The sequence below is a fragment of the Diplotaxodon limnothrissa genome, linkage group LG15 (genome assembly GCF_057381915.1).
Source record: "Diplotaxodon limnothrissa isolate DT_005_m linkage group LG15, D_limnothrissa_male_GT1.1, whole genome shotgun sequence".
Classification (NCBI taxonomy): domain Eukaryota; kingdom Metazoa; phylum Chordata; class Actinopteri; order Cichliformes; family Cichlidae; genus Diplotaxodon; species Diplotaxodon limnothrissa.
The window spans coordinates 36,846,416-36,918,504 of NC_140610.1; the positions used below are offsets into that span (position 1 = coordinate 36,846,416).

At 40.4% G+C, this 72,089-nt stretch overlaps 1 protein-coding gene across 1 annotated transcript; it reads right to left on the reverse strand.

The window, feature by feature from the left end:
* Positions 1-515: 515 nt before the first annotated feature.
* Positions 516-17,850, reverse strand: LOC146617932 (uncharacterized). The gene is made up of 7 exons (XM_085373543.1): positions 17,660-17,850; positions 17,289-17,398; positions 16,076-16,200; positions 10,977-11,039; positions 10,553-10,669; positions 2,569-3,171; positions 516-827 (listed from the first exon to the last, which is right to left on the reverse strand). The coding sequence occupies exons 1-7, from the start codon at positions 17,848-17,850 to the stop codon at positions 516-518; spliced, it is 1,521 nt and encodes a 506-aa protein (XP_085229669.1).
* Positions 17,851-72,089: the final 54,239 nt, after the last annotated feature.

Genomic DNA, 72,089 nt, shown 5'->3' on the forward strand with positions numbered 1-72,089 from the left:
TAACCATGTCCAATGAACTTAAAAATTGTATGCTTTCTAAACAGCTGCTTCAATTACCTCAGGCTTTTGACCTGAGAGCAGTTACCAGCTTCAAAATGACTTTGGTGATGGCAATGATGCAACGATCATTTTACAATTGAATGGTACTGAGTTGGCAATTACATGCAATGTCAGTGGCAATACACCTTGATTGAAAATTGTTGTGTAGAAGCAGAAAGTGTGGCACACTCAGCCTCAATGTGATGAGAAATACAAACAAACCAAGAAGACAAGAAAAAAAAAACACTAGAGTACAAACTATTCCTCAAAAGAGTATGGCTTGAAAAATGAACATTGAATGCTATAGTAATGATGTCCCCAAAGTTAAAAGTGAAAGTTGCTCCTACCAGTAAAAACCTATAAAATTGTGAGAAAGATCAGTTTCACTATATACTGTAAGTTTACCAGTGTTGGCAAAAAAGAATCAATGGAACATATTCAGAGAGGTAGACATATTATTTCCATGTCATAACTGTTCACTCGTACAGTCTGTTCTTGAGAACCTGTGCCTTCTTTGAAAGGCTGTTCCCTTCGAGCTCCATAAGCAGTTTCTGGAATATCTCGAAGGTATACTTCAGTTCTGGTGGGTAGGTCAGGTTCAAAGTGTACATTAATCCAAATAGCATAGCAGCTGCTAGGGCACAGTTGTCCAAATCCTGCAAGACTCTCTGGCCTTCCAGGACTATCCCAATGTCCTCAGGGCTGTCACTGGCATCTCTTGATTTGATGATATAGATTCCCATGGTTGTTTCCTCAATAGATTGTTGGATAACTCCTTCATCTGTGGCCTGGAAAATACACATTCCCAAAATTTAATTCAACAGAACACTGGTCATTGCAAAGAAGCAGAATGCTGTCAGAGAATGAAGACGTGTTCAACTATGAACACCTCATCATTCAGAGAACACGTGGTCCTAATGCATGTAGAAGGAAAAAAAAAAAAAGGTAAAACACCTAAACATAATATCTTCTCTAACCCATATAGACAATTCTCTGCATCTCTTTCTTGGTTAAGGTGACATTCAACCCATTTATTAGTAGATAACTACATTTTGCCATGGTTTAGAAAGGACGCTGAATAAAGCAGTATTTTTTTACAAAGTGAATGACACAAAACAAGCTTGTCGATTTAGTCTGGTTTTTGGTTATTATGTTATTTTTGTCAAAAGCAATAACCGTGGAGATACTAACATCTGAACTGTGCTAAACTATGATCCAAAACAAAGACGTTAGCTGGATCCAAGTATTTCATAAATATTGTTTTTATAAACACTTCCAGGCCATACAGTATTTTGTCTAATACATAAGGTGGCCCCAATATTTATTAAATGTGTCTATTAAAAAGTGAAATTGTGGCATGTCAGCATGTAGATAAAACAAGGTTTCATAGCTAAATATAGTCTAATCCTTTTCAGATATGTCTATTCATTTTAGAATAAAAAAAAGACATACAAACTGGGGGCCGCCAGTGGTATCCCCCACTAGTATCTCTTGTAGCTAGTATCTCTTGTAGCCGAAGGATACTTGGCATGCAGACCTGAGGAGCCAGGGATCAAACCACTAAGCTTCTGATCAGTAGATGGCCTGCTCTACCTCCTGAGCTAAAGCCTACAACAAGAAAAATGTCACAGGCCACACAGATTGACAACCCTCCATCAGTAGAGCTTAATTTCGATAGGCTTCCAGAAGAAAAAAAGTTACACAACTGCTCGCGTTAGAAGTGGCTTATAACCACTGATTGTATATAAAAAGAGAATGATGTCACCACTTGTTAATTTCTAATTTGAAGTCTTAAGCTGTGCGTTTCCACAGTTGCCCTTCCAGCTTTCTTTTAAATAGCATGTCATTAGCACAGTGTAGATCTGCCTATGGAACCAAGAGACACTGTACCCTCATTAGTTAATCAAAAATATTTAGCCAATGAGCATACACTAGTCCACTGTCCTTTTCCATATTAATGGGTACAATGAACACCATGTCATAATGGTAAATGGTAAATGGCCTGTATTTATATAGCGCTTTACTAGTCCCTAAGGACCCCAAAGCGCTTTACATATCCAGTCATCCACCCATCCACACACACATTCACACACTGGTGATGGCAGCTACATTGTAGCCACAGCCACCCTGGAGTGCACTGACAGAGGCGAGGCTGCCGGACACTGGCGCCACCGGGCCCTCTGACCACCACCAGTAGGCAATGGGTGAAGTGTCTTGCCCAAGGACACAACGACCCAGACTGTCCAAGCCGGGCAGTGAAACTAGCAACTTAGACCACAAACACTCAGGAACCATAAACCATGTTTACTGAGGTCAAAGATAAAGTCAGCAGACCTAGAAACCATTTCTATCTTTTATATACAGTGTATGCTTCAGGTGCTATAATCAATAACAAAAAATCTTTATAATTCAAAATGACTTCTGACATTTTCCACAAACCTGGCAAAGAACATAAATGTTGTCAATGTTCTATTACAGGATACCATTAAAACACAATGATCTTCACAAAAGAATTCACAAATTACATACCTCGCTAACTTCAAAGAGTGCTGGCCATCTTGCCTGGAAGTCGCTGATCATGGGTGTGTCACAAACTACTTCACATCTCCTATATGCAAATGTTTTCTCCATTTTCATTCTCACCACCTCCCGGTTGTTTGTCTTCTTCACATCTAAAAGAAGCTCCACTCTCACAGTCTCAAGGCTATCTTCAGATTCTCCAACCGGATAGGGGGGACAATAGTTTACTTCAGACCGCTGTGGTCTTTTAATGGCAAAAGCAGCACTTGAATTGCCCCCTGGTTTCTGTGTCACAGAGTTCATAACCACCTCAGGGCATCCTAACTTTCTCAATTGAGTGCGGTAACTTGCCAGTTTATTCTTTAAGCTAGCTTTCCATCCAGCATATCCTGTGAGGGAGCCCCTCTCAGTGAGACAAGGATGTTTTGAGATGAGGGCCTCACCAACTGTGTTAAAGTCTTTATCAGTGACATAAACTTTGTATCTGACAATTTCTTGAATGAGGCCTTCAAGAATTTGTGACTTCAGTTTAGGATCTGGAGTAAGCAATGTGCCCTTTTCTTTGTATGCTGCATTGCCTCGCTCAAGTTTTAGCTCTGCATCAAAGGCAAACTCAGGAACACAGAAAACGCTTGGCCACAATGCCCTAGAGGTTGATGAGCAGGATGCCTCAGATTCTGGTGATGAGAGTATGTCTGTATCAACACATCCACTGAACCGGGAGGTGGAATCATCCAGACCAAAACTGCATGAAGCATCAGCTTCATCAGCCTCAGCAGACTGTGTAGCTAAGCCTTCAGCCAGGGAAGTCATTCTGATTGTTCCCCTATCTTGTATTTCATCCATTGAAGTAAGGTTCATGAACTCATTCCCAAATAGTGGATCCATGAACTGAAGCCGGAAGTTGCTATTATTGAGGCCACACTGTCTTTGCACTTCTTCAATAAGTTCAATAACGGATCCTGGAAGTCCACAGTGAAAAGTCAGCCTCTGACTGCTGTTGTCTCCCAAAATCACTTTGAGAATTGCCGGGGCCATTGCATATTAGGGCTGAACGATATATCGCATTTGCGATAATATCGCGACATGATCAAGTGCAATTTTCTAACCGCAAAGGCTGCGATTATACTGCGATTATATTATACAATTCATGGGCTGCATCCTCCTGAGGCCGCATTTGTAGACCGATTACGTCACAGCGACGCGCCGAAGGCTGTCCAAATTACTACCATATCCCAGAATTCATAGCGCGGCCCAGCCAAACTCCAGTTTCCAGCAATGGCGGCCGCTACTAAGTTTTAAAATTACTCATACTAATCTTTCTGGGTTACAAAATAAACTTTTAACATATTTTCAGGCGAGAAAGTAGTTGTGTAAACATCAAATATCTGCTCGGTTTATCAAGATATCCCATATTTGCAAAAGTGCTTCGACGTTTTCAGAGGCGTCTGCTACCCACCAGCTCGACAGCTAGCCGGGAGCTCGAGGGTTACTGATGCGGCCGAGAACGGCACAACTCCCGGCACATCATTTTCAGATCACCGCGGAGTTTCGCTGCTCGGGTTAAACGTAATATATAAGTCACTTAGACAACCTAAAAATGTTATTGTTGGGCTTTTTTCAGTGTTTTGTTTGTTCGTGAGTAAATCGGTTTGGCTGAGATTAAAGTTATTAGATTAGATAAAATAAAACTTTATTAATCCCCCGGGTGGGTTCCTCCTTGGTTTTCACACAGCTGACTAAACGTCAAACAGAAAACTTATTAAACAGAAGTATGAGACAGTCGAGAATTTACACCAGTGTCTGGTTATATTTTAGATAGCAAGAAGCAGACGGCCGAGTTTATTAAACTCCACCGAGACAGCGGTGACGCTAATCAGAACTAGCCTTCTGATTAGCTAATCCTAGTCCTCCCCATGAACGTTACCTCTGACGTTACAGCGGTTTTATTAGAGACACGGCTAACGTTTTGCATTTTGCATAATTTAAAAAAGTTTAAATTTATTCAGTATTGAACGGCAGAAATTAGGTTTTCTTTTCGGAAGTATGTAAAATGAAACAAAAAAAAAAACAGCGGCCGACTGCGCTGTAAACAACAGTAGACTTGTGCATAACAAGCAAGCGAATAATACAGAAAACAGATTTTTAGACGGGAAACTGTTCTTGAAGTACAGAGAGAGAGAAAGAGAGAGAGAGAGGGCTGTGCATGACGTGCGATTTTATCGTGGTGGAAGCAAAACAGTGAGGGAATTCATGACGATGTTTATGTGAAGCGCAGTTTGGATCTTCTTTTGCTGCTGGTTCAGTCAATATTGTTTGGAGAGAGATCAAACTAACAGCTTTAGAATCGGCGCAAAAACGGCGTGAAAACAAAGCGCGGACCTGCCGACAGATCAGAGTCAGCGAGCTGTCGGCTTTCAGCCCCGACCGTGTCCGTGCTGTCGGGTGAGAAAGGCGACATCTCACTGATTCTGATCCGCGGGTCCGCGCTGTGTGTTTACGTCTTTGTGCAGAAGCCGTGTACCTGCTCTCATTTACTGTCTTAGCTGTTTGGTGGTTGTTGAAATTTTGTGAGGTTTCACCAGAGATTCTGGCATTTCGGGTAAAATAAATTTATATTAAAAAATCGATTCAGGATTTTAATGAATCGATTTCACGTTATCCAAGCCAGAATCGATTTTAATCAATAAATCGATTATAAAAACCCACCCCTAACTAACAGGTTGCTGAGTAGACATCTGTGTGGTGGTTTGTTTGAAATCTAACACTTTTTCCTTCAGTTTCCTTGTCAAGAATTAACTTCCTGTTTAACTGAAATGCCTTCCTGTTTAACTGAAATGCCTTCCTGTTCGACTGAAACGCCTTCCTGTTCGACTGAAACGCCTTCCTGTTCGACTGAAACGCCTTCCTGTTCAACTGAAATGCCTTCCTGTTCAACTGAAATGCCTTGGTTTTTCAGTAGTGTGTGTGAGAGCGTTTCAGTTGTGTGTGTGAGAGCTAAAATTTCAGTAGTGTGTGTGAGAGCTTTTCAGTAGTGTGTGTGAGAGCGTTTCAGTAGTGTGTGTGAGAGCTAAAATTTCAGTAGTGTGTGTGAGAGCTAAAATTTCAGTAGTGTGTGTGAGAGCGTTTCAGTTGTGTGTGTGAGAGCGTTTCAGTTGTGTGTGTGAGAGCTAAAATTTCAGTAGTGTGTGTGAGAGCGTTTCAGTAGTGTGTGTGAGAGCGTTTCAGTAGTGTGTGTGAGAGCTAAAATTTCAGTAGTGTGTGTGAGAGCGTTTCAGTAGTGTGTGTGAGAGCGTTTCAGTAGTGTGTGTGAGAGCTAAAATTTCAGTTGTGTGTGTGTGTGAGAGCGTTTTAGTAGTGTGTGTGAGAGCGTTTCAGTAGTGTGTGTGAGAGCTAAAATTTCAGTAGTGTGTGTGAGAGCGTTTCAGTAGTGTGTGTGAGAGCGTTTCAGTAGTGTGTGTGAGAGCGTTTCAGTAGTGTGTGTGAGAGCTAAAATTTCAGTAGTGTGTGTGAGAGCGTTTCAGTAGTGTGTGTGAGAGCTAAAATTTCAGTAGTGTGTGTGAGAGCGTTTCAGTAGTGTGTGTGAGAGCGTTTCAGTAGTGTGTGTGAGAGCTAAAATTTCAGTAGTGTGTGTGAGAGCTAAAATTTCAGTAGTGTGTGTGTGAGAGCGTTTCAGTTGTGTGTGTGAGAGCGTTTCAGTTGTGTGTGTGAGAGCGTTTCAGTTGTGTGTGTGTGAGAGCTAAAATTTCAGTAGTGTGTGTGAGAGCGTTTCAGTAGTGTGTGTGAGAGCGTTTCAGTAATAATGTCCCTTACGGCACCTCATAGTTTTCTAACAGTGCTGATGACATTAGTGTGAGCACTTCAGGCTTAAGAGTCATGTGCTTGGCTGCCTTGAAGCTCAGCCACAAAAAAACTTTGTGTGTGTGTGTACGCGCGTTTGTGCGTGAGTGTCTGAGTAATTCTTTATGACCATGTCTGAGTAGGTGCTCAGATAAGTCAGGGGTATTTAACCAGTCAAGCTGCTGAAGGCAGAAGATGTAAAGATATGTTAAGAGGGAAGGTCTCCTCTCTCTTACAGGCAGGCAGGCAGGCACACACACACACACATTGAGTGTGCTTCCTCACTGTGTGCAATACTGTGCAGTGAGAAAGAGCAAAGAGGGAACACATAAGTGTATCTGGCAACAACACCCCTAAACATCTTGTTTATGCTGACCTCCTACAATTCATAATCTCGATAAAGAGATATAGGTGTACTCACATGATGATGATGACATCGCTGATTGTATGATTACAGGCACAGGACCGTTGGCCCGCACTAGAACGACCAATGGCAGGCTTCATCACAGGAAACAGAAACTACTCCAACAAACAAACAAATCTAAATACAATTTTTGGGAAAGTAGGTAGTTTACAGACCAGATTAAAGTGTGAGTGATATATTTATGTAGAAGTTAATAACAGGTGTAAAGGGAGGGGCAGGGCCGGCTGCATAGGAAAAGGATGGAAGAAAAGTTTTGTGGAAAGATCAGGACGAATGAAGTTCAATGAAAAAGCAGGAGTGAACGGAACAAAGAGAAGAACAAAGAAGGATGAAGAGGGGCAGTGACGATACTTTGATATTCGAGAACAATGCCTTGCTGTGTGCAAGTGTAAAATAAGCATGGGTGGGAACAATGTGGCTCTTTGATAGTCTACCTTTTACCAGTCTTTTATCCGACTTGGATAATTGCCTCAAGCATGAGAAACACAAATATACAACATTGTTAAGCATGCCAATATCATACACATCTGGAAGTACTAAAGAATACCATGGACGTGCAATTTAAACACACGCCACAGTGAGCTTTCCACATGGTAGTGCCCTCTAGTGGCTGTGCAGGATAGAGCTGTGGGTGGATGGATGGGTAGGCTAAAAAAAGGACTTCTGCAGCAAAGGCCACGGTTCAAAGTGATTTACCAACAGCCTTTGCATAGCCCTAAATATTTTTAGTGTCACCATGGTGACAGTGGGTCATCTATTTTAATCAAAACTAAAAAATTAGATGATTCCCTCTAAGCAAGCACTTAGATGCCATGGAAAAGACAAAGACCCCTTTTATGGTATAAGCCCTCTGACATAAGCAGGCTCAGGGCCGCCATTTGCGGTGACTTGTCTGATCATTTTTTTTCTTTACTAAGACTTGCAGGCACTCTTATTGATAGGTTTGTAGCTTGAACCTATTCGCTGGAACGTTGAAGACAATATAATTACACAGCAAGCAAGACACGAAGTAGGCAAAGTTCTTCATGTTCCTTGTGCACGGGAGAGAACCGGACAAATGCCGTTCCTTCGCTTGACCCCAGTTGCTCTCGTCCGTTCTCCCGTAACACTGCTCTTTTATTGAGGTTACATGAATATGCATAGGTTCATTAACATATGACGTCTACATACACACAAAGAGTACCTTGCCTTTGTGTGTGTGTGTGTGTGTGTTCTTGAAGCTGCCTTTCCTACACATTTCTCTGCTATTATTTGATCATTTCTTAACTAATGTGCTATGAGTCCACTGGTCTTTGCATCACACTAAGTGAATTGGACAAGATGATAAACAGACTCACATGCTTAAGATGTCGTCTAATCTTCATGAGCTCTCTTGTGTTTGGAAGTGTTAGTAGGGTTAATGCATGTTCTGCTTGTGTGTGTGATTTTGTATATGTTTCTATTTTTGCAGTGTTTCAGACTCCTTCACAATTTTCCAACTTAAGCAGTCAGTTTTCTTTTCCCCAGGTTTGCTAACCCAAATTTTGATTTCCCACATTAAACACCAGCACTCCACGAGACAATTCCGTTTTTTACGGGACGGTTGGCAACTCTAATAATTAACCTTATGAACAAAATAAAGTTCAACATCAGTAACATAGCACCCACCCAGCTGTATACACTGTGAACCCGGATAAGTTCAATACACTTAAATCGTTTGAGGAAACCGATTCCCTTCAAATGATTTGAGTAATCAACCCAAAACAAAAAATTAACTGATTTAGTCAAGTAAACTTAAAAGTAAAATTGTCACAATTTACTATATTGAGTCATCGCTACCTAAAGTGTTTAAGTATTCAATATTTCAAAAATAATTTGTTTAAGTACAGTTAACTTAATACTAATAGAAAAAACTAAATTGTTTAAGTGGTGCTAATATTACAAAACTCACTTTTTTGCGTAGTGTTTAATTAAAAGCGTCTTTTAATTAAATGTATTATTATTACTAAAACTTAATATGTCAAGGCAAACACACTCAAAACCAAAGACCACTAAAGTGTTTTTTGTTTTTTGTTTTTTTACTTTATTTATAACAAAGCAAGACTTTTGTTTTCCTTTGAACAGTATTCCAATTTTTACACATGGCGCTTCTAAGAAGACATTTCTTTCAGAAACAAACACAATATTTCAGTTGTTCCTAGCCACTTTTTGACAAGAATTTATTTGTGGTCTCTGAGGTAGTTTTTTTTGAATAGTAAGTTTTTTGTTTGCACAATTGGACTTCCAATAAAACATTTTCTTTAAAACAAATCTTTTAAACAGATAAAACTATGTATCACAAGTAAAGAACTTTGGTGCGACACTCTGGGTAACAAGTTGTAACAGTAAAAATTATTTTCACAAATATTTTAACTTGGAAAAATAAAAACTATGGAATAAGGAATGGCCCCAGCGAGACAATGAAATTAAAGGAATAGTTCACTGATTTTACATAATAAGATATGTAAAATCAGCTTTGATGAGTTGATGTGTACCAGTCTTGTCTTTGTGCGTGCCCTCAGTCATGCAAATGGAGCAAAGCCTCTCCCATATAAAATAAATAAATGGTAAATGGCCTGTATTTGTATAGCGCTTTTCTAGTCCCTAAGGACCCCAAAGGGCTTTACACAACCTGTCATCCACCCATTCACACACACATTCACACACTGGTGATGGCAAGCTACATTGTAGCCACAGCCGCCCTGGGACGCACTGACAGAGGCGAGGCTGCCGGACACTGGCGCCACCGGACCCTCTGACCACCACCAGTAGGCAACGGGTGAAGTGTCTTGCCCAAAGACACAACGACCGAGACTGTCCAAGCCGGGGCTCGAACCGGCAACCTTCCGATTACAAGGCGAACTCCCAACTCTTGAGCCACGATATATTCCAACTACCTCCACTTTTTGCTCCTTTTAGAAGCTACCGAGCTCCTCCACGTCTTCCCTATTTATGTAAAATTACATGAAAAGTGACACTCTCCAAGTTTAGTTTAACTAAATTTAACGTGTGGATTTTCTAAGCCAATAAGAAGGGACTCTATATTACAAGGTGTAATAACACTGTAGGAGCACTTCTTCATCCCCCCAGTAACTCAGTCTATGCTCCAGAGTGCACTAGGGTTACTGCGCGCTTGTAATATAGTGCCCCTTTTTATCGGCTTAAAAAATCTATACGTTAAATTTAGTGAAACTAAACTTAGATAGTGTAACTTTTCATGTAATTTTACATAAATAGGGAAAACGTGGAGGAGCTCGGTAGCTTCTAAAAGGAGCAAAAAGTGGAGGTAGTTGGAATATATGGGAGAGCCTTTCTCTCGCACAAAGACAAGACAGGTATGCATCAACTCTTCAAAGCTAAGGTAAGAACATATCTCAGTATGTAAAATCAGTGAACTACTCCTTTAAGCCCTGGTTTTGCCATCCACTAAAAACAAAAAAAGACAATTACAAACACAATAATGACTTCCTGAACTTGGGAAAAAGCTGCTCAATGAAGAGTGAACATTCAATGTATCTATGCACACATTGAAAGCTCATTTTTTAGCCTTTGGAGTTTTGGAGGAGGATCGTTTCGTCCCAGATTCAGCATAATCTGCTGGATAAACAGGAATGTATTCTTCATGCACTTTGGGTACTCCAAGTGGAGTGCATAAGTCAGTCCAAACAGGAGACACATTGCCAAAGGAAGACTGCAGATGGAATCCATTACCACATTGCCCTCTAGAAGGATCCCCAGCTGGGAGGGGTTCAGTTCTTGCTCTGGACTTCCGTTTTCACCATTGAAGATGATTCCTATTGGGATTTCAAGGTCACCATCAGCAGCATTCTACAGAGGGGGGGAAAAAACTGTGAGTTAACCTGTTGGTGGAGAGTAACACAAGTATAAAAGGTCAAAGTATTGTATTTCTATAAATGCTGTTTATTATTATTATTGTCACATCCAAACCTCAGTAAAGTGTTAAGTCCAGAGAGAGGAAAAAACACGAGTTTTTCTGAAACACGAGTCCCGTTTGCAGAGTTCAGTACGATGTACCGCACGGAGCAGCGAGGGCCGAGGACGAGACGCTGCTCAGCTCTGTATGGCGCTGCAGCGGCGCACATGTTAATAAAGTAAACTTTACGAGAGGCCGTACAGGTGCAGAGGAGCGGTGTTCAGCCCCTCGAGCCTCAGCGAGGGGCTGAGCGTCAGAGCGCGGCTGTGCAGAGAATAATGACAGGTTTATTTGTCCGTGTGAACGGCTGGAGGTGCCCGGCCGTGCTCTGGTCCTCCTCCTCTGACCGGGGCCGGAGTCCGGACCCGGGCTAACCCTGAACACGGTTTGGATGTGCTCACATCACACAATGGATGGGTTTGGATGGACGAGGAAGATGCTAGAACCATTACGCATGAGCAGGGGTTAAGGCTGTGAGGGTTACAGCCTTAAAACATTTATAATAAATACTTTTCACTACTTTGCGGATTTCACTTATTGCGGGTTGTTTTTGGGACGTAACCCCCGCGGTAAACGAGGGTTCACTGTAGATTGAATTAGCGTGCACATTTGCGTAATGTAACATGCAACTATTTTTGCTTAAAGTTGAAATACAAAGATTTAACTCACCAGTTTGCGTGGAGGTTTGAGGAAAAGTACTCCCTATCGACTTTAGACTGAAACAAACATGTCCAATCCCAGGCAAAACCACCAAAAACGACTTGTCTTAATTTTTCCTGACAAACAAGTCCAGACGTCTCTTCGGTTCCAGTGCTGGGAAAAATATGGGAGGGGCAACAAAAACTTAAAAATAGTGAAAGTGCTTTCAACTAAACATGATCAGTAAACATCAAATTTACTTTTATTATTTGAGTGTTGAGTTTAAAACTTATTCTCTTATAAAAAATTGAACTTAAACTATTTATTAGAATAAACTTAAAATAGAAAGGACCATGTTAAATGTATTCATTTTAGTGCATCACATGCAAAACAATATAGGTTAAGTGCAAAAAGCTTCCACCAATGAGTTCTGTCTGACACAGTTAAATGATTTTAGTTTTACAAAGAAAATTAATTACTGTCAGCGATAGCTAAACCATTTGAATGCAAATAACTTTTGGGATTACAGTGTAGAAACTCCGTCATGCTAGCTAGCACGCAGTACGAAAAAGTCAGCACAACGAAAATAAACTCCACCTAAACTTGGTTCATATCTGACCCAGAGAGACTGCAGGTCATAACTTCTTACCTGAAGTTCAGTTCACCTGACACTCTCGGACCAGCGGCCGCTTCGGGTCTCTCCTCTTGCCTCCCTTTTCCTTCATCCACCTGCTGGCTTCCACCACTTGCTAATGTTATTGAATCTGTGGAAGCTCCGCGATAGCCACCACACGAAGTAACGAATAACGGGCCTATCTAAATCCCAGTAACGAGTAACGCGTTCCCGGTTTTGGCATAATAACTAGTTACCGTGCTCGTTACCACAATAATAACGTAGTTACTGTAACGCGTTACTTAATAACGCGTTAGTCCCAACACTGAACAATACACATACGCTTTCAATTGTGTAATTTAAGTGATCTAGGTAGCTCTGTTTTGGAAGTTCAGTTAACGCTAGAAATGTGCTTTGGAATTTGTACGTGCTTTTTGGAGTTTGTACGTGCTTTGTCTCTAGGGGCCACCGTATATATTTATATATAAACACATATAAATAAAACCACGTTTTTTTAACATTAGTAATTCCTTTTGTGCATAATTTTATATTGTTGTTAATAATAAATTAATTAAAGCAACAAAACAACCTGAAGAGCCGGTTGGGAGCCGAAAGAGCCGGCTCTTTTTAGTGAGCCGAGCCAAAAGAGCCGGGTTCTCTAAAAAGAGCCGGAAATCCCATCACTAAGGCACAGACCTACAAAGTAAAACAGGAAGTACACACAGAGATCCAGACGAGACACAGAACTTATCAGATACAGACTCATGAGCAGACATAATAACATCATGGACATGGACAGAGGGAACACAGAGAAGTGGGACCAGGGCAGGCACAAAACAGAAACCTAACAAATGGCAAATCTTAACGGAATATATAATCAGAATAAACAACAACATAAAATATTATAAAGAAATACAAAACACTGAGTCGTCACACTCAGGACCACGACATGTGGTCACTAATTTTTGTGTACAATACAAATCACAGTGATTTAGTTGTCATTAAAATGTCTTCATTTAAAACCAATGATTAATCATAGATCACGACACACTTCTTTCCCACACATAAGTGAACAGTAATAAGGGAACAGCAATGGTATTGTTATTGGTATCTTAATACTGGCCCTGCATTTACTCGGTGTTGGATTGATACGAAAAATTCCAGCATTGCACACCATTTTCAAAATGTTAGTGGAAAACATGCTGTACGACCTGAGCCATAGGTTCCTCTGATAAAAAAGGAATTCTCTATACATATTGAATCAATTGGATTTGATGGTCCAGGTCCCACTCTTATATCTAAAATTCCAAACTAAAATCTATACTGGACAACGCTTCCATGTAATCATATTTGAGTTATCTTAATGCAAGTCTATGAAAATGAAAATAGAAGATGGGAAGTGACAGCTCCCATAACTGCATGTCCCAATATTTCAGGGCACATCTTTTATTTCTAATTGAATTTAAAAAATCATGTTGGACACTGACCATCCGTTTTCACTGGTGTTGTTTAAATTAAATTGTGGCACTGATCTGCATGGAAAACACGACATTGTATGCTCCACAAACTACAACTCAACCTGAGTGTGTGTGTGCGTCAGTGTATACCCATACGTGCTGTTTGAACACGGATGGACAAGTCCCTCTGCCTGTGTGTCAGACTGAACAGACCACCATGTGCTCTCTGTTATAAAAGCAGGAGCTGTCACAAGGATCATGCAGTATTAAGTACACTCACTCCTCTCACTTCTCTAGTTTCCTTTTACACTTTTCTTCTTCGCTCCTTCATTTTATCTATCACCTCTTGTTGTTTCCTCACCCCAATACTGTATGCCGTTCTGTGTTTGTCTCTCCAGTCACTTTCTTCTCCGTCCTTTTAGCATGGGTCAAAAAGTATCATCAAATACTCACTTACTTGTTGGATAGTTAAAGTAGCTAGTTATTTTTAACTACTCTTTGCTACTCAGTTTCCTTCAGTGATATGAAAGTTGTCCCAATATGCTGTCTTATTAGGACTAGCTACACACTGACAAAATAGCTTTGCACAGATTTTTCTCAGCTTGTGCAACAGTGACACTACAGTACCAGCAGATATCAATTAGATGTGATGCTGGACAATATACAAATACACATAGAAACAGATACCTGCATATACATGCAGACATACATATGGTCAAGTAAAGTAAATAACATCCCATTAAATAACCGCTCAACCATCAGGTCCGAAATGGAGTAGGAATAAGTATGCACATATTTATTAGTCCCTACCACATGCTCATGGGTGTTGTAAAGAGATTTATAGACTATAAATTTGGGTTCACAGCGGTTCAGCCTGTTTAAAATCTGGAGGTCATCAAAATCTGGTGGCCTGATGACTGAGCTCCAGGACTCTCGTCTGCTGAGATCTTCAAATCTGAAAAACACAGTCCCATCCATCCATTTTCTTCCGCTTATCCGGGGCCGGGCTGCGGGGGCAGCAGCCTAAGCAGAGAAGCCCAGACCTCCCTCTCCCCAGCCACCTCCTCCAGCTTATCCGGGGGAACACCAGGGCGTTCCCAGGCCAGCCGAGAGATATAATTTCTCCAGCGTGTCCCGAGTCTGCCCCGGGGCCTCTTCCCGGTGGGACATGCCCGGAAAACCTCACCCAGGAGGCACCCATGGGGCATCCTTGTCAGATGCCCGAACCACCTCAACTGGCTCCTTTCGATGTGGAGGTGCCCCTCCCGAATGGCCAAACTTCTCACCCTATCTCTAAGGGAGAGGCCAGCCACCCTTCGGAGAAAACCCATATCCACTGCTTGTATTCGCAATCTCGTTCTTTTGGACACTACCCGCAGCTTGTGATGGAACAAGACCCTGAGATACTTAAACTCCTCCTGTCACGGTTCTGGGTCATTCTGATCCAGCATTTTCAGTTTCTTATGTTTTTGGTATTCTTCTGTATTATTATTCATGATCTGATTTTTGAGTTATCCTGTGTTGATTATTATTATTCTATGTTCCAGCTTATTCTGGTTTAGGGTTTAGTTCTTAGGTTTTGTTCTTATGCCCTCATGTTTAGTTTAGGTTTACTTCTGTGCTTAGTCTTTTCTGCCCGTGTGTTCCTTCTGTTTAAGTCCGCGCTTCTTAGTCTTTGAGAATAGTTTCCTGTTTTATTTTGAAGGGTTACGTCTTATGTCAGTGTGTCTAACTTCACTCCCCCTGTCTCGTTTGACCTATCTCTCCCAGCTGTGCTTCCCTCCTGTTTTCCATTCCCTGATTACTCCCCTGTGTATATAAGCCCTGTGTTTGCCTTTGCTCTCTGTCGCGTTGTACCCTCAGATTGTGCCTGTGTGTTTTGGTTCTCAGTATTCATTGTTCACTTCCTGTTTTGTTTTCGTGCCAGCAATAAAGCTGAGGTTTTTGAGTTGCATTCTGTTTCCAAGTCCTGCATTTGGATCCTCATCTCCGCCTGCCCGCATACAGAGCCCTGACACCTCCACTTGGGGCAGGGTCTCGTCCCTGACCCGGAGTGGACACTCCACCCTTTTCCGGCTGAGGATCATGGCCTCAGATTTGGAGGTGCTGTTTCTCATTCCCACCGCTTCACACTCGGCTGCCAACCATTCCAAGGCGAGCTGGAGGCCATCACCCGATGAAGCCCACAGGACCACATCATCTGCGAAAAGCAGAGATGATATCCTGAGACCACCAAAGTGAAAGCCTTCCGCCACTTGGCTATGCCTAGAAATTCTATCCATAAAAATTATGAACAGAATCGCTGACAAAGGGCAGCCCTGGTGGACCCCATCACCCACCAGGAACGAGATAAGGACTGAATGGCCTGTAGCAATGGGCCAGACACCCCATACTCCCGGAACACCCCCCAAGGGACCCCCCGAGGAACACGGTCGAATGCCTTCTCCAAGTCCACAAAACAGACTAGTAGACTGGTTGGGCAAACTCCCACGCGCCCTCGAGTATCCTCGTGTTCCACGACCAGGGCGAAAACTGCATTGTTCCTCCTGTATCCGAGGTTCGACTAACGGACGAACTCTCCTCTCCAGCACCCTGGCATAGACTTTCCCAGGGGGGCTAAGGAGTGTGATTCCCCTGTAGTTGGAATACACCCTCCAGTCCCCTTTCTTAAAGATGGAGACCACCACCCCTGTCTGCCAGTCCATGGGTACTGCCCCTGATCCCCACCCAACATTGCAGAGATGTGTCAACCAAGACAGCCCTACAACATCCAGAGCCTTCAGGAACTTGGGGCGGACCTCATCCACACCAGGGCCTCTGCCACCAAGAAGTTATTTAACTGCCTCAGTTACCACGCCCCCAGAGATTGGGAGAGTCATCTCCTTTGTCCCCAGACTCTGCTTCTGCCACGGAAGACGTGCCAGTGGGATTGAGGAGGTCCTCGAAGTATTCCTTCCACCGCCTGACAATTTTCTCAGTCGAAGTTAGCAGCACTCCACCCGCACTATACACAGTGCAGGTAGAACACCGCTTTCCCCACCTGAGTCGCCTGACGGTTTGCCAGAATCTCTTAGAGGCAGTCCGAAAGTCTTTTTCCATGGCCTCTCTGAACTCCTCCCACACCCGAGTTTTTGCTTCTGCCACCGCCGCATTCCACTTGGCCTGTAGGTACCTATCAGCTGCCTCTGGAGTCCCATAGGCTAACCAAGCCCGGTAGGACTCCTTCTTCAGCTTGTTGGCTCACCTCACCTCAGGTGTCCACCATTTGGTTCGGGGTTACCACCACGACAGGCACCAACTACCTTGCGGCCGCAGCTCCGTGCAGTGGCTTCGGCAATGGAGGTGCTGAACATGGTCCAGTTGGACTCAATGTCCCCAGTCTCCCTCGGAATGCTGTTGAAGCTCTGCGGAGGTGTGCGTTGAAGATCTCGTGAACCGGGGCCTCTGCTAGACGTTCCCAGCACACCTTCACTGTACGTTTGGGTGCGCCAGGTCTGTCCAGTGTCCTCCCTCACCACCTAATCCAACTCACCACCAGGTAGTGATCAGTTGACAGCTCAGCCCCTCTCTTTACCCGAGTGTTCAAAACATATGGCCTCAGGTTTGGTGATACGATTACAAAATCGATCATCGACGTGTGGCCTAGAGTGTCCTGGTGCCACGTGCACTTATGGACACTCTTATGTTCGAACATGGTGTTTATTATGGCCAATCTGTGGTTTGCACAGAAGTCCAATAACAAAACACCGCTCGGGTTCAGATCCGTGAGGCCGTTCCTCCCAATCACGCCCTTCCCGGTCTCACTGTTGTTGCCCACGTGAGCAATGAAGTCTCCCAGTAGGACAACAAAGTCCCCAGGAGGAGCACCCTCCAGTGCCCCACTCAGGGACTCCAAAAAGGCTGGGTACTCTGAACTGCCGTTTGGCGCATAAGCACAGACAACAGTCAGGACCCGTTCCCTGACCCGAAGGCGAAGGGAACAAACCCTCTCGTTCACTGGGAGAAACCCCAACATACCAGCAGCAAGCTGAGGGGATACTAAGATACTCGCCACATCCCGACACCTCTCACCAGGGGCAACTCCAGACTGAGACAGAGTCCAGCCCCTTTCCAGGAGACTGGTTCTGGAGCCCAGGCCATGCGTTGAGGTGAGCCCGACTATATCTAGCCGGTACCTGTCATCCTCGCGCACTAGCTTAGGCTCTTTCCCCACCAGAGAGGTGACATTCCATGTCCTAATTGCCAGTCTTGGTTCACGGGGATCGGTCTGCCAGGGCCTTCGCTCCTGGCCGCTGCCCGACTCACATTGCACCCGACCCCTGCGGTGCCTCCTGCAGGTGGTGGGCCTGCAGGAAGATGGGCTCATGTCCCTTTTTCGGGCTGTGCCCGGCTGGGCCCCATGGACTAAGGCCCAGCCACCAGAAGCTTGCCCTTGGGCACCTTCCCCCAGGCCTGGCTCCAGGGCAGGGCCCCGGTAACCCTATCCCGGGCAGAGTGAACTGTTCCCTCGATGGTCTTTTCTGGTCCTTCACCCAGGACTAATTTGCCATGGGAAACCCTACCAGGGGCAAAAGCCCCCAGACAACATAGCCCCTGGGATCCCTGGGGCACACAAAACCCTCCACCACGATAAGGTAGCAATTCGCAGAGGAGTGAAAAACACAGTGAGCTCTGCAAGCCTACCAGTGCTTAAGATCCAACATGAAACAAGGCAGCTATGGCATTAAATAAAGACTTTGCTCGAGGCTAGCTGCTTTCTGCTTCTTTTACCCACTACTCCAACCTAACAGGCCCCACAGCAGTCTCTCCCTGAACACAGTGATTAAATGAATGCCGGCCCTCCCATATAATTCCTAGTAAAAAAGAAAACAAGCTGACCACCAAAATTCCCAAACTTTAGGGGGTATTAGTGTGATTACTGACAGTGATGCAGTAAGTGAATTGTTACAGCTTCTGCTTGTAATTACCGGAAAAGTAATCACATTACATTAACATGCTATTTTTTACCACTCAGTACTATTGTTTCTCAATTTCCCCAATTCTCTCTCTCACACAGCTTCTGCCTCTCTATTGTCTATCTTCTACATTTGTTCTCTCTCATTCTCCTCCCACTCTCCACTCCTGTCTCAGTCCCTTTCTCAGCTCATCGTCACGATCTGTCTCTCGTTTTCACTCTCACCCCTTCACTCCATCTGCCGTCCCCCTCTCCTTCCCTCCCTCTCTCTTCTCTCTCTCGGTCTTCACCTCTTTTTAACTCTTCCTCTCCACTCTCTTCTCACAGACAGTCCTCATTAACAGCAGCAGCAGCCTCTTTTTGCTCCCTGTTTGCAGCCAATGGGCCATTAGTCTGTTGTGTGCAGGGCAATAAATCGCATCAGGCAGGAACCGTAGTGCCTCGACTTCCTCTCGATGCTGGCCAGTCAGGACAATTTGCAATAGTTTGATGAGCAGTGTGGATTTGGGAAGCCCAGTCATGATGCTCAATCCAGTAAGGATAAATGTAGTGGCCTATCCTCAGCAATGCAATAGCATTTTAAGAGGAACCCTGTCTGTGAACACCGCTCTCAGGTATATAAATGATGCAGAAACAGAGAAGATGCCTCGGTTATTAGAAAATTAGCTGCCGAAATGCACTGCAGTCTGACGTCAAATGGATCGCTCCAACTCATTCTGGCGCTGCACACCCATAAAACACCACGCAAACGGCACTCTGCCAGCCGTGGTGGTAAAAGCATAACAACCTTAATTCAGCAGTACCCAGTCTACACTCTGAGTATGTGTGACAAACTAAAACTTAATTTTAGCAGCGTGGGTGTTGACATGTGTTTTCCTCTTGGGGCCTGCCGTAGACTGCACAGCACAGAAACTGCATAACACTACCGTACAACCTGTATAGTGGAAGCTGAGTCGTGTGCATGCAAGTTTCCAAAAAAATACATTTCTGGCAAAGACCGCTGCCCACGAACACACTGTGTGCTTACAAGATATTTCATAAAAAAGCAAAAAAAAATTCAAACATGTTTCCCTTTCATTCGGGGCTGCCAGTGTGTGAAGTTATGTAGCTTTAATGATCCCTGTGGGGAAACCGCTGTTGCAGCAGCGAGTAGTAACAAGAAAGAACAGCAAAGAAGAGAACGGATGTTAACGGAGAACGGAGAAAACGGATGTTATGAACACAGCACTTTTGACATTTTCAACACTCACGCACATAAAGTTGAAGATATGTAAATGAAAATCCTTAAAACTGGGTTAGAGTATTCACAGGAAGCGCAGACAGCATTATACCAAAACAAAGATGATATAGGGACGCTGTCTTATTGGACACACGGACAATTATAAAATACTGAAAATATTAATAGTCGGCAATTTACGAGAGTATAAGGACGGAAAATCGCAGCATATGTTAAAGACTGAAACATGTAGCATGTTATTAAGTCATGTGCCAAAAGAAACCAACCTTATGTGATTCATTTATACTGCTGATGATGAATTTAATATTGAAAAAGACAGTTTACATGCAGACATGCACCGGTACACCTCAGGGGAGATAATTAGAAGTCTTCAGCTGCATGAGTTGGAGCATTATAAAAATTCAGCACCCTGAATGCACACAAAATACTGAAACATTATAGAAAAGGTGAAAGACTGACACACTAATTCATGTATTGATGCACTAGTTTGGTTTGAACCATTATACTGATTTATTTAATGTTTAGTGGCCAACCATCTCCAGTCCTAGTGTATTAGAATATCAGCATAATGAATGTACAATGATCCTGTTTGTTAATCTAGAAGCTGATAAAATGTCTGGAATACAAGGCAGATTTTTTTAAGGATGAGGATAAACATGCAAGTATTTTGCTTCCCTGATCATATTGCTTTATCGATTGGGTAAAACAGCAACTGAATGTAGAGACCTTGCTACAGCTCTTGCTTCATTTCCATTCAGACTGTGAATGTTGAATGATGGCATAATTATGACACCGCACTGCAAATTGTGGGCAATGATTAATTAATGGAGTGTGTACAGTATGTGTATATAAATGTGTATAAATACGATTACTGTGTCTGCATGTGGTAGAAATCCCACATGTTTGATTAGTATGCTGGGAAATTATGATGGGTTTTAGTGAATATAATGTCTACATTTGAATTTTATGTGTCAGTTAGGATATATTCTTAGGTATATGAACGTGATAGTGCTACAAAGCTGCATGCTGTAGGCTAAATTAGGCAAATCTCACCTTCAAGGTCAGCCTCTTTTGCACCTCTAGAGTCGCTGCTAGTTTTTAGATCTTTAATAGGAGGAGGTTAACACGTGAGGAGCGGATCGAATTTGTGTTGATATCTGGTGAACGCAGTAACCGGGTCATTGCAGCAGATTTCAATGCAAGACACCCTACGAGACCACCCATCTCCCATGCTACAGCTAGCAAACTGCTTGTTAAGTTTCATGAAACTGGTTCAGTGTTGGATTTGCCAAAATGTGGATGCAAGAAAACTGTCACTAATGAAGAAACATCAGTGGCTGTCCTAGCTTCATTCAGCAAGAGCCCACAGCGTAGCACTCGCCGCATGTCACTGGAGAGTGGCATTAGTTGAACATCCCTTCAGCGGATATTAGCTACTCACAAATGGCACCCTTGCAAACTCCAGCTACTGCAGCATCTCAACAAGGATGACCCAGATAGGTGCACAGAATTTGCAGAATGGGCAAAACAAAAATTGGAACCCTCAGTTCACGCAGAAGATTTTGTTCAGTGATGAGGCAAACTTTTATGTGAATGGTGAAGTTAACAAACAAAACCACCGCTATTGGTCTGACACTAACCCACATTGGATCGATTGGTCGTCGTGCGCCAGTTGAATGGCCCCCAAGGCCTCCCGATCTGACCCCCTTAGACTTTTATCTTTGGGGTCATCTGAAGGCAATTGTCTATGGTGTGAAGATACGAGATGTGCAGCACCTGAAACTACCTGAAACACACCATTGTTTTTCTTGTGACATTACCAATAAGTCTGATGTGTCACATGGCCCTCTTCCTATTGAAAAACCAAAAGTTGTATCCAAGATGGCCAACTTCTAAATGGCCACCATGGTCACCACCCATCTTGAGGAGTTTGCTCCCTCATATATACTAATGTGCCACAAACAGGACTTTAATATCACCAACCATTCCCATGTTATTACGGTGTATCCATATAAATGGCCCACCCTGAAGTTTTTTGCACCAACAAGGTTATTCCCAGCTGAAAACTTGACATAGTGTGCATAATATCCTTTAACAAAACTGAGAAAACTGGACAAAATAAGCACAAGAAAAGATGTGACAGCCCCCCAAAAGTATCTACAACAGATGAACATTATCTGAAATTCATGATCTGACATTTGACCTGAGATTTGCAGATTGCACCCTTCAGTTGATCCATCTGTTTGCTGAAGCCTTACCAGAAATGGAAGGGTAGGAGGGTGGCAGTCAAAAAGCTTCTTAAGGAATGGAAACAAGGAAAAAGGCAAATTACACAAGAAGTGGGCTGAAAATAAGAAGTGGTAGCAAAAGGTCTTCATTTGAATATGTCATCAATATGCATGGAGGAAGTAAGAAAAAAGACAACACTGCGTGCCCACAGCCATCTGTAAGACACGGTGGGGGCTCTGTCATGGTTCATGCTGCATTTCAGCCTGTGGTGTTTGGGATCTTGTCAAAATCGATGGAAATATGAACACAGAAATGTACCATCACCCTATGGTCTCACTTGTCAGCATGACAATAATCCCAAACACACTGACAATGCATCAAAAGCAGACCTGGATAGATAAATAAAGTTGCGTATGGAAAGATATTCATATACGCTTCTGCAGGACAACTAATTTTTACTGAACAATTATTCTTATCATTGAGGAATAATAATAATAATAATTTTTCTTGGTAGCGGTCTGCAGTTTAATGTACTGTTGTCTAACTCTGTTCCTCACCCACGCTACACAAAGCTCAGATAATGAGAACTTGTAGCAGCTTAGAAGCTAAACGGTGAATCATTTCCCAACAAAATGGCATCTTACCTCCTTAATTGAATTTATTTCCCATTGATATGGGATGTCACACAAGGACATAACCTTGGCTGTGTAAAGTAATGGGAAATTGGCTAGGTTGAGAAGGACAGTTTTAACTGAACTGCATGACATAGAGGGCAGCTGAGTTCAGATGCTGGAAATCTGGCAGTTCTGTGTAATATACACAAACATCATATACCGTTCAGAACCACAAGAGACTAGATCTTCTACATTTGATCTTTAATATGTGGCGTCACTTGTTATTTTCTTCAGTATACACAGTCCTGGAAGCAATATTTCACTGTAAAAGGTGGGTAGACACAGGGAGTGAGATCTAAAGAATTTGAGATTCGGAGGTCTTGTATTTTGCTCCCTGTGCCTTGTAAAAGGTTATGTGCTACCCAGTAAGCCATTGTTACAAAAATCCAAGCTTTTGTGTAAAGCCATCATACTGTTTACAAGTAGGTGTATGTACAAAGAATGGAGCAGGGGGAACGGAAATGTCAGAGAAATGTCAAATGCCCGCTGGCTCTGTCCGCTGTATTTCTCCAGCTGAAATGCTCTCTCCAGGGAAGAGGGTCCTGGGCAGGGTGGCTGCAGTGGTCCAAGGTCAGGCTTGGTGGTTACTTTAAACAGAACCAGTACAAACATGGAACAAATTATTCAAAAAATAGATGAATAAGTAAATAAAAGACTGAATAAAGACATTAACTACACAACTAACTGTTATGTAGGATAAATAATGTAAAGATTGGTAGCAAAGGGGACAATAACTGATGAAAGACGAATGACTCACAGACTAAAACCTCTGAAGAGCGACACATATGAATGCGTAGATACGTGCATGGATGCAAACTATGTTGTGTGGGGCCAGTGTTAGAAAAAATGGACAATTGAAGAATGAATAGCTGGGGATGGTAGACTGATGGAGGAATCAGTGGATGAAAGAATTGTTGGAAATGAACAGGAATGTGTGTGTGTGTGTGTGAGAGAGAGGCAATTATAACTAATGAGAAACTGATTCATATTTCACATTGTAGAAGTGACTAACTGATGGATAGCAGGATTATTTTAAATTCATGTAAAAACCTTAAAACTGAGAATGTGTCGTCAGGATGAGCCTGAATAAAATGATCATTAGTTCAGGAAAGGATGGACAAATGGAAGGACAGCTGGAGATGAACCAGTGAATACACAAAATGATGACATTTTTGTTCATACACTCATACTGTATGTGCACACTCTCGCACACACACACAAAATATCACACCCCTCTCGTTGCCCCCTCCCTTCTCACTGAGAAATTGCCTGTCTTCACTCTTTTGATTTGCTTGTTTGTGGGGTGCTAATTTATGGCTTAATCAATTATCCATTAAAGCCTATTTCACATAAAGACTAGTGATGGTAGTTGCCAGTAATACCGTTGTGCTTAATATGCATTAGCGTGTCTATCAACCCCCACTTTCCCCTTTATCGTTAATGGGCCGAGGCACCATTCCAGCTTTTAAAATGTGTCATGCATCTGTGAATTTTTCTCCCCTTCTTTTTCCTTAATGCCTTTACTAAAACACAATAAACACTAAACGCTGTGTAGGAGATCTCCATTGTAGTGACATTTATTGCTGCAGTATCACAACCCCTTAAAATGCCACAAACAAATTCAGTGACTTCTACACAGGATTCTTTTCCATGTTGCTGGGTAACATGCTAGCTGGTGGTCTCTGCCTTTAGCTCAAAATGTCAAAACATTTGCAAGTGAATAAAACAACCACAAGGCCAGCTATGAGAAAGCTGTTCCGCCTCAAATATACCCTGTGGAGTATTCCAGTAAACAGTTATATAATGTTTACGTTCACTGTTTAGTACTGTGTAAAGCACCTTCAACACTTTTTAAAATTGCCTTCAAACTTGCAGCCGATTTCCTACACAAATGAACACATAAGCACAAAAATAAACACAACAAAGACCACTTTGTGATTTGACATCACTACCCGAGCTCCAAAAATCGGATTCAGTTCATGTTTAGGTGACTAAGTACAGCCCAAAGTACTGGTCTGAGCAGCTACTGCAGACTTTCATATCTAAATCTGCTTTGCTAAAAAACTGTTAAACTATTTATTTTGTTATTTATTGTATTATTAGCCATATAGCTGGGATAGGCTCCAGCCTAGTGGAGATATTCAACTGGATAAACACTGAAGACAATGGATGGGTGAAAGGAGTTTTCCACTAAATGTAATTATATGAATTAGAGTGAGAAAAACTCAGAAATACCTCAGAGATGACTAGGACTATTCGAAAAAAGTTTAAAGTATTTACTGGGCTCTCTTTATATTTATTCATGTGCACGAATAAAGGTATTTTTTGAATGTAGTGTTTGTAATTACGAGTATGTGTGTGTGTGTCTTTAAAAAACTACGCGTTGAAAAGGTGATGTTGCAGCAATAATGCACAGTGAGGTTTCTTGAAACACGATACTTTAAAAAGAAAGTGTTTTTTTAAGCAGCGCAAATTTTGTTAACGTTTCAGAAGAAAAAGACAACTACAGTATGTTTGCAAACTCTACACCCAGTTATTTTTTCTGTCTGATCTCTACTATGAATCACATTTTTTCACTACATTTTGTAATCAATGAAAATGAAAACAGAAAAACAAAGCAAAATAAACAAAAACAAACAAAAATAATAAACATCCATTCACAAGAGTTATAAGCCTAGGCTGTCTGAAATCCACAGAGGTACAGAAATCTTAGTTACACAAATGTAAGATGCAAATGCATATGAAATGCAGAAATACAACAAGTAGCTGTTTTGTAAATTTTAAACCCAACAGAGAATACTTCTCAGTTACTGAAGTCCTGATTCTTGCAGTAAAGGCTTGGCTGGCTGTCTCAAGGGAGGAAAAAACATTTGTTGATGTCCACGTATTCTAGACTTCAGGCAGTCGTTAACTGACTTTATCTAAGTATTAAAAACAATCCTTATACTTCAAACTATGTTAGTTCATCTAATCAAGCTTTAGCATGTGTAAAAGGACCACTTTCAATAAAAAGGTCTGTAATTGCTAAACAGTTTATGTAATATATTAGTTAAACTCCTTGAATTAAATCAGACAGTCACATCTTGATTATCTGATTGAAAATCTACTGTGGTGACACACAGAGGCAAAATTACAAAAAATATGTAAAGACCAGTGCTGGGTCCAGTGAGTAACTAAACATACTGCTGCTAATTTCAAGAAAAGTAATGTGTGATACTTATTTGAGCAACAGCCCCAACACTGTTAAACACCCAGCTGTATATTTCCTGCTAAGATTTAGTCAACTGTAACAACACTGACTGCTACAGAACAAGGAAGATACACTGTTAAAGCAACCGGGACATGTTTCACAGCACATATTTAAAATATTTTATAATAGCCAGCGTAATAATTTGAGCTTAATTAAATCAACCAGCTCAATTTTACTTAGGGAAGACAAAAGAAAAAACCCAAATCTGTCTACAACAACTCAATATATATTAAAAGTGTAAAATTAATGTTGAAATTAACAGTAAAAGCATTCGTTTAGAACACTACTACTTCAACTGTCATTTGACATTTTGCTCATGTCAGATCTGCTGTGGTGGCACACACAGCCGAAGTGTAAAAACTGCTCTGAATGCTTGTAGCTTCCTGGTAAGATATAATAAAACTAGTCCTGAGGGCCAAAACTGACATCCGCTGTTGTATAACATGCTATCTAAATGCATTTTAAAGAATGCACCGATGTGCTGGGTATTGTGAGCTTTGATTTTCCCTGTGACAATGTGCTTAATGTGTTTTACATTCAGATTAATTAATTGCAAACTGAATGGAGCGTCAGTGAGGCGCTGACACATCAGCCTGTACTTATAAAAGAAGCATTTTGAAAGAGTAAATGAGTAAAATGTCTGAAAAAAGGACGTTTACAGGAATATATGAATATATGCTTCTCTGTGTGCACAGCAGCCATCAACAAGGTGAGTATTTCAGCACAAAGCTGCCATCAATATTTACACTGGTGGGAATGGACTAATGACTAAAATGCGCCCATTGTTAACTGCAGTGTACATAAAGAAGCATTAAATCATGCATTTTCAAGTGCAAATATCCTCTATAATATCCATGAGTCTGCACCTTTTTCATATTTATTAAGTTTAGAATTGAGAGTGCCAGGCTTTTGTGTAACATGTTAATGAGAAAATATTAGCTGTGACTCACAGCAAGTCTGTCAGTTAGCATACGACTGCATTAGCCGAAGAGCTGCTGGATTCAGTTAAACGCTGTTTTCTGTGGTTAAACACAGAGTTGCATCATTTTTGAAGGAAGAGCTTCAGTAACGCGAGTAAACTAGAGTATTTATTACAAATGCTTACTTAAGGGATGTTTTTTTTAGACCCGACAGCTTTTTCTAAGACTTGAGATCTGATGGGTTTTTTTTTTCTGAGACCTGACGGCTTGAGGATGTTCTAAAATATACATCTAGCAGATTTTTAAAATATTTTTCCTATTTTCTTCAGCAAACAGTAAAATAAAACAGAATTTTTTTTTTTTGAATGGTGATGTCGGTTGGCATGCCAGCCTGGTGCTGGTTACACACCTTGGGCCAAAGTGACACAAAATTAAATATTTGAAATCACCATGAAATTTGGTTCAGGAACTCACAGATGTTAAGGATTATGCACAGACGTTTTTGAGTAAAAGGTAATGTCAATTACATTCCAATGAAGACCAATGAAACTGACCCAAATATAACAAGATCCAATCAAAACAAATAACAGTGGGAGTAACATAACAAGAGAGCAACACATGTCACCAAGAGTGAGTTTCAGTTCAATCAGGTACTTGTCTGTTTCCACTCCTGGGAACCAAGTTCAGAACTAGGAACCAGAGTGAACTTATGAAGACTTCTATTGCATATTCAAACATTTAACAGCATGGACTCAGACATGATGAACTCACACAAGCACCCTCTAGAAATAATATTACTGGTAGGAGGTCAATAACCTTTTACCCCAAACCTCTCAGCCCCCATCCACTTGTCATATTTGTTACAGATGACCTAATATTCACAGGATTACCACTCACAACTTAAAAAATATCTGGCAGACAGAGGAGGTGTAAGGACAGTGGGCACAGTGTGTGAAAGGGCTGGCAGGAAGCAAAGCACAGAAAACATGACATGACAGCATTCCCAAAACTCCAAAGGAGATGCTAATTTGAAGAGGCAGTACAGTAACCTTTGACTCTACAGCTTCCTTCAGATAGATGTAATCGTATGCACAGCATTAGTGTTGTATTATTACTGTGTACTGGAGAGTTTTATAAAAAGAGAAACCAATTACAAAAACAGTGTGAACACTTTAATACATAAATTCAAACATACACAATGTCAGAAAGAGTGTGGAGCACAGAGGTGAGGACCCAAATGCAGTATGCTGGAGGCTGAATGGCTTAAATAAAAAGCAAAAATCCAGAATCGAAAAAGTTCAAATGAGGAAAATAAATCCACAAGGAGTCGAGAGAAATCAGGACAGAACAAAGGATTAATCAGCACGACAGAACCTACGCAAACAACTCAACAAAGAGGGAAGCAAGACACAAGAAAAATCTATTGAAGTAAATTAGGAAATGAAAAAATAACCAATAGTGAAACAAGAAGACAGTAAGACACAAAAACAAATAATAAACATGAAATCCAGTGGGGGAAACAGTGGGACAACATTATAAAAATTTTGCGAAAACAAGGGGGCAGGAAAATAGGAAAACAGTGAAGAGATTAATCATAACAAAATCAAAACAGAAACCAAGAACACAATAAAAAATGAAAGTAAAAATAGCAATAAAGTTAAAAAAAAAAGAAGCAGAAACTAAATCACTGAATCAAAAAAAAAAAAAAAATAGAAACATTACACTGAGCCTTACACTCCCAGTCTCACTTATTGCATGTCTTTGTTCACTGTTCTGTCCAGAGGATTTGAAAAATATATAAGTAAGCTCTTTGGAAATGGATACATAAAATACCATGGTAATATACCACCAGTGTAAAAATGGGTCTGAAAGTTCAACAGAATTTAAATTAGACCATTAAAGGCACCAAGCACCAAGAAAATGTTAACACACCACTGTGGATGTGAAAGACTATGGAACTCAAGTCGTTTCTATATGTTACTAAACTACTGACAGCTACTGCCAGTGAGTGACTATATAACCTTAAACAGTGCTAAAAACTAATTGGAATATTGTGTTATAAATTTCTCTCCTTCAAGCAGTGCAGCTGTTGGCTGTATGACATTCATGCTAACATTGTTCAATACTACCTACCTCTATAAACCTGTATCCTCCACTCAATACACTCTGCTGAGCTGATGCTGATTCCAGCTTCTATCCAGATTAATTGCCCTTGACACTTCCTGTACACGCTGAACTGCAGCCAAGGATACCAACGGGACCACTTGGGAACTTCTAGGTTTTCCTGATTTATTCATGTACCAGAGTCATGCATATTAGCTTTGCTTGCTTTCCAGTTAGCTAGGTCTTCTTAGCTTGGTGGCTATATGTTTAGTTCTGTTCATTTCAGGTTTATTTATAGCACCAAACCACAATAACAGTCACCTCGATGAGCATTATACCATAAGGTATGAAATCTCAATAATCAAGCAACCTTGTAGGAACACTGGTAGAATCACTGCCGCACTGCAGCAGGTAACAAAACCTTTAATACCTGTTAAGTCAATTTGTAGTTTGCCCCCTTGTAATTTCATATGCAGTCTACTGTCATGATACAACATCCATATGAGTTAGCATATTTGTATTTACATACTGTTAAAGCAGTTTATTGAAAACACTTGATTTCCAATATTTATATGTCTCATGTAGTCTATAGCTCAATGCTTTGCGAAAATACTGGCATATTCTATACATTAGTGCAACCTGCACTTTAGCCTGAAATACTTAAATGTACATAGATTTAAAGGTCCAGACAAACTGAACACACTTGTACCCAGTGTCCCACCTCTAAGGAACACCACACACTCAAACACCCAAGCATCAGCACTCTATGCAATATGATAACCTTAGCATCTTCTATCTATCATCCTAGGTGAGACAGAGAGGCTGCTGTCTTCTCCCCAGAGCCAGTAGTGTCACCAGCTATTAAGATCCAGCGATGGTTTAAGAAAGAACAGGAAAAGATAAGTGAAGTGGTTTTATGAGAGAATCTTTTGATGGATGGGTGGGTTACTACTACTATGGGGAGCCCCCAGATCCACACATTTTCAGCACTTTTCATGGATGATAAGGCTCGGGAGATAAATAAAAGAAGGGTTGGCCAGGCCCTGTACCTGTTTAATACTGCTGATGTGGTGCTGGCTGTTGCAGACAGGGGAATGACCACTGTAACCATAGATGTGAACTAGTGTGGGATGATGGGCATGGAAACATAAACTGTTATTTATCCAGGTGCAGCATTATGTCGAGGGGCAGTGAGTCCCAGCCATGTGTCGCCGAGGCCCAGGAGCCAGCAGATTTTCACCGGCAATAAATACTGTAGCTGGGATCGCTCCGTGGATTACATCAACCATGCATCAAGCCAAGAACCCTGGAAATGTATCTTTATTTCTTCTTATTTCTTATTCTGCAAGAAATAATATGTGGTCCTTATTTATTTGTTTGGTTTTGTGGCTCTTTGTTAACAATATTTAGCAAAACTACAAGCATAGAGCATAGGCACAAGATTAGCCATTAAATTATGAATACACAACACTTCAAAACTGGAAAGGACTGCATTAGGCCTTGGCAGACGGTAACTCTCTGAGTGGCCTTGTCATTTGTCTGTATGTGATTTTTTTGGGGGGGGGGGACACTAAACAAGACTAAAGCAAGAATTTATTAAAAGGTAAGTAAAAATATAGACCCTGGTTCTTTGAAGACCCCCTTGCTTAAAGCATTTGCTACTGCTCCTACTCAAGAACATACTGCTATCAGCTCATCCTTATGGCGCTCTTTGCTGCTAGGAAAAATGGACCTTCTTACACAAAGCAGATTCAACAAACTCTGTCTTTAAACTCAAAGTTTAAGTGTTTGCAAGTGGAAAACACTCCACTCCAGAAAGCCTGATAACAGTTAGTTCAGTCAGTTCTTAGTATGTTCACCCAGAGTTAAGCATGTGCGTGAGCAACGACAGATCACCATCATCAGTGGAGCTCTCATACCTTGATTCACCATGGCAACGAGCAAAGAGCAGAGCCTCCGTTTTAATCCAGTGGACCAAGGAATATGACTGGGGCATGACTTTTGTTATAAGAGCAGGAGGAGAGAACAGCATAATGCTTATCAGCGTCGTCCATTCAATCAACCTGAATTTTCATTAACAGATAAAAGATGGATCTAACAAATTTTACATTTGATCTTTTATTATTCAGCTGTAACTTGACAGTCGACAGCAACTGAGATAAATAGTTTACTTATAAACCTTTCAGTGGAAACAGTGTTGCGGGTTCAGACATTTTACAGTGCTCCGCATTATTTAATGACTGTATTTCAACATGTCAGCATACGGAATACAATAAGACTGTCTGAAGTCTGCATTCAAAATTTCTCTTTAAAATGCATTAAGTCTAGTTTTAAAATCATTAAGTCATTTCAGCCTCATCTTCACAGAAATATTCACGTGATCTCCATCGAAGATGTCATCTCTGAGAGGCATATTTCCATCAGTGCAGCTGATTACAACAGCGGATATCACATCATTGATCAGTGTGTATTGTGCATTTGAATTTCATATGGATCAGCTTTATTTAAACTGTGGTTAGTACGGTAATGTAGAATAAGTGTTGTAGTGCAGGAGAGCCGACCGACAACCTGACACTGATACTGATGACTGATTATCAAGGCTTTCATGTTAAGTATGACAAACTGTCATCTAACTAGCGTTTATGAAAATAGAAAGTTGGGCAAATTAAAGTCCTCTGCTGTGCGCTTTGACATCAAGTGTATGAATGAGGTAATAAAACCGAGTGTCGGCTGTAGCAGGAGGGAGGAGTCAGAAAACCTGCCAACAAGCAGTTTCAGAGGATCTGTTGCCACGGTAACTGACTTAGAGTTTAAGTGAGCTCTCTTTCTGACAGAGCAAGACTTGAGTGTCGCTCAAATATATGTACTACTACGAGTACTATTGTGTGTCGACTGGATTGCAATTGGATTTTCAAAGTACCTACAGTATGCTAACACTATTTCTGGCAACATGTAGAAAGCAATTCTTGGCTTCTGGTGGCTCTTCACACATCTTCTTCGCCCCAGTTGGTTGCTGACTGCTCAGCTGGCAGCAGGTGCACTGCCACACTCAAAATGTATTTAGAAATTTTCCATTGCTTTCCATTACTATTTCAAAAAAAGCAATATGATTACAGTAATTTATTAATTCCCTCAACACTCGTTAATTGTAAGTGTTTTAACTTGTTGATGAAATTAATTTGTACTAATTTGTATATTAATTTTAGTGTAGCCTAAAATTAAAATGACCCACCCTATTGGATTATATTTTCATTATGGTCTTTTCTAACATTTTCATTACATCCGCAATGAAACAGAAAAGGACTGAAGCATGCGCACCTCTTAAATTACAGCCTATATCTGTTTTAGAAGAACAGCTTTCAAAGAATTTGGCCATCATATGTGCACTTAGTCCCTGAGCCAAAATCCCACTGACTCCAGACTGCTCTAAACACTTGATTTCCAACAGTTTTTTCTGCTCTTGGCGCTGCATGATGTCAGCCATACTGATACTGAATATGGTCATCTTAGGCATACAGTTCTGGCTGTGAGCTCAAAAGCACCACCCACATACTTTTTAATCCCGCTGTTTAAATCTAATGCCAATCAGAAAAAAGCCAAACTTGACTTAAAGGAAGGAAATGAAACAGCTCATTTTAGAGCATAAACTAAGAGGTTACACAAGGCCCAGCATAAAATAAAGATTATTTTGACATGTGGCTTGTGAAAAGCTACTCAAATAGAGTCTAACAATAAAAATGTAGCTGGGAGTGAATATAATAGGTTTCCTTTAAATAAATTCATGTTATCCAATTTATGTGTGTCCTTGTGTGTTTGCAAGTGTCCCTGCAGGGTACGAGTGTTAAACAGTGGGGGTGAATGCTGCTGAGGCCTTCACACAACAGGGCAAAATGGCTCCTATTATCCTCACTGTGACTTCCCTGATACTGTGTGTATGTACTTCACTGCTGGATGCATACTCCAAGAAATCCTCTTTACAATGAAGACAGAGTCCCACCAAGCCACAGCAAGGTCCAGTGATCACCTTGAATGATATAAGACGAGCTCATTCCTGTTGTTTCGGAGGCAGAAACCAGCACCACTTCCTATTTTCAGGAAGACCAGGAAACACTTGACCCCTGTTTCAATCCAGGGGGTCAGTGTTGACATTGTGGAGGACTATAAATACCTTGGAGTACACATTGACAATAAACTGGACTGGGCTAAAAACACCACAGCACTTTACAGGAAGGGCCAGAGTCGTCTCTATTTTTTGAGGCGACTGAGGTCCTTCAACATCTGCCAGAAAATGCTGAGGATTTTCTATGAGTCTGTGGTGGCCAGTGCGATCCTCTATGCTGTTGCATGCTGGGGGAGCAGGCTGAGGGTCGCAGATGCCAACAGACTTAATAAACTGATCCGTAAGGCCAGCAATGTTGTGGGGATGGAGCTGGACTCCCTCAAGGTGGTGTCGGAGAGGTGGATGCTGTCCAAGATAAAGACAATGTTGGATAACACCTCCCACCCACTCCATGACATGTTGGTCAGTCACAGGAGCTCGTTCAGTGAGAGACTGAGATTACCGAAAAGCACCACTGTGGCCATCTCCCTGTACAACGCATCCACTTAACACACTGTTTGCTGCTACAACTACACATGTTTCTTTTCCAAATATTTATTTATAAGTGACTTATGTATGTATGTATGTATATATATGTATATATTGTACTATTCTTAGTTAGCGTATTGTCTGTCTTGTCTTAATGTTGGTTTAAAATGGAGCACTGTAACAAAAAATAATTTCCCCCAGGGATCAATAAAGTATTCTGATTCTGATTCTGATTATTTTCCCATTTTTATTTCCTATGAACCAACTCCTTTGAGAAACGTCATAATTACAGAAAAAACTGCACAGTTTGCTTTACTGCTAGTGTGTATTATGTGTGTATATGTACACTCATGTAAATATATGTGCCACTTTGTTAGGTCCACTTGTTCAGTTTCTGGTTTACAAAAATATCTACTTGGACAGTTACATGGCAGCATCTCAGTGTATGTACAAATGCAAACATGGTCATGATCACCTGCTGAAGTTCAAAATGAGCATCAGAATGGGAATAGAGATGATTATTGAATATCCAATAACCTAAACTGCTGATCTTGTGTGATTTCTCTAGAGTTTTCAGTGAATTGTCTGTAAAAGAGAAAATATCGAGTTGTCTTTGGCATAAACAACATGAAAGCATGGCTCAATCCCTTCCCCTATATCAAGGTTTCAGCCTGCCTCCGGTGGTGTAAATATCTGGGTGATATTTCCTCTGCACAATTTGGGCCCGCAGTACCAAGTGAGCGTCATTTAAACACCACTGTGTACCTGAGTGTTGTTGCTGACCATCTCCATCCCTCCTGGCTGCTCCCAGGAGGATAATGCTCCATGTCACAAAGCTCACATCATCTCAAACTGGTGTCTTAAACATGAAATTGAGTTCACTATAGTAAAATGGCCCCCATAGTCACTGGATCTTTTGGGATGTAATGGAATAAAGGACGGCAGCACGGTGGCATGGTGGTTAGCACTGTTGCCGCACAGCAAGAAGGTCCTGAGTTCAATTCCACCATCAGGCCGGGGTCTTTCTGTGTGGAGTTTGCATGTTCTCCCCGTGTTTGCGTGGGTTCCCTCCGGGTACTCCAGCTTCCTCCCACAGTCCAAAGACATGCAACTTGTGGGGATAGGTTAATTGGATAATCCAAATTGCCACTAGGTGTGAGTGAAAGTGAGTGCGAATGGTTGTCTGTCTCTGTGTGTTGGCCCTGCGACAGACTGGCGACCTGTCCAGGGTGTACCCCGCCTCTCGCCCTATGACAGCTGGGATAGGCTCCAGCGCCCCCCGCGACCCTGAAAAGGATAAGCGGAAGCGGATGGATGGATGGAATAAAGGAGTCACATCATGTAACTACAGAAGACAAATCTGCAGGAACTGTGTGATGCTGTCATGTCAGCATGGACCAAAATATGGAAACTAATGTGATGCTGGAAAGTGAAGAGTGCTTCCTTTGTTGAGTCTGTTTGTTGAATGCCATGAAGAATTAAAGGACTTCTGAAGGCAAAAGTGGGATCCTAAGGAAGCTTGTTAAGTTCAGAGGGTCTGTTACCATGGTAACTGACATGGTAGCAGTTTAAGTTAGCTCTCTCTGGTGGAGCAAAACCAGAGTGTCCCTTATATAGAAACCTCAGTGAAGGTATGTTACTTCATTTTTGTACTATGAATGCTACAGCTAAGCTAGCAGTGCTACAGCTGCTGTTTATGAACGACCAGACTGCTAAATCATTTCAGAGTGGTTTTACAGATGATGAAATCCTTGTGTTACTAGCTGAATCACATGGTGTTATAACAGCACAATAGCAATTTGTGTATGTTTACAACACACTGGTAGCTCAGTGATGCTTTTTACTAGCTGACATTGAGTGTGCCATTGACTGAGGCATCTGTTTCCACATAACAAGGAATTTATGTCATTCCCAGTGCTTGGTGATTGGCAGCACTAACTCGAAATTTCAACTTAATAACTCAAAATTTCAACAAAATTAACTCGAAATTTCAAATTATTGGTGTTAGAATTGAGCTTCCATAGGATACAGCCCGGCACTACCAGGGGGTACATAATACAGTGGTTAATGAGTATAAGCTAGTGCTAAACTTCCAGAAAGATGTGACATATGAAATGTTAAAGGTCTCTTTTTTAAATGTCATTCCTTAATGCTGAAAAAGGCAATACTGACCTACTGACTTTCTTCTTTAAATGAATGAGAAGATTATATAAACCCGAGATGCTTCTGCAAGGAAAAGTTGTTACAATTAAAAACCGTCTCTGACAGATCCTGTCTGTAAAATCCTTACATATTGGATTCCAGATGAACAGAAATCATAATCAATATATTCATTCTCTCATTTCACTAAATGTCTCTCTCCGACTTATGCTTTGGTTACAGGTTATTATTCTGTATTTTTGTATTATTGCCAAGCTTCAAGAAGGAGAGTCTTTCTTAATATGAAGTGGCTGAGGTCGGACAGTGGGGACTGGGATGGATGAGAGTGACTCAGAAAATGTGGTTGAGTCATTTGATTTTATTACAAACATTTTCTCTATTATGTTCTAGCCAGCTAACATATTGTAGCTTTCATTGCCTCATACTCAGCAATTGCCAGGTGGGACGTTATATGTACATGTTTTACCTTTTACTAATATTATACTCGTTTGAACAGGCAGATCCTGAGTTCAATTCCACCATCAGGCCAGGGTCTTTCTGGTTCAAGGTTCAAGGTTCAAGGTTCTTTATTTGTCCCATGCATAGTTATACAAGTATAACACACAGTGAAAGGTAACCTGGCACCCTCGAATTGTGGAAAAATGGGGGGGGGGGGTAGAGGAAGAACATTATATATATAATATATACATTAGGTGAATGTGCAGTGGTAGCATGTATGCAGCAAGCAGGTGAATTCTGTACATAAAGTGAATTAAATAAGAATAGACAATCTGACTATTTTACAGAATAGACAATATAAACATATTTAAAATTAAAGGAATTTGAAATGTACATTGTGCCGATGGGTTTAGAGTGTCTGGAAGAGAGTCCTGTCTCAGTCAATTATAGATGATGTGATGCTGTGAGAGGGCGGGTGTGTGTGCGTTTAGGGCCCGGATGGCTTGGGGATAGAAGCTCCTCTTGAGTCTCTCTGTCCTTGCCCGGATGATGCGGAACCTGCTACCAGATTGCAGAAGTTGGAACAGTTTGTTGCCAGGATGGGACGGGTCCTTCAGTATCTGCGCTGCTCTAGTCCGGCATCTCCTGGTGTAGGTGTCCTGAAGCGGGGGGAGAGCAATCCTGCAGCAGCGTTCTGCTGTACGGATCACTCTCTGGAGAGCTTTTTGGTCCTTAACACAGCTGTTCCCAAACCACGATGTGATGTTCTGTGTGAGGATGCTCTCCACAGCGTCTGTATAGAAAATCCTGAGGATCTTTGGAGAGAGCCTGAACTTCCTCAGTTGTCGTAGGTGGTACAGGCGCTGCCTAGCCTTTTTGATCTGGACCTGAATGTGGGCAGACCATGTGAGGTTTGAAGAGATGTGGACACCAAGATACTTGAAGGACTACACCCTCTCCACTGGAGCTCCATTGATGATAATGGGCTTGTAGTCTCCTTCTGAAGTCCACCACAAGCTCCTTGGTCTTGCCAACGTTCAGCTGGAGGTGGTTGTCCTGGCACCATGATGCCAGATTCTTCACTTCGTCCAGGTAGGCCGAACTCATTGTTGTTGGAGATGGCACTGTGTCGTCAGCAAACTTCACAATAATGTTGGAGCCGTGGGTGTCCACACAGTCTGAAGTGTAGAGGGAGTAGAGCAGTGGCGAGAGGACACATCCCTGAGGTGCTCCTGTGTTGATGGTGATGCTGTTAGAGATGCATCTACCCACCCTCACCACCTGAGTTTTGCCAGTGAGGAAGTCTAACACCCATGCAGACGGCTGTTGAGTCCCAGATCCCTGAGCTTTGTGAACAGTCTGCTGGGTGGAGTTTCCGTGCTCTCCCCGTGTTTGTGTGGGTTCTCCCTGGGTACTCTGGCTTCCTTCCACCGTCCAAAGACATGCATTTACTGGGGATAGGCTGATTGGATTTGCCCATAGGTGTGAATGTGGCAGAGCGTGAATGGTTGTCTCTGTCTTTGTGTTAGCCCTGCGACAGACTGGCGATCTGTCCAGGGTGTCCCGTGCCTCTAGCCCTAAGGCTACGCCCATACTAATGCGTTTTCGTTTGAAAATGTATCGTTTTGAAAACGCTCTTGAAAACACATACATTTGAAAATGGTGCTTTCATGTCGCAGTGTGGACAGCAAAAACCGAGACTGTTTAAAAACAATGACACATTTTAGTCATGTGATGCAGTCACTTAAACTAAGATAGCGGAGGGCATTATACAGCAGTTGTTTTGTTTGCTCTCTATTTTGACAGTTCTATTAAAAATTAAAAATTAATATTAATTTGTACATGCTACAGATAGCTTTTCTTCAAATTCTTAAACTCTCACTCGCTTTTGCAACTTTGTACTTTTGTGTTATTCGCAGCAACAACTCCATCTCATTGTTAGTCCATTTAAAAAACTCAGTGCTTTTCCTCAACATTTTGCCGCGACCTTTCAAAGAGCCGGAAAGTAAATAAACGTCTTCTTCCATTTCACGCATGTGCAGTGCGGAAACGTAAGCATTTTTGGCCGTTTCAATGTAGACGCACAACTCTGTGAAAATGACTGAAAACGCTAGTGTGGACGCAGTGCGTTTTCAGATGAAAACGCCGTTTTCAAATCTTTCCGGGCTAGTGTGGACATAGTCTAAGATAGTTGGGATAAGCTCCAGCCCCCCCGCGACCCTGAAAATGATAAGAGGTAGCGAATGGATACTCATTTGAACACTTATACTTTCACTAGAAATGACGAAAAATTATGTTAATGCCTTCACCAGGACAATATACAGGAATATGACATGGTGGAGATGTGCACCTACATGTGACAACAGAAAGAGGAAAAAAAAATGGGAACAAAAGGGGGGGGGGGGGGTTAAAAGATCAAGACAGAAAGACTGCCAGGCAAAGATAAAGCTAGTCCTCCTCCCTGACACATAGTGAGAAGTTATTACTCAGTAGGGTCAGATGCAATCTTTTAATGCCGCTCCCTCTGTGTACGCCACAGGTGGACGCGTAAACACTGACTCTCACACACGCGTAAACACACTGAAAAGAAGGACAAGAAAGGTTACAGGTACAAGACTTCACACGGAACAATACTCAGTCCCTCGGGTCTTTGGTCGGTGACCCTGAAAACAGCTACTATGTATGCGACACACACACACACACACACACACACACACACACACACACACACACACACACACACACACACACACACACACACACACGCGCCTGTCATCACAAACCCCAATAATAAGAGGTCAGTGAAAAAAATCACTCAGCTGTGATCAGATGCTCTTCCACAGAACAAAAACCTCTCACCAGTAATTTTTTATTAATGTTTTTAAAAGTCCAAGTACGCCGATAACACACAGTGTGGCTTTTAAAAAGTCGATAGAGCTCCTATCCTCCCTTTCCCGTGTGTGTATTCTAGTCAGAGACGTTTCTGCGTTGCCATGGGAACTATGTGGGCATCTATATCACACAAAATAATAGGAACAAAAATAACGACATGACAGAGAAAGGTGTTTATAGAGAGACAGGTGTGTGTATGTGTCAGATATAGTGCGCGTGAGGTGGGGGAGGGAGCAAAAGTCTCGAGAAGAAAATCAACCTGCTGAAGTGGCTCGTAGTATATGTGCAAACACTGAGATGCGCTGACTCACCACATGCTGCCCTGCAATTGTTAGGTTTTGTGCAAACCTTACATTATTAGTTTGGATGTGTGTAGTTATTCTGGCACTTCAAGTAAAACTATCTGTGGTGACGTTGTTGGGCTGTTCTGTTATATGCTAGTGTCTGCATGGGCAAATTGTTATTAGCTTCTGTTTCGCCTAATAGACAGCAATACGTCACACAGTAATTCAGTTACATGAGCTAGTCTGATGCGGTTCACTGAAATAAATGTATAGATACCTTTGATCAATTTGAAATTGTTCCAAGTAAATTCCAAGAGTTTATGCTTGAAAACAATGCTAGATAAGGTTTGATATTTTACTGAAAGATGAAACGAAATGCTGTTAAATGAATAGTATCTGCACGACTATGCAAAAGGCAAACAATATGATACTTATAAATCACAAAACATTAAAGGAGAGTTTTGATTTTGCAAAGAGATCAAAAAAAGAAAATTACAAAATTACGACACTGATGCAGCCATATAATTCTATTTCTCTTCTCCCAGTGGGAATTTTCACTGTCAGTGACGAAGATGGAACAAGTTAGGAATGAGTATATATTAGAAGGACAGTTCAGGCTGAGAAGTTTGGTGAATAAGTCAGAGAGGAAAGGCTGAGAAGGTTTGGACATGTGCTGAGGAGGCATATATTGAGTAAAGGATGATGAATATGGAGGGAAAAAAAGGAAGAGCACAAGGATGTGGAAAAAGGACATTCAGAAATGATCAAATTTATCATTACAGCCCGTTCACCACATCAGTTTATCCCCGATTTACATATTTTCCATTGTCATACTTAAAAATAAAGAGTGAAAATAATCAAATCTAAATGTTACAGACAAACATGCCGTGAGTTTTGGAATATTTTAGCTGCAAGGAAGTAGGGAGTAGGAGTATACCACAACACCCATAACATATGAGGTAAGTTTCTGATTCACCAGATAAGGCAAAAACCCCCAAAACATTAGACGTTCATAAACAAAGCAATTAACTGTCAAATATGTTGTAACCACACAGAGTGTTCATGCACTTAAGCAGGAGACCAGGTTTAGCTTTGAGGGTTTAAAGTCAAAACAAACTGGGTTGGTGTAACCCAGTGGTGGATGCCAGGAATATGGTGAGATGGAGGCAGATTTGCTGTGGTGACCCCTAAAGGGAGCAGCTGAAAGAAGAAGCAGAAGTAGGAAAGGGGTGAAATCGCAGAATACACTGCAAGTACTAGATCAGTGAGAATATTAAGAACATGACAGGTGCAAGTCTTATAATCCAAAAGTGTTAAAAGTATTAAATCATGAATGCATACTCTGGCCAGCTCTTGATGAGCTTAAGGAAAGAGCATTAATATAAAAGGTTATAATAATAGCACCCTTGTGGTCTGTGTGTGCAGGGTGGCCTGAAGCAGACCTTCATTCTCAGCTTGAATGATTTCCCTAATGGAAACGCAGCTCCGAACTCAGTGACACAAGTCAATACATGATAGGTGCTCAGCAACACTACAGTGTTCCAGCAGCTTTGAATTGCAGAAGAATAAATGTTTTTTATGAGTGCTGCCTAATACTGGTCGAGGAGTGGGCCATTTCTCTGCCTTGTAAAAGCTCTGAATGCAGGCTTCTCTTACTATTGATGTGTCACCCATGTGTCTTTGAAGTGCTTTATTGATTACAGTTATCACCCACCTAATGGTTTAGGATTCCTGAATCCACCATTAGGTCAGAGGAACAAAAGGTAAAAGTGTGGACACTGCCACTGATTTTTGAAGACATATGAGAGATTGTGTGCATAAAGGTTAACAGATTGAAAGGACAGCAAAAAGGGATCTAAGAGGCAAACCTCAGTGAGGAGGTTTCTCCCGCATAGAGAGAAAGTTTACAGCTCCCATTGATACGATCGGATATCCCTCTTGGACAACGAATGTCGTTATCGTGATTTAAACAGGCCTGCATGTAAAGATCCAGAGTGATTAAATCTGGTCAGCAGGTTGTTTTCTGCTGAACGGGGTGATGCTGGCTGGCTGACAGGTCATTTTTTCTCACACAACCATTCTGGGCTATCCTTTGCATTATTAAGTCAGGGAAAAATGGCTCTCCCTTTTTTTGTGAAACCTGACTTATAAGAATAAGTGTTTGATGCTAATGCTTGATTAACACATCTCATGTCATATTTTGGATCTGTTTCAATCTGTTTTAATCTGTCATCTTAAAAAAATAATCATTTAAAAAACCCTTTTGTTTATTTTATTAAAAAGTACATAAAGATAAAATAGAATGATAATAAATAAAATGTAATACAATAACAATAATAAAAAAAATAATATGGATTTTTTTCTACATTTGCAAATTTCATTCATCAATATTTTAAACTGTATACTAATTTCGATTGATCGGCTATATATGAAATCAGACAGTTTCACACAGTTTTCATAACTTTCATATTGTGGCATAAAACGTTTTCTTTATATTGTCACCAATACTCTGTAGTATCAAGGTAATTCACAAAAGCCCAGAACATTTTTTTTTTACTTTAATTCACATTTTCATAATCATGACTGTAATATTTAGGACACAGAATTTGCCCCTGCAGTGTGACAGATAAAGCTTTTGCCTTTGATTAAATTTATTCTAAAGACAATGAACTTTGGTTAATTAATTTGCTCTTTTTGAGGTTTTGAGTGAACTGGAAATGAACCTCTTAGTTTCTAAGGGAATTTACAGCAGAAAAAAAACATTCACAGAGAGGTCTTACATTTTCAAACCAGGGTGTCTTGTCTAAGTTGCTGCTATCTCTGAGATACTTAGAAGGTATCTGAGACTGGTCACAGCATTCACAGTCAGGATCTAAGGTGGACATCGGTACCCTTGAGAATGAATTTGTAACGCACTAAAGTCCCCCATAAAACTAAACAAGAAGCTAGGTAAACACAAAGTTGACAGTACTGTGTGTTCACACAACCGGCACCCCTCCGGAGTTCCTGTCCTTTTCACATAGATGTATTTACCAGTGCACCAAGGGCCCAACACCAAAGCAGAACACCATCAAAGTGATGTGAATGAGTTGCATTTTGAAATCCAAGATGAGAGATTTTTTATTGATGGATTTATTGACTGAGCTCTAATTCTGATTAGTACATCAGTAATTATTTCCTATAGAAATGTTCTTGAGTGTGCTGTAGAGTAAGAATAGATGACTAGAAGTAAATTTACTGCATTAGAGTAAAGAAGTATGAACAGTAAAGTCGATTACAGATCAAAGGAAGACACTGACTGTTTAATAGTCACGCTTACATTAACAACTTTGATCATAATGAAATATAAGGACTTTAAAACCTTGAACTAATGTAGATGTAGCTTAGAAAGGTGGAGCAAGTGAATAATGAGATGTGTTTCATGTGTGTTGTAAACTCAATGTATTCCACATTCCAGGCTTGAGTGTAATATTTCACCAGCTTGCTGCTTGTCACATCTCTCACCTAGACTTGAAACGATATCATGACTTCCTTTTAGTTGCTTGTGACACATTATAAATTGAAGAGAAACATGTTGCGTTGAAAGGCCTCTACCTTGTCGGACTGGTTTTCTACTTTATCTGAACAGCAGATGCTGGGCTGGGGCTGCTGTGTGGCATCACTGTGACAGGCAGCCTTGCCAATGAGCTAGTGCCATCCAGACTCATTATTTCCCACCTCAACCTACTTTACTGCCTTAACAAATATATGTGTCTTGCACTGTCCATTTCTAAAGGAGGCCCTGAGTTGTCTAACCTGTTGGCCAATATGCATACAGACCAGTTGCAAAACCCTGTCTTTCTGATGGATTGGCTGGTGTTCTTGTGTCTTGGATGATAATTATCAACCAAGCATGCCAAAGTTACCACAGTATCTGCAGAGATACTAAAATCAGAAGTTCATTATGGAATTTTCTCATATTTTGTCAATCATATCAGACAAAACTTGAGGATAACCACAGCCATCTTTTTAAAAAAAAGTACATTTTTAAAAGTACAAGCGAGACAGGATGTGATTAGTTAAATAAACCTCTGCCAGATTTCTTTGTAATGTGTGCATTTCATGACATTCCTGCAAAGTTGATGTATTTGCAAATGTCACGATGTTGTGATATTAGCTTTGTGCCACACTTATGGCCCTGTCAGTGATCTTGTTTCCATGGTAACAGACTTGATTTTCTCTTGATAAAGATAACTAAGAAGAACAGGGCATTTGAAACATGAGATTTACTTCCTGTTTTACAATTTACAGTCTCATTTGTTCAAAATGTCAAAATGTACCTGCATTTACCAAACAGACTGTTTAAATGTTTTAAAGCTGTGCACGTTGGTGAATGTGTTTTTTTGGTAGCTCGATATACTGCAACTGGTAGTCGCACACAGGAACTACCAGCTGTTTGACAACCAATAAGGCAAGATTTAACTGAAGATAAAATGGCAAATTTATAATTGATTTACTTAGGAAATTAGTACTTGTATGTGTTATATGTGGAGGAAAAGTGTTTGCTTACACTGTGCTCACACACTGTCCGCGTGCACAGCAGTCTCCCAGTTGCACGAAAAATACTTTTGATTAAGGAAAAGGCAACATTTTTTCTGACAGCAAAACCTCAAACATCAACTGTATCCCTGTGGAAGAGCTTCACTCTCAGTGCTTCACACAAAAACTTTGCCTCATTTTCTGCACACTCTCAGTTTTACTGCCACTTCTTCTTCTTCTTCTTCTTCTTTTTTTAAAAGTACAATCTGATCGGATGAACTCTCCTCCTCTCCTCTTTTCTTCTGCTTTCTTCTGAGGTGAAGGTTGATAGTTACTTTCTATTTTTAGCTTGAGCTGCATTGCTTTTAAATTTTTGATTCTTTCACTCAGATGCATTTTTTTTTTTGCTCATGCACAATGATTCTTTAGCTTTTTCATGTTCACTGGCATCCCTCAGGGGATGAATATACGACAGTTGGAATAGTTTGGCAGAAGTTTTCTTAACTACAGCTAACTGTGTTCTGAAAGTTACAGCAAAGGATCAGAACTCAGAGCTGGGATATCTCACGAGGGTGTCTGTCACATATGCAAGGATTGGTGTTACACACTTGCTGAGTCGCTCAGTGTGCCTGAGTGCCATGTGCTGTGTGTTATGCTTGAGAGGGTTTTGAGAACATGCCCAGATGGTGCCGTCTTCCATTTGCTTCTAAAAGCAACTAGTGGCTTCATGATGGCTTCAAGCAACGAAGTACTGACCACATTTGCTTTTAACGAAAACCCGAGATTGACAGCTGAGTAGACGTCGGTTATGGAGACTGTCTCGTATTTTTCCTGCTACGGATAGTATACAACAAACAACTTACTTTCAGTTTAAAAAACAAAGAAATTAATAACAATTAAACTAATTCCAAGTCAAAAATATTTATCTTTAATATTTAGTAATATTTAATATGTCCCCTTCAGGATTCTGAAGGTTAGGGGTGAGTCAGCTGCATTTGATCAATCGGATAAATGGTGTGAAAGACAATGGACTCATCAAAGTTTGATTTTCAAAAGCAAACTTTGGGGAAGTGTGCCGAAGACAATGGATGATTGTGAAAGGTTGAAGTAAAGGTGTATATTCATTTTCACACATTTGTTACAACCTCTGCATTTTTTCAGTTCAATCTCTATTAAGGAAAAAGAGGAGAAAAAAAAATAAAACCCTCTCTGTAACATGACCCTCAGAGCACTGAGTACATCAACAAGTGGCTACTGAGAGAGGAAGAAGACACTTATGGATCCCTCCTTCTGGCAACAGCTTCATTAATCACACTGCCCAATCGATGGCTGCACAGGAAACGGGCTGCTCAGTGCTTCCCACCAACAAACAACACAATAGATTTTTCCCTATTCCATCTCTCACTCGTTGTATCTTTGACCCATCTTTGTCTTTTTGTGTTTCCTTTCTGTTCATCTCCAACTGTGAGTGCCCTGATGTTTCAGATGAAATATTTAAGATGATAATACTGACTGTGCTCTTTATTCCAGAGTGGAAAGTTGTACTTCACAGTATGTAGTGCACATTAGAGTATTAACTGAGGAGCAAGTCTTTTCCTGATCTTTTACTGCATGCCACCACCGCTGTCAGCACCTTTGTTGAAGATGCTTTGAATCCAGGACACTGTGCTTAAAAATAGAGAAAGATACAGTATCACAAGCATCGTAATTAAACTTGTGGATGCTTGTCAACAAAAATTACGCCCATGTACTCATGAATTCAATGCCGTGGTCTCATGGTTTTAGTTTCATAACCCTCATAAATGTGCCATTGTGCCATAACACTGATAATAGTGCCTCTTGTCTGCTGATTCTATCTTATCCCTTCCTGGTGTTGTGGATTGTCTCTTTCCTTCAACTCAGATAAATGTTCTGGGTCCTAGAGCTGCCCGTTGAGCCATGAAGTATGCCTGATTAATTGAAAAACCTAAAGAGATAAAGACCATACGGCTGCTAAACCAATGATCGCAAAAGGTAATGCAGAGATACATGCAGCAGTGCTGAGGTAAAAATGGGGGTGACACAACATGTGTCACCCGCAAAGTGAAGGTGAAGGCTGAATATTTCAGGAGTGTCCAAATAATTCTACACTACAACATATCACTGACTATAATACTGGACATAGCACACCAATAGTAACTGATAGGATTGGCCATGGGTGTTAGAGACAGACTCAAAGCGAGGAGGAAACAAAGACAAATCTTAGAAAAGCTACTGTTTCTCTCTGAAGTACTGTACATTTGGACAAAAATGAGCAAAACATATGTGCAATAAGACAGTACAATGTTAACAGATAATGATGTTGGTATTCAGTTTCACACAAGCAAGCAGAGAAGACTCACTCAAAAGTACCAGAAAAACAGAAGATATGTACACAGTAATGAGTGTGTCCTTCCATTGTGCCACTAACAAACACTGACATGATGGCTGCACAATTCTCTGTCAGCACTTTGCCTTCAAGTTTTCAGTGGTATTTAGGCACATCGGGCAGCCAGAGAAAATATTCTTTACTTCAAGATACTCCAGCAGATCTGAGACCCATATGGTCAGACATCGTCTTGTTAGAGAAAAACGCCTTATCTCATCAGGTAACCGAAAGTATGTTTGACAATGCTCCCCTTGTCTGCAGTTGTCTTCTAGGTACTAGGGCTTCCTCCTAGAGTCTGTCATGCATGCTAGGTGAATTAGTAACTCTAAACTGGCCAGATGCATATGAATGTGAAAGGCTGCCTGTCCCTTTGGTATAGTCTTGTTATAGATTAGTCACTCTGCTTCTTGCCCTTTGACGGCTGGGACAGCTTCAGTCAAGCTAACACCCTGAATAAGCAGCAGAAAAGGTATGGATGGATAGTTGGATGGATTTTGAAGATCAGTGAATAATATCATAATACATCATAATCAAATACATGGAGAAATGTTTGTACATTCTTGTTTTGGTGTGACATAGGTCCACCACCCACAGGAGGCGCCATAGGGGTCAGGTGCATTGTATGCTGGGCGGCGGCCAGAAGTGGAGGCCCTGGCGGACTAATCCTCGTCTACCAAGACTGGCAATTGGGACATGGAACGTCTTACCCTTAGAGGTAGGGCGCGAAGTTCAGCTCTCAGAGTAGAGCCGCTGCTCCTCCACATTAAAAGGAGCTAGTGGAGATGGTTCGAGCATCTTACAAGGATACCTCCTGGGCACCTCCTGGGTGAGGTGTTCCAGGCATGTATCATCGGGAGGAGGCCCCAGAGCAGACCTAGGACACGCTGGAAAGTTTTATCTCTCAGCTGGCCTGGGAACACCCTGGTGTGCTGGAAGAGGTGGTTGGGGAGAAGGAGGTCTGGGCTTCCCTGCTTAGACCCGCTGCCCCCGCGACCCGGCCCCAGAAAAGCGGAAGAAGATGGATGGATGGCTGGATGGACAGAGTAATATTATTTCTGATTTTGTCTTATACATCATATCATGAGTCAATATTATTTAAAGTAGTTTCCTTAATTACTCAGTGTAATTTTGGTGGCCACACTACTTGTTTCATTTGAATATTTCACTTCGTCTTTCTTCTACTTGGTATTTGTGTTCTTAGTTTTTATTATACTGTCACAAAATAATGAAAGATTGTGCAGCAAATAAAGTGGATTTGTTCTGTTTAATTAATTATATTTATCTTAATAAACTAGATCTATGTACCCCTAAACATTAAAGCAATACTTAAAATTTTATAATGTTTAAATATTAATATATGTAATAAAACTGTCTACTTTGCTTTGCTGTTTAAAAGACAGCCTGGAGGTGACTCTACTGAAATTAATTTTTAGGCAAAAGATTCATAATCTTATTATAAAGGTCAAAAATGACCTTCCAATGGTCTTGCTATCGTGCTACCTTTACGTAATTTAAGCTCCCTCAGAAGCTCTGCAAACCCCTGCAGATGTGAAAAGAATGAGCCAATAATGTGAAGATACTGAAACAATTCAAAGACACATGGGAAAGGTTTGATCAAAATAAAAAAAGTGGGCTGGAATGGAAATATGTTCAAAGCAGCAACCTCCTGCTGAGACACCTGCGTGCTGACAATGATCTGGGCAATCTGCAGTTTAAAACATTAGCTGGATCTTTTGGATGAAAGATGGAGGATTTGACAAGCCTTTTATCTTCCCTGGTTTAGAGTTTCTACCAAAGCAATGTAGCAGCTCATCTGTGACACGGATTTTAAGATGGGACAAAGGCAAAATCACCAGGGTGTCCACTTGTGATCTGGCATCCACTTCCCTTCCCTCATCTCCCTTTACTTTACTACTCTCATTAGTCTGCAACCCAGGAGGATTCTTTAAGGTAACACACATGCAGATACATGCTCTTGTCATGGCTGCTTCCTGTTGTTTATAGACGATTAAAAAAAAAAATCCATCCTCTATGTGGTATACCTGGAGCTACGGCCACATGAGGCACAGTGTGGCTTACATGCAAACTCAGAAAAGCTGGAATATTTCAAATGGGTTATGTCGAAGAAAAGCTGAAAGGTTTTAAACAAAGACTTTTTCCCATGCCCCAAAGTGATACTTGAAACTTCTCTGAGGAGAATGTGCCCCTTCTACTTATATTCAAACACAACAAAACACCGGGGGACCAGAGTTAAGAAGCTGTGTACAGAGCAGGGGTTTGACAGCAGGAACTGTCAGATGGCATCTTTATTATGTTACATGAGGAGTCCTGGAGGACTGCACAAGCATCTGTTTCCCATCTTTGCTGCCACTATAAGCATCCAGAAATCAACCAACTTTACCCTTTTGACAGAATATGACATAGTTTACGGAAGCAATTGTGCATTGCAGGAAAATACATTGGAATTGTATTGCCTTGGATATATTATTGAACCCCGCCTCTCACCCTATGACAGCTGGGATTGGCTCCAGCACCCCCCGCGACCCTGAAAAGGATAAGCGGTAGCGAATGGATGGATGGATATTATTGAATCATAGTTGCACCTCAAATCCAAGCTCCAGGCTTGAAGGCACAAAGAGGTGGTTATACAACAACATATATTCCCACGCAAAGCACATATGGTATCAAAGCTAACTGTTTGTAATGACTAAATCCTGGTCATTACACATGGGGAGGTTAAAATTAACCAGCTTACACAGTTAGATTTTTGCACTTGACTGCACTTTGGTTAAATGTTGGAAAACTGACTTGGCAACCTGGCTGACCATTTAGCATGCATGGCGTGTTGTGTTAACAATAATGCAGTAATGTGAATCAACCATTTTCTGTGTGACTTTATCAGTCTGTCACATCGTGGTGGAGGAATTTCAACCCACTCTTCAGCTCACTCAGGTTTGAAGGGATTCATTTAAGCTTAAGGTCCCACCACAGCATTCCAATCAGCTTGAGGTCTGGACTTTGACTGGGTCATTGCAACACCTCGGTTATTTTCCTTTTCAGACATTTAGTTGTAGATTTGCTGGTGTGCTTGGGATCATTGTCATGTTTCATCACCCAACTTTGGCCAAGCTTTTGGTGTTGGACAGATATCCTTATAGTTGGCTTTTTGTGCAAAATCATGTCCACCGCCTGCACCATACTGCACAGTTGTTTTGAGCTGTCCATTATGGCCAAGCATCTCTACTGTCTATCGAAAAGAAATTGTTTGTTTTGATGCAACCTTTTCAGCTTCTTAGTTCTTACCAATCATTTCAAAATCCATATTTGTTTGGTCTTTTTCTAATTACTGTCATGAACATTTAACATGTTAATTCATGCATTTCAAATTGTCAAATGCAGTTTTGCCGGTGCCTTATTCCATTTGTCATAGAAAAGTGGAGTACACCATGGACAGGTCATCAAAAATGCTAGAGAGTCAAATGGAGAAAGTATGTCTTTGTAGAGAATGAAATTACATTTTTAAGGTTTGCAAAAAAAGCTTCTCTAAGAATAGCCTCAAAATTCAAGTTTAACACAGATAAGATGTGGGATTTCAGGTTTCAAATGGATAGAAATAGTATCCATACATGCTACTCATAAAAGGCACCTGTGCTTGGGCTCCTGTTTTCCCTGCAGCTGGCTGAAGATCAGGGCAGAAAATGGAGCAGGGGGCCACTGGGGGTCTGGCGTGGATACAATGTATATCTAGACAAGCAACTTTTTTTTTCTCTTTAAATTTAACACATTTTAAAACATTAACAAAAATTCCTCATTAAATAAATAAATAGATTGATTGATTGATTGATTGAATCTTTATTTTGAACATGTTGAAAAAGTACAACAAAATAGAATTAAAAGAGACAAATGAACAAAGCAAAACAAAAGGAAAACGATAGATAAAACAAATATTTAAAAAGACAAATGATGACAAAATCCGGTGAGGTTTGCTGCTACTAATAATGATATATATTCTATCCAGCACCGAAATATGCATAAATTGTGGATGCTCAGATAAACAACTATGCCAGTCAGCTAGGCATCACCTTAAGCTTGATTTTGAAAAACTGAACTGAACCTCTCTGTGAAGCACTTTCTGTGCAGCTATCTGACACATAATATTGCTTCCTGCACGGTTAACTGTAACAACAGCCTGTCCAATAAACCCCTTCTCCATCTGTCCGTGCAATGCACTCATTGACTGTATAAAAAATATAGACTTCACCACAGTGAGGCTGAAGTATCATCCTCAGGTCACAAAGTGAATATTTTGGCTTTCACCACCTTGGTGCTTTGAAACCTGACATGATGACTGAACTGTAAGAAAAGTCAGATTCAGGTACAATGTAGCACACACTGCTGTTCATAAATTCAGCATTCACAGTTAACCAAACAATTGTCTCACTAGTATTATCAAATATTTTCATTCATTCCAATCACAAATTATGTATTATTGTGTTGAAAAACAAAATAATAATATTTTTAAATGCCTTTAATAATAACCCTTTTAGTGACTGAGATATAACGCGTGTGGCATAAACACATATAAAACCCCAAACTCATAATCACCGTGAACAAGATTACACAAAAAAGTTAAATGAGACCCACACACATGCATACTTTTATTGCTTAACTCCCTCCCAAATATTCTTATTATTTAAGCTAAATTCCAGATAGAGATAAAGTAAAGCGTCATACCTTAGTTTAGATCGGTACCTTTTGTACAAAACGAAATTCCTTTTGCTCTTTGTAAGAAATTGTCAAGGTAGCTGCGTCTGAAACTCAATTTCTTTATATTTTCTGGGTGTTGTGACTTGCCTGCTCTACAGGGGAGAAAAAAACGTTATAGATTTTTCTCATGTTGTGCTTATGGACAAATAGTGACAACATCAAAACAAACAAATACAACTTGGAGCCACTTACTGCCAGACAAGTATTTCAGAATTGATTTGGTGTTCTGTGCACTGTAGAAGACTCTAACTCAACAAAATACATTTTTGTTTTTCAGTTTCATGAAGTTCAACAAAAATAAACTGCACTGCCAGTTCTTCTGTTTTGTTGTTTAAAGCTATGTATGTGTATTGAGTATACATTGTTGATGTGCAACTGACTGACTGAGAAATATGGAATTTTGTGACCCATTTAAGGCTCTAGTAACAAATTATTTACCAGGAATAGCAAAATATAGACTATGGATGGTAGATTGCACTGCTCTGCTGTCATGAGCAAATCAATAAATGATTCACCAATAAAAAAAAAACAATCTTTCTAAAATGTTTAATGAATAAATATTAAGTTATGATTATATTGGAAAAAAAGGCAATGCATTAGAAATGACAATTCCTCTACTACATTTGAGTGCAACACTACAATCATATTAAAAAAATATTTCCAGGCTTTGGGTGTCCTTTTTTATGACTTTTCTTATTATTGGACTGATTAATATTTAACTATCTATGATAGAAGTAAAACTTTTTTTTACTAACAGCAAAATATATTTGCAATCATTCAATTTAACCCTGACACTGACCATATAAAATATTTTACAAAATATTAGCGCTGTCAGCGTTAAACACATTAATGCCTCATCACGATTAACACAATTAAAATTTTTTAATGCAATTCTTAATAATTGTTATACTGTCTTTTATAAGTTCCACCAACCAATTCCAGTTTAGTCAATATTTGCATGATGGAGTCCAGAATCCAGAAAAACCTCTTCTTGTTTTCGTGGGAACTCTTTTTGGTTTATGTGGTTCTGTTTCTGAAAAACTGACAGACTGCTTGAGCACCAGCGGTTTTCAGAATTGTATCTTTTTCTAGAGTCTAAAACATCTGAACGACGTCTCTTATTTAAAGAATAAACTTTTGTCTTCTGGCTGGTTAGAGCTTGGACAAGGAAAAATACTTTGGATTTTTAGCAAGTGGGTTGAGGCAGATGAGGTGACTACTTGAAACTTCCTCATCACCCTTAACATATCTTTGGGTCATTCAGAACACATAGCATTCATGTGCTTTACTTTATGGATGACTTAAATAGTAATTCCTCAACATTTGGAGAGCTGTTACTATTAAAACCCTGCAATACTATTGAAAATATGGTTTTACACTAAACGTGTAACTAAATGCGTGATCTTGCTGTATCAGTGTGCCAGATAATCAGATTTCTGTCTAAATGTGCCTGGCTTTGGGCACTGTAAATGGAAGTTACAACAGTCTCTATAATTTTGATCCAACACACCCTGATTGGGAAAAAGAATTGTTGTATTCTGTTGAAGTTACCACAGCAGGGGGAAGATCAGACAGCTTAAATGTTGACTTTCAGTTAATCATGGCTGATGAAATAGGTATTCTTAGTCTTATAGCTCTCTGCATCTAGCTCATCAAAATGGAAATGGCTGATTGAAGTGCAGCAAGCATACATTTCTCCTCTGCTTATGTTTATAGCCAGGTGCCTTTTATTGTATTCTACAAGCATTTCAGCAAATTGTACGCTTTTCTACTGGCCCAAAATCTGTTTATGTCTCTTCCAGTCTCCCATACTTTCACCCCACTAGTTTGTATATATTGCATCATTACAGAACAAGGTTGATCATATTCAAAGATTTCTGTTCCTGCTCCCACTTCATTATTTCTTGGTTTAAGCTCAAATATCTCTGTTAACTGTCTGTAATCTTATAGTATAGGACCACATAAACTTTTAAGTAAATTTCTTGACGTGAGTAAGTGAGTGCTGTAGCTCCATGTTTAAAAAAAGGAATCCAGCATTTCAAATTATTAGACTACGATGATTAAATTACTCTTTAAAAAATATAAATCTCTCAATACATGCAACAGAGATGACTGCAGCATGTCATTTATCTTGTCTTCCTTCTCTCACCCCAACCGGTCACAGCAGATGGCCCCGCCCCTCCCTGAGCCTGGTTCTGCCGGAGGTTTCTTCCTGTTAAAAGGGAGTTTTTCCTTCCCACTGTCGCCAAAGTGCTTGGTCATAGAGGGTCATATGATTGTTGGGTTTTTCTCTGTATGTGTTCTTGTAGGGTGTACCTTACAATATTAAGTGCCTTGAGAAGACTGTTGTGATTTGGCGCTGTATAAATAAAATTGAATTAAACTGAACTGAATTGAATTGAACTGCAGCCTTGAAAGGACTTGAAAGTTGATTCAAGAATTCAGAAGATCTTCACAAGGACCGGACTAAGACTTGTGTTAGTACACCAAGCGCCATTGGGAAAGGAGCTACAACTGTCACATTCCTACTATCAAGCCATTCTTGAACCAGAGACAACATTAGCTGCATCGAGAGCAAGAGCTGAATTGTTGGTCAGTGGTACAAATTCACAAATTCTTTTCAGGTGAAAGTACGTTTTTTATTTAATTTGGAAATCAAGGACCTAAAGTTTGGGGGAAGATGGGAGAGCCACATGATCCAAGGTCTTTTGAAGTCCAGTGTGAAGCATTCGGGAGTCTGTCATAATCTGGAGTACCATGTCATCTGCTGGTGTTGGTAATGTGTTTTAATCAGGAAATATTCAGATAATTTAGCACTTTGCTCACTGTAAATGTAAAATATGTGGAAGTTTATCTTTTTAAGTGAACAGAGAATAATAATGAGTTCCCCATAGTAGCATCGGTAGATAATTATAATAGTAGCATCAATATATGTAATATATATAATATATATAATAGTTTATTTTTATTAGATGCATTCATACTGCTACTACTATGGCACATATATTGATGCTACTATTATAATTATCTACCGATGCTACTATGGGGAACTCATTATTATTCTCTGTTCACTGGTTGTTGTTTATCATTCCACAGTTTAGGAGGTCAATGTTTATTTGCAGTGGTGTCTTTGGTACGCTTAAACTAATCCTAGTGGGATTCATGCCTCATGAGAGCTGTATAAGTTAAACTGATAATAAATCCTTAGCAACTAAAAAGTTGCTCTGATGGCCTGTTGCTAAGCTTCTCCAAGGCTTGATATTGCTTTCTCTATAAATAGGTTGATGTCTGCTGAGGTCAAACTGCTTCATTCAGCTCACTGAATACAAAGTCAGAAGCCCATTTATTGCCAGTAAAGCAGTAAATTTACAAGATTTACATTTCAGTCATTTAGCTGGCAGTTTTTTTCCACAGTGACTAAATGAGCCAACCAGGATTTACTTTCGGAACGATAAATGGATAGATTTCACAAAGACTTTGTTTGCATTTGTCTAACCTCTTTTTTCCCCTCAAAGTAAACACAAACAAAACTTATTTGATCTATCAATAATGTTCATCTATTCCAAAATCATACTCCACTGTCATGGTCCCAGGGTTTTCAGGACTGTTTGTTGTGGTCTCTTCTTTGCTCCTCATCGCCAGGGCAGAGTCTGGCCCTGGTCCTCGCCTCATTGTTCATCTGTCAGCCTTCTCACCTGTCACCTGACATGGATGATTACTCACCTGCCATCCATCATCATTGACTGATCCCACGCTACTTAAGGCCTCAGTGTAGTCTGATTCCTTGCTGGATTCTTGTGCTACTTCCGTCAGTGTAACCCATCTTTCCTAATGATTTCCTTGTGTTCTCCTAGTGCTCTTTGCTAACTTCAGCCTCTCTTTGTGTATAGATTCCCTGGACCTCGGGCTGTTTTTCTTCGCTGTGGACCCTGAGTGGATGAGCGTGAGTGAGAGTGAGTTTGAACTGGATTATTGTGAGGATTGTCGTGAGTCACTGAGTGTGTGAAGAGGAGTTTGGACCTTCCCCTGGCTGCCCTGGACCCCGTTTCCTCTCCCCCAGCACTGTATATGTGTATATATCACCTGGTGACACCTGTTTAAACAAACCACCTTTTGACTTTTCATTCAGAGCGAGTCCTGTGCTTGACTCCTGCACTTGTAATTGTGACCCTCCAGTAATCCTCTGTTCTGATATACTTACTCTGAAGGCCTGATGTGCAAATATTGTAGCTTGGTAGGATGTGACAATTTAAAAAAAAACAAAAAACAGATATAGTACCTTATTTTGGGTAAAACTCAGCTTAAATCACTGAAGTTTATCAATTCCGTTAGTGTGAAGATGCCAATTTAGTTGGATGGTCTTCACAGTGATATTATGGGCAACTGTGTTTCTTTCACCAGTCAGTTATGTTACCAGGCTTCTCCGTCATCTTGAGCTGTGAGTCCTTCATCTATAAATAGGCTTATTTACTCCAGGGTCAGGAAACTATCTTCTCTTTTGCTTTCCAAGCAGCAGTTTATTTTATAATTGGATTTCTCTCTCTTTTTTTCTTTTCACATGAAATCAGCTTTATTTCACACTGTGTGTACCCTTGCAGCATCACACCAGTAACCCTTACAGCAGTTTTGATTGGCTCTTTATAAAATCAGACAACCATCTGGTAGCTTCCTAATGGACTTTACTATAGCTTTGTGTTGCTTTTCCATTTGCACAATAGTGAGTGACTTCATGTTAACATATATATATAGATACAATCCATGCGAACACACACTGATGTTAACATACTTGATTAAAAATACACGGATTACATTTAGCTCTAATATATACTTTTTATACGTGCATTTTTTATAAGATATACAAGAAATATATATGTAAATATGTAACTATGTATATGTATGTATAACGTGGGCTGCTTCACTATGTCATCTATGTAAAACTGTATCGCACAGATATTGAATTACAGCATTAGCTGATCCAAATGATTGATCGGGGTGACCTGTTACAAGTGCAGAGAGTCCTGTCCTTCAGAGGCTTTAGCCAAGGAAAAGGACATACCTTTTCACTATTCCAACTCCAAGGGTCTGAGGTGGAGCCCAGAAATAATCATCTCTGTGCCTTTTGTGCACTCAGCAAAACAAGATGGGGAGTTCATTTGCCGTGAAAATTTATATCTCCCTTTTCCTTGGCTTCTGGTGTTCTCCCTCCCCTTGCCACACACAGTGTGGGTATTCTTCTTTCTTTGGGCAGCAGCCGCCATCCCTGACACACCACATGTTTTATTGCCCACTAAAGCATAATGCTCCACTCCTTTTTGATATTGAATTATTTATTTATTTTTATGTGCCGCCTGTAAGCCCCCATGAACGATTGGCCGCCTCGGGCCTGCTGCGACATGATTTCGGGGGGTATTAAATATATTGCCGGCATTTGTTTCCCACCTCTAAGTGGATCGGATGATACTGCAGACAAATACTCATCCTCCAAAGTAGAAGAGCCTCGACAATAGAACAAGTGTGTGCTCTGCTCTATAATCCTTATTGCATCCCGTTGTCTGGTGAGGGTAAAATAGAAGGTTGTTATGATCAGACTTGGATTGTTTTGTGTTTGCACATTGTGGATTTTGTGTTAGACCTGTGACTTTCCTCTGCATCCAAGTGTTTGTGATTCTGCTTGTGCGCATGGTTATTATTCTAGAATAAATTTGACATTTTCACATTAGGTTTTACAACCCCAATTCCAAAAAAACAAAACAAAACTGTGACACTGTGTAAAATGTAAATAAAATCAGAATGCAATGATCTGCAAATCTCATAAACCCATATTACATTCACAGTGGGACACAGAAAACATATTAAATGTTTAAAATGGAACAGTTTACTATTTCATGAAAAATACTGTCTTATTTTGAATTTCATGGCAGCAAAATAGCTCAAAAAAGTTAGCAGGAGGCAACAAAATGCTGGGAAAGTCAGCAGTACTGGAAAGAAAAAGCAGGGGGATTATTTGGCAGGATAATTGGCAACAGGTCAGTAACATGACTGGATATACAGAGAACATCTCAGAGCAGCAGAGATTCTTAGAAGTAAAAAGAAAAACCGTGTCTACAAATTCTGGAGCAATTGCAGAAAAATCTTTTGAATAAGAGAGAAAACAAAGCAGACTATGAATATCTCGCCATCTACAATACATAATGTCAAAGATTAAAGGAATCTGCAGAAATCTCTATGCGCAAGGGACAAGGCCAAAAGTAGTGGACACCCATGATTTGCCCTCAGGCAGCAATGCATTAAAAAGAGGGATCATTCTGGAAGTGAACATAGTGCGGTTCACAAATGCTAGTTGAAGCGCTGTCGTGCAAAGAACAAGCCAGTCATTTAAAATGTACTGAAGCAAAGTGCACGTGAGGCGAATCATAATCATATATCTACTTTCGAAAACATGGACGCCGCATCCTCCAGACTAAAGAGGAGTGGGACCATCCAGCTTGTTATTAGCACTCAGTTCAAAATCTTGCATCTCTGCAGTTATGTGTGTGCATTAGTGCATATGGAACTGGCAGCTTGCACATTTGAAAAGGGAGCAGCAGTGCTGAAAGGTGTATACAGGTTTTAGAGCAACATATGCTCCCGTCCAGATGACGGCTTTTTCAGTGTTTAATAACTGAAAACATTTTGGAGCGTTGTGAAATGGAGAATATGACAAATAAGAGCAGCTAGAATGCCATATCACACAAAAATGGGATAACATTCCTCATCCCAAAGTCCTGCCACCGATCTCATTGGTTCTCAGGCATCTAAGGGCTATCATTAAAAGAAAAGATGAGGGTAAACAGCGGTAAACAACATGGTCTTGTTCCAATTTGTTTGAGATGTATTGCTCCCATCAAAATCAAAATAAGCCAATATTGTTTCTTAAAATTTTACATGTTGGCAGTTTAAACATTCAGTGTGTTTTCTGTGTTCGAGTTTATTTGCAAATCATTGCATTTTATTTTGATCTACACTTTACTCTGATTAAATTATTAGTTTTATGTGGAAGGCTGTGATATGTGAACCTAAACAGGTTTAGTTTGTGACCCTTTACTAAAGATTACCACCAGTTAGAGCAATACATAGATACAACTACCAGGACTTAATCACCAAGTCTTTGGTTGAGAAAATTGCAAGATTAAAATGGAAATCATAACTGACAAAACCCCGTAGCTCTGTAGAACAGAAATACTGGATGACTGCAGTGTCTCTCTCTCATTCACTTCATCTCCACATCTCTGACTTTCTTACTACTAATTCTGCTTCGTCTTACTCTCTCATTCGCTCCTTGAAGCTACAACAAAAGAGAAAAATTGAGAGCGTTATCACCGTTTTTGCATAACCAGCCCATCAGTCTCATACAGAATCATGTTTATTCATTTAGCCCTCAGGGGAAAGAGGGTAAAAGGGAGATGATTAAATTCTAATTTGACCTCTATCATAATTTAGCTGAGCCTATTATGATGTCAATCATTTGAACTCGGCACTGCAGTGACAAGAGACTGACTGTATGGCAAAGGGGATTATAGATAGTTTGAGGACCACACAGTCATTGTATCAAATTGGTTTTATCTAGCCGCTTGTAATTTTGTCCCCCCTGAGAGAACAGAACTTGCTTGGAAGTTGAAGTTCATAGTATGAAGTGAAAATAGTGAAGCACAATTACTGAAAGTCTGCTTTTTTTAAACATGTAAAATTGTGTTACATGTATTTAATTATTTGTTTACAATGACGGTGAATTGCAAATGTGAAAATTGACATTTTCTTTGAAAAGGTGTTTTCTAGTTCTGTGTTCTCTGTTATATCCTCCTGAGAACCAGCCTGTTCATCTATGTCCTCTGCAATGGACATTTGTTTTTGGTCTATATCTTTTGAGTAATTTGAGCTACCCTACTACCCTGGGCTTTCCATTGATATCTCATGTATTTGGGTGGCCTCTATAAGCTCTAAAGAGGAAGGAAATCACAAAAAACGTTCAATGGGTAGATTTCTTTCCTCGCTTCTCAGGAGGATATTGTTCATACTAATATCATATCGTACACATTTTGTTTTGTGCCATTTCTGTAACTGATGTCATAATATTCCTGTCGCATTTGCTGAAAAAACATGTAGCAAAGACATTACTGTAGGAAAATGTAAATTAATGTGACAAATAAACAAGACGAAAAGCTACCTTTCTTCAGGCCATAAACATGCATGTAGGAGAATTTACCTACAATATCTTGAGTGGGTCAAATTTCACTAGATGCTGAGATCTTTACTAAACTATTTGCTACTATGTACTCTGTACCTTTTAAACTTTCAGTCACTCAAAGGGTCATAAAAGTGTGGAACGTAACTGTACATTTGGAAAATTTCAGTAAATGGTAATCTTTACTGTCATTCGTAGAGCTGCACTTCTTTTTATTTTATATTCATGCTAAGTAGTTGGCACAGAGGTGTCCAAAGTTTTGCTTTTTTGCATTGAAGAGCCGATGAATACCGATATTTAAACTCTGTTTATTTATCTTTAGATGTCAGCAGTCTTTGTTGGATACCATTTTGCCAGCTTCTGTTGCATACCTACTCATCTGTACGTCATTTGCTTTTGCTCATTGATGGCTCAGGACCCTGCTTGTTGCTAACGTGGTTATGGCTCACTGACAGGAAAAATCACTCTGCGTATTTGTGTTGAACAACGGGATGCTGCTTTTTTTTCTGTGTTGAGTGGTATAATATTGCCTGTGTCTGCTTGTCATGCTGCTTCCCCTTGCAGAGAATTAACTGTGTGCCTGAGTGGTTGTGTGAATGTTTGATTGTACTTAAACAAACAATACCGAGAGCATGTATTTTTTCTTAATGCATACCTTACATATTACATACCCTATGTAGGTCTGGTCTGGTCTGATGTGTGTGTGTTTCCCCCCAAGCTGTATGTATGTATGTCTTATTTTCATGAGTTTAAAAGCTATTTGACTCAGCAGGAAAAATCAGAAGGTGCGGGAGGCCAGCTTATTTCTCCTGGAACTACTGGATCACACTATTGAAAATTGTATTTCAAAACTTCTGCTTTTTCTTGGTGTTATTTTTTGTTTTTCTTTTGTGACTATTTTTCAGATCTTTGTGCTTTATGGGATTATTTTCCCCCTTCTTCCTTATTTGATAATATGAAGTGTTAGTTTAAAGACAGCCAGGTAACCTGACCAAAGGGTAGAGAAGGGAGAGCCTGAAAACCTGGGGCAAGCCTTGACTATTACCCTGGTAAAGGTGATGTGGCATGGATAAAAATCCCTCTGAGACAGTAAAGGCTCTGAACATTATGTTGTAGCTGACATTATGCTGGCATCAACAAGGGGGACCAGAGGGTGTTTTACAATTAATAGAGTGTTGCTCTACTCATTTTACGTTGCTTTTAGGCCTCAGTCACCCAGGCCTAGAGATTGTTCAGCAACCTCCACTTACTAGGTAATATACATTTTTCCCTCTCAACCAGCGGTTGCCAGGTAGTTCCTGACCACTATGGTCTGACTGCAGTCTCAGGTGGAGGTAGTGTGATCTAAATCAGTAGCAAATATGACTAAACATGCCCTTATGGATAAAACATTTTCAAGATGAAATTCATGATTGATTAGTTTAAGGCGGGCAGACAGTAAAATGCACATTAAATAAAATACATAAAAAGTGGAAAAGCAGCGTTTACTACTAGGTTTGACAATACAGTGCTAAAGGTATACTCTTTTTCATTTTCCTTTTACAACTCACAGTACGGTCTCCAAGGAGACCAGAGTCCATGCCCTGTGCTGAGCCATTATTTTCTTAGAGTTTCTATTTAAACTTTTCATTTCACTCACTGTTAGGTTTAGGAAAAGATCATAGTTTGGATGAAATTTGTCAGTCAAGCTTTTCTTTTTCTCTTTTTCTTTTTCTCCCCCCGTGTGAGAAACAGCACTGACACAACATCCTGTGGTGCACTGGTGAATCACCTATATGTAGAGGTTTTGGAAGCAAGAACAGCCCTTTATTGTGAGGCCACAGGAGTGAGGGACTTTGAGACCAATTGCAAAACCTTTTGTTGTAATGTGCTTGCCAAGTCTAAATATCATACTTTCATGTTTTATCCTATTATTAAATCAAGTTAATGAATGCATTTAATAATGTTTTATTGTAATTATAACTACTTATGAAAAATAATTAATTAAAAAAGTAATACTGCTGCAGACAATTTTTAATAAGGTTGCTAATTTGAGTCCATTTTTAATTTATTTATTGTTACACAAGTTTTCTTTTCATTTATTTGTGTGTGTTGTCAACAGTGACCATGAAACTTACTATTTCAGAAGCAGGTCCTTTGACAGAGAAAACAACAACAACACATGAATTCTCAATGATCCAGGGAAGATCTGTGGGGGTACATCCACAGAGACATTAAATTAAAACACTGACAAATGCAGTAAGGGGAAAAAAACAACAGAAAGATGAAATGAGGAATCTTTGAGATTTGACTTGCGCTTATGTTTTCCAACTTAAGCCACATAAAAAGTCACCAAAACTATTCTCCCCACTGATCACTCAGATCCTCAGCAGCAGAGTTAAGCTGACCCTTCTCTCCAGTATCCCACAAGGTCTCATTAATCAGCATCCACTAAGACCACAAAGACTGTGTGGTTAGACTCATCTCACTTTATGGACTCTTGGATGGTCAGACGAGTTAAGACGAATGCTGTGGACCACTTACTGTATAGCGGGTAAGCAGAGAGGATGATCAGGGGACCACAGCGTAGCACAGCTCAATGACTGAGTGCTTACCCATATCTCCACCTCATTACCCTGTTATTCCAATTTGTAGATACATTTCTCAGAAAAGTGTTGTCTTGAATAATAAGAGAATGGCTTTTTTTCTCTCCTGGTAATGTGGAAGGAATAATAATTTTAAAGAGAAGCTTTCTCAGATGCTGCAAAACATAAAACTTACAAAAACAAAAACAACCCCAAACAAAACTACAGTATATCTAGAGAGAAGGTGAAATGTTTTAACTTTAACATCTTGGAGTCAACAATCAGTCTGAGCTAGAATCTAAATGTTGGAGTCACTAAACTTCAAAGCATTTTTTGTGATATTTGCAGCCTTTAGTTAAAACACTTGAGTCTTGGATAGCAGTAAATAACTGCAAAGAAACATTTTACAAGTAAAACTTTGTACAGTTGTGAATGTGGGAGCAAAATGACAACTCACAAATCTGCAACATTAACTAAAAGCTTTATTGGACACCGTTCTAGCCACTGCTGGCGTGTAATTGTGCCCCCCAAAATGATGAACTGCACACAAAGAGGCTTATGTTCTACAAGCCAATCACATGAACCCAACAGCTTCCTGTTCTGTATATTATTATTTTTAAGGAAAAACAAGATTGTGGAATCCATAGTGTACTTTGCTGATGGTAATCAGGAGTAATATTAATCCAGAGAAGCCAGCACTGTGGGCTGCAGATACTTGCCTTGCACATTGCCTTATATTTCATTTGTTGTTTTCTGCCCCACAGTTTTCACCACCGATATGCATTCCTCCTTTAAGTGAAATCACTATTATTTCTGTGAAATCACTATTATTTCTGAATAAACTATCAGGGATGGAGGTAAGCAGGTCTCTGATTAGATTACGTTCCTTGTCTTTTAAGGCTAGGGGGATTTATACCTCATCGTTATTAAGGAGAAAGCATTTAATCAATAATTGTTGGGTGGGTGAATTTATGGCAGGCACAGTCAGTTAAAAATCTTTTTGGGGCAATGTTATTAACTGTGATGAGGCTCGTGGCTGCCGAGGGCTTGGCTACGAGCCGGCCATGTGAAGACAGGCGGTGGCAAAGCAATCACTCTGTCTGCCTGGGTGGATGGAGGCTTACAATCTCTGCCAGTTGCTGACAAGAAAGACAGAAGATGCTGCCGCCACCTTTAATCTCAAACAAAATTCAAGCAGGGAAGAAGCCTCTGTGTTTTATGAAAAGACAAACATGCAATATCTGCTCGAACACACACAAACACACACGTGCTTCCTCTTACATGTCTCACTCCTTGTTGCCTCACTCAGGAGCAAAAAGCTGTGATACTGCCAAATGCAAGCTGTGTACTTGTCCCTAAAATGATCACAGGCAGCCAGAAACTCCCTTAAGAAACAAGTTAGTAAAATTCAAAGAGAACAAGTTCACTCATCAGAGCCAACTCCCTATCCGCTACCTTGTGCGTATTTTCCTCGGCTGCACAGCTTGCTTGTTTGATGTTTATTTTTTATTTCTAACATACAATTATGTTTGAGCATACTCAAGGGCCCCCTTACTTCCCCTCCTCTACCCCTGTAAAATGTTATTTGATTGATTTTCAGCAATTTCGTCTTGTAAATCCACTATCTCTATCATGCTTGGCTTACTTTGTTGATGTGTACCCTTGCTGTCGACACTGTCTCAGCTAAGAGATGGATGAATGAAGCAGGAGCTGAGGGGAGAGAGAAAGAAAAATGAAAAGTTGGATAGGGAAGGGAGGAAAGCCAGTCCTGTAAGAGGCTTAAGAGCCTCCTGGAAGTTGCTGTTTGGCTTGGGACCAAACGCTGTTGTGCAATTGAGTTGCTCCTTTATCTGTTTTTTGCTTTGTGATTCCAGGCAGAAGTCTGACCGCAGCTGCTCTGCCTAGTTGACTTAGCACGTACACACAAACACAGGCTTAAGAACCTCTCACACACGAGTGACTCCATCTTTAATTTCTCAGTTTGAACTTTTTAGTTGCTGTTTGGAGGTAACAACGGCAGTGGGGTGCATCAATCCAACTGGATTTGTTCATTTCAAAAGTTTGCGGATGCTTTTTGTACATCACAAACCAGTTTTCTACAACTTTTCCTTGTTTATTAGCTCACTGTTTCACTAAAGCAATGCGTATACAGGTTTGATATGTGCAAATAGAAATTTATTTAAAAAAATATTCAAGTAAAGAAACAATCATATCATATGTATTTTATATACATTTTTGAGGGGATTTAAAATATCAGTAAAGACACGTTCTAGTTCAGATAAAAACAGTATACTGTCATGTAGGTTGTGACAGAGAGACACTAAATAAAAGTTTTGAAAAACCACCAAAAGAACAAAGTCTATAAAAATAAAAACTAAATGAAGCACAAGGAAAGCATATGGGGAAACACTAAAACAGAGCAGGAACTGAGGAAGCAGAAACAGGACTCTACTGCTAGATAAAGACAAGACTACTATGGTATGTCACTGTACCTTCACTGTGATTGAAAAAACATCATGAAAAAGGGCCAATTTGCCAGGAGAATCTGACTGCATTTACACTGGTCTCCTTAATTAAATGAGTGTGGATGCCGTGGATGTGGCTCTGCTGTGGTGAAACTATAGAGTTCCAGGATGGACTACTTTGCTGTACATGGTCTTATCAGGTTGTTTCATACAGGTCACACTGGCTGCTTTGTTGGGTCTACCTGTTCAGAGGCGTGACTTTGAGTATGACATGGTTATTGATGCTAGACAGGGTGGCCTCTGTACTTCAGGAACTATTGATCTATTGTAATTTTTTCCAAAATGTACCTCTAGGGTACAGAATGATCCTAAAAAGTGAAAATGTCCAGTGAGTACCAGTTCCAGTTGTTTTGAGCTGAAAGGAAAGCCCCGGTAACTAAACTAGCCACTGATAAAAAAAACAAAAAACAAAAAAAAACAACAAACCGAGAATGAAGAGCATCTGAACACACAGCCTTGAAACAACTGGGATACAGCAGCAGAAGACCACACTGGGTGCCACTCATGTCAGCTAAGAAGAGGAAACAGTTTCTACAAATTGGACAAAAGAAGACTGGAAAAATGTTGGCCTGGTCTGATGTGTCTCGATTTCTGCTGTTAGATTTGGGAGGTAGGATTATAGTTTGTCATAAACAACATGAATGCATTGTGAAAGACTATGTTTGACAGATAATCACAAAGGAGCGAAGACAAAACTGGGAATAAAAACAAAAATAAGACTCAAACTAAAACAGGACCTAACCACGCAACAACTAGTTAACACTAACAAACTGTCAGAGCCATGACACATGAGCCAGATATCACCAACTATGGTGCATGAAATATCAATATAAAGCAGTATATTTTATAATAAATTATTATAAGAAAAAAAACTGCCATTGTCATCACTGAAAAGCCTAAAAGCCTGTCTGTTTTATTGCTGGGTGAATGGGTTTGCTGTTAGATATTCAAAATTATTTCTTATACACAAAAGAACTGATGACAAAAAGCATTAAATCGAACACTGGAAATGTTGCCACGACTTTCAGAACAGCACTGAGGGGAATCTGCTTCTTGTGAAACTACTCAGGATTTCAATCTTTTACACTGAGATCTTAGTATCGTTACTTTTTAACCTAAAATTGTGTCATAATGCAGTAACAAGAAATGAAATGTAAAGAGCATCAACAGTAATATATTTTTTTAAATGCTCAAGATCACTCCTCAGTAACACAGTTGGCAGGCGAAGTGTCTTTCCAGAATGAGATAAAATAGCCATCTACTGTAACAGGTGCTGGAAGGATCTGAAATGATGACACTGCATTCAGCACAAGGCTTTTTTGGGTTGAGTCATCCATTTGTTATTTCAGTCAATGACAGTGGAGCGAAAAACACACATCTGTCTAACTGTTTTTTCTTTTTAGAGATGAGAAAATAATCAACGTTTTTATATTCTTACAGGACTTGTATTTTGAATATTTTGTCACAAAAGATAAACACTCATTAACACACATTCAAGCACACACACAGAGACAACATTTAACTGTCAATATTCCTGCGTCTGTACCTGAGTGCTAAACAAATCAGCTTTCAGGTAAAACCATTTTATAGTAATTAAACTTTCAATATTGTAACCACAGGTGAGGTGATGCAATTTGGCTAAAAAAAAAGTGTGAACATCAATGCTTTTAAATGTAACATCGAAAATAATAGGAAACAGAAAATAATAGACAGGCGGTTTTTTGATCCCCCCAAAAAGATTAAAGGGAATAGAAAATCTGACTAAAAGTGACTGAAATTTGAATATTTTTTAATGTCTTATGAAAAAGAACAGGTGGGCAGTTTTGTATTTGGCTCACTCCAGACTGCAGATGTACCAAGCAGATGTGCCACTGACTGCCAAAAATTCAAAGTCAGTGTGTTTTCTGGTCACATGTGCTTAAATAAGCCAAGCCAAATTATGCAGCGAATACTCTTAATGCTTTTTTTTTAAGTCTCGCCGAGTGCTTGTGTTTAAACGGCAACTCCAGAATGACTTCAGCCGTGTTGTTAAATCGTCACTCAAAAGAAATTTGCCACTATGCCTGTGTTCCCTCAGGTCAAACGTCAGTACGCACACAGCAAGCTTCCCCACCACACTACACTTATTTTCTCTCACAACTCCATCAAACATTTGTGTTTAATCAACCAGTGCAGAACAAAGACGCTTTAGCTTAAGTTCAAAGCTCTGCTTCTTCTTCAGATCCTTACTGATAAAACTAGCTCCAGTTTTCATGGTGTCAGCCTCTGTTTATATAGTTTTTCTCGATAAATGTCAACCCATGACCTTTTTTGAAGTAATTTAGTCTCTACAAAAGGCCAATGCAGCTCCTGCCTGTGTGTGGTTATGTTCACTTGTGTGGTGGTCTTTTACTGCTATAATCCTTTACATTTCCACTCCTCACGGGAGCGTGCACGGATGCGTCGACAAACGCGCAATACATCAAGACAATAAACTAAAAGCGAGATACAAATGTTAACATGTTAATTAATAATCTTGTACAAGAAACACTTTCTCTGCTTCATTAAAAGTCACTGCAGCTTAAACCTTTAAAAAAGAAATCAGCTGTAGGTGAGCGTGTCACGAAAATGTCAGAGTAGATCAGTTAAGATGAGCATCCACGTGTTTGCATTTGGAGTTGGGATTTGAAAAAAAAAATGAATAGGTACATTACAGATATTCAATATACCACTCACTGTGTCTTTTTCACTTTTGCCTTAAATAACCCTTCATGCAGACCACCTACAGAGCAATCAGAGTGCAGGTAATATGGGTTAAGCTTATGGACATACACCAACAGTGGCCAGATTGTGCTGTGTGTGTGTGTGTGTGTGTGTGTGTGTGTGTGTGTGTGTGTTTTAATACCCCCCCTCATTACTTTGTAGACAGGAAGATGGACTGCACCACTTTATATTTATTGCCTTCACTGCATTGTGTAACAGCGGGATGATCTAACAAAATGCTTTAGCATACCTGTACAGTAATATAAACCATTTATATTTTGTAGGAATTACTTTTTTAAGTTAATTTTCTTCTCCCTACATCCACAGACTGCTGGATGCTGAAAGGCCTGTGCAGGGGCAACTTAACAAAGCTTCTGTGACAATACTGCTCATTTTACCACATGCAACACTAAACCCGCTTTGCTTACAATAATTTACAATTATTTCTACAGTGTTTTTCCATGTTGTGATTAAAATAACATGTTGAAAATCATTTTTAAAACTGGTAATATTTTTTAATTGAAATTGGGCTTTAAAATCAGTAAGGCAACAAATGATCAGTGCACGAATCAGAAAGGATGCAACAGCCTGGATGAACTGCTGACAAATCATCTATAAGTAAAGAATATCACAGCAGGCTGTAGACGGGGCACGTGTTCAAGTGCGCTTTTCACATCATATCTCATTTTAAAGCCTGCTTCTCTGATAGCTAGGCTAACATCGTAGTACAGCACATCCTCCATGTGATCCTGTAGAAGCATAGTGGGAGGCCCAGTGGAGAGTTACATGGTTGGTTTGGCTCTCGATGTCGCCACCTGTTCAGGCAGCCAAGCGTTCAGTCAAATGAGGCTCCGAGTGAGCTGAGCATTGGGAATGAGCAGCAGTTGACTGAAGCACCCTTCACGCTAAAAATCACACAGGTGAGAGGTACTCAAACACATACTCACTTGTGTAGACACTTGTGGACAAATGGGCTTATGCAGTAAAGCATTATTGCCTCTTCACCAGTGGATGTGTGGTTCTTTTCTAATTGATGGAAAAGAGCCCTTTTAGTTCAATTATCTTCTCTACCCACAATACGTGTGGGGACTATTTGGTGATTTTGCACATTACATTAGAATACACTGATGCTGATGAACACACTGTGCACATGTGTATTCATCATTTTACCAAATGTCACTGGAAGATCATAAACGCTAAACTCGACTGCTAACCACGGACATATGCGTGTTCCTTTACTTCTCTTTTTTGTTTTGTTTTGGTGGGGGGGTGCAGGGTGCTCAATGACATTGCACTGCAACTTCAGCAGTGCCCTATTTCAGAAAAAAGGCCTTTACATACCAGACAAGTAAAGTTTTTTGCTTATATTTCATGCATTTAAACAGTTTTTGGACTCACCTGTGACACCATTCGTATCCAACTACGTGATTTAGCGGCATCAGCTTTTTCCAATCAAGCTTAATTTTTCAGATTTTTTAGCAAGCGAATAAACAGATCTCAAAATTTCTCTGCCTCCCCAGATGTGGTCCCAATTCTGCCAACATGAGCCACTGCACCACTGACATCCTGAAATACATACAGAAGTGGTCATGATGCAACTTCGACTCCTGGTTGAAACCATGAATTTCTCCCTGCTGCTACCTTCTTTTGAGAATTGGATGAATCCATAATCTCCGTTTCTTCCTTTTCTTGTTTAGAAACATCAGGACCAGCTCATCATTGCTTAATGCCGACTTCGCTATTTTATTGAGTTATTTGAGGATGAATTTTTCGGGCTTTCGGTGTGTATGTTACAAGAGATGTTTGCAATTGTAAAATTAGTTTTGCAGTGCACTCAGGAAAGGTCTTTAAACAAAGAGTCCCAGTGTTAGACAGATGTAGCCTACAGAGTTTATCCTGAGGTAATAATGAATCTGCAATGTCTGCGATTGTTGTCTCGGTCCTTCCATCGATGAAAGTGATCATGCTAAATGCGTAAAATGATTAACCAACATATAATTTTTCATATGTAAATTTGTGCAAATGAATGTGTTCTAACATGAACTGCTTCAGGTACAGCAGGAGGATGGAGTCAAAAAGAAACTCCAAGTCTGTTTCCCAGGTTGCTTATTCAGACTTTAACTCAGCACTTTTTGAGGAACATAAAACCCTGAGCTCCTCTAGTCGCAGGGTTAAGAGTTTTCACTAGACTTGGGTGCTGCTCCGGAAAGCAGGTTTTGTGAAAACTGTGTTTTGCAATACAATGAAATATTGCTAAGAGCACACTGAATGATAAATTAAATACAGTAACAGACTTAACAAGACTGTATTCTTTTCATATCTTTATCTGTTCCTCTGGCAATGTCTCTGAAGTAGGCGGCACTCAGTCGGTCACTTTTGTGCAGTAGAAGAGAGAAAAGACATGTCAAATGCCCTCTTTTATGGGAGCCCACACAGAACCTGGAGCAGAAAGCCTGGGTTAACAGAATGCTGTTAACCACCGTAGTGGTACTTGATATCTCTGACTGGAATTTTAGCTTTTTTCAAGCCAGCAAACACAAAGAAAGCCTGGCTATGTTGAACTTTTTGTAGTACCTCTCTCATTTCTAGAAAAGGGCCCAGGAGAGGAGACAACTTGAAATTATGTCATACAAAAAGCATTTGGGAGTGTTAGTTTTAAAATGTGTAAATTGAAAATGAACATGAATGAACATGAAGACTAAACGCTTACCCACTATCTTTCACAAGCTGCAAGACATGATTTAGTCCAACATTATGAGATCAATAATCATAAAACTTGAACCAATGATCACAGGTAGAATTCAACCCTGAAAGCCAAATATAAAGAGTGGTCAAAGTATTATGAATACTTTTTGACATGCAAATACAAAAACTGAGGGGGGGGGGGGGGGACCTCGTATCTGTAACTCAAATGACCAGAGTGTGCACTTTTCTCTTTTCAGACCTGCCAGTAATAACTGTACTGCAAGGACTTTTAGTGCAAAGAACCACAAATTTTGCCAAGCATCCCGTTTCACTGCCTTCTTTTATTAGTTACTGTTTCTTTTCTCCAGCTTACATTGTAGAACTCCTTTGTGATGTTTCTAAGGATTCAGTATATGTACAATTCAAATGATTTAATGATCGGCACACTGTGATAAACTGGATCTGACCTCATATCACCTGTACTCTGGCGACCTTCTCATTGACGGTGGTTCTCCTCGGATTGCAATTGGAATTGCACTTTATGGCCCCTCGGCTCCGCCGCCACCTCCGGGGGACCCCATTAAATCAGGAAGCTCAGAGGTCAAAAGGTCATCGTTGTCTTTCTGATGCTCATAGTGATTGCTGACATCAATGGTAAGGGACTCCCCAAACACCTTTTGTCCCCTTAGTTCATTAAAAATGACACTGTGCCTTTTCATCTCTTCTAAGTGAAGGGAAATTGATGTGTTGGCCTGTTTAATATGTTTTAGTTAATGTGATTTGAAAGGGAAAGTGAGCTCGAGAAAGATAAATGAAAAGCCTTCAGTCGCAAATGAGTTAAACACCATTTGAAAAATGTAACAGCTGCTTTCAAAATGACTTTGAAATGAAGGCAAACCTTGATGATTATTTATTCCATCAAGGCCTCGTTTTCTAAAATAGATACATGTACAGTGAAATATTCAAGAGTCGATATAATGAAGCAATATTTCATTACATTTTGCTGCGATATGTAATATAAAACTAGATAATTTGCTATTTGGGTTTTGCTTGGCTTGATGCTGGAGTGATGTGTCTTAACTTTAATGCAACCTTAAAAAAATATTCTCTTGTTGAATACTAAGTTACAGAAAATGTGCCAAATGTCCAGAAAATGAGGAGAAGCAAATAAGGAAGGCAGCCAAGGAGATGGGATGATTTTAATAAAAATTTAGAGAGGCGGCACACCTGCTTTTTCCAAGAAGAGCTGTGATGGTCTTAAGAAAAGATAAAACAGCAAAGCCAGTCAACATACTTTTAAACACAGACCAAACGCTGTCAAGACAATAGCCCGCTAGCACCAGTATCTCCCCTAGGGTTATGTATTTGTGATAGAATAGAATAGAATAGAATAGAATAGAATAGCCTTTATTGTCATTGTACAGAGTACAACGAAATTGGAGTGCCACTCCCTTGGTGCAAGTTTCAATAATAAATATAAATGTAAAATATAAAAAGTACAAAAAAACAATCGTAAGTACTCAAACAATACTATGTACAATATATACAGGATAGCAGCATTAATATAATGACAGTATGAATAGCAGCATAATATAATGACAGTGACGGTATGGAATAGGTTCAATTGTTTTTGTGCTTATTTACTACGGTGATAGCTCTGGGAAAGAAGCTATCCCTGAATCTGTTTGTCCTGGTTTTATGTGACCTGTACCGTCGGCCTGACGGTAATAGTTCAAACAGTTGGTTGCTGGGGTGAGAGTAGTCCTTGATGATATTGCCAGCTCTGCTGAGGTACCGAGAGTTTGCAGTGACCTCCAGGCTGGGCAGAGAGCAGCCAGTGATCTTCTGGGCTGTGTTGATGACCCTCTGCAGTACTTTCCTGTCTGCAGCTGAGCACCCTGCATACCATGTTGTTATGCCGTACGTTAGGATGCTCTCTATGGTGGCTCTGTAAAATGTCACCAGCAGCCTCTCCTCCAGGTTGTTCCTCCTGAGCACTCTCAGAAAGTGGAGACGCTGCTGGGCCTTTTTAACCACCGCTGTAGTATTTGCAGTCCAGGAGAGGTCATCAGATATCTGCACGCCCAGAAACCTCATGGAGTGTACCCTCTCCACACAGCTCCCGTGAATGTAAAGTGGGGCCGGGTCTGCTCTGCCCTTCCTGAAGTCCAAGATAAGTTCTTTAGTTTTCGTGGTGTTCAGTTGGAGGTTGTTAACTGAACACCACTCAGTCAGTCTGTTGACCTCATCTCTGTAGTCCGACTCCTCCCCCCTTGAGATGAGTCCAACCACTGTGGTGTCATCCGCGAACTTTATGATGGTGTTTGAGAGATGGGTAGGGGAGCAGTCGGATGTGTAGAGCGTAAACAGGAGGGGACTCAAAACACATCCTTGTGGAGACCCGGTGCTGAGTGTGATGGTGCTGGACCGGTGGGGGCCGAGTCTGA

Bases quoted from the DNA above. Each gene is read 5' to 3' on its own strand.
- LOC146617932 (XM_085373543.1), bottom strand. From the start codon at position 17,850: ATGAGCCCATCTTCCTGCAGGCCCACCACCTGCAGGAGGCACCGCAGG. The intron at 17,399-17,659 runs GTACCGGCTAGA...GCCAAACGGCAG, and splicing joins CTAGTGCGCGAGGATGACAG to TTCAGAGTACCCAGCCTTTT. The intron at 16,201-17,288 runs GTGAGACCGGGA...GGTGGGGATCAG, and splicing joins TGCTCACGTGGGCAACAACA to GGGCAGTACCCATGGACTGG.